This window comes from Gossypium hirsutum, chromosome A03, assembly GCF_007990345.1.
Source record: "Gossypium hirsutum isolate 1008001.06 chromosome A03, Gossypium_hirsutum_v2.1, whole genome shotgun sequence".
NCBI classification, from domain to species: domain Eukaryota; kingdom Viridiplantae; phylum Streptophyta; class Magnoliopsida; order Malvales; family Malvaceae; genus Gossypium; species Gossypium hirsutum.
The window spans coordinates 9,749,583-9,821,671 of NC_053426.1; the positions used below are offsets into that span (position 1 = coordinate 9,749,583).

The 72,089-nt window shown below is 32.6% G+C and overlaps 7 protein-coding genes, 1 non-coding gene and 1 pseudogene across 9 annotated transcripts; 5 read left to right on the forward strand and 4 right to left on the reverse strand.

Moving 5' to 3' along the window:
* The first annotated feature begins 2,214 nt into the window (after nt 1-2,214).
* LOC107886021 (elongin-C) lies at nt 2,215-4,606 on the forward strand. Of its 2 annotated transcripts, none has more exons than XM_016809807.2 (3): nt 2,215-2,641; nt 2,738-2,843; nt 3,431-4,606. In XM_016809807.2, the coding sequence occupies exons 1-3, from the start codon at nt 2,530-2,532 to the stop codon at nt 3,507-3,509; spliced, it is 297 nt and encodes a 98-aa protein (XP_016665296.1). In that variant the 5' UTR covers nt 2,215-2,529; the 3' UTR covers nt 3,510-4,606. The 2 variants fall into 2 exon arrangements, with proteins under 2 accessions (XP_016665296.1, XP_016665297.1); XM_016809808.2 differs by having other exon boundaries at nt 2,215-2,620.
* Nucleotides 4,607-6,275: 1,669 nt separating this feature from the next.
* TRNAS-AGA (transfer RNA serine (anticodon AGA)) lies at nt 6,276-6,357 on the forward strand. Its single transcript has one exon. It is a non-coding gene; the product is annotated as a tRNA-Ser (tRNA).
* A 681-nt stretch (nt 6,358-7,038) lies between these two features.
* LOC107887559 (D-inositol 3-phosphate glycosyltransferase 1) lies at nt 7,039-8,998 on the reverse strand. The gene has a single exon (XM_016811813.2). It carries the CDS (start codon nt 8,925-8,927, stop codon nt 7,479-7,481), a length of 1,449 nt encoding a protein of 482 aa, XP_016667302.2. The 5' UTR covers nt 8,928-8,998; the 3' UTR covers nt 7,039-7,478.
* A 699-nt stretch (nt 8,999-9,697) lies between these two features.
* Nucleotides 9,698-11,179, reverse strand: LOC107887560 (uncharacterized; annotated as a pseudogene).
* A 23,728-nt stretch (nt 11,180-34,907) lies between these two features.
* Nucleotides 34,908-36,177, forward strand: LOC107887561 (glutathione S-transferase U7). Its single transcript, XM_016811814.2, has 2 exons — nt 34,908-35,420; nt 35,710-36,177. The coding sequence occupies exons 1-2, from the start codon at nt 35,067-35,069 to the stop codon at nt 36,064-36,066; spliced, it is 711 nt and encodes a 236-aa protein (XP_016667303.2). The 5' UTR covers nt 34,908-35,066; the 3' UTR covers nt 36,067-36,177.
* A 503-nt stretch (nt 36,178-36,680) lies between these two features.
* Nucleotides 36,681-39,426, forward strand: LOC107887562 (glutathione S-transferase U7-like). Its single transcript, XM_016811815.1, has 2 exons — nt 36,681-36,710; nt 39,073-39,426. Exons 1-2 carry the CDS (start codon nt 36,681-36,683, stop codon nt 39,424-39,426), a joined length of 384 nt encoding a protein of 127 aa, XP_016667304.1.
* Nucleotides 39,427-40,486: 1,060 nt separating this feature from the next.
* On the reverse strand, nt 40,487-41,898 carry LOC107886022 (universal stress protein PHOS32). The gene is made up of 3 exons (XM_016809809.2): nt 41,474-41,898; nt 41,143-41,371; nt 40,487-40,809 (listed from the first exon to the last, which is right to left on the reverse strand). Exons 1-3 carry the CDS (start codon nt 41,646-41,648, stop codon nt 40,734-40,736), a joined length of 480 nt encoding a protein of 159 aa, XP_016665298.1. The 5' UTR covers nt 41,649-41,898; the 3' UTR covers nt 40,487-40,733.
* Nucleotides 41,899-44,096: 2,198 nt separating this feature from the next.
* On the reverse strand, nt 44,097-45,596 carry LOC107886024 (universal stress protein PHOS34). Its single transcript, XM_016809810.2, has 4 exons — nt 45,101-45,596; nt 44,899-45,008; nt 44,703-44,821; nt 44,097-44,405 (listed from the first exon to the last, which is right to left on the reverse strand). The coding sequence occupies exons 1-4, from the start codon at nt 45,273-45,275 to the stop codon at nt 44,315-44,317; spliced, it is 495 nt and encodes a 164-aa protein (XP_016665299.1). The 5' UTR covers nt 45,276-45,596; the 3' UTR covers nt 44,097-44,314.
* Nucleotides 45,597-61,281: 15,685 nt separating this feature from the next.
* Nucleotides 61,282-63,828, forward strand: LOC107886025 (uncharacterized). Its single transcript, XM_016809811.2, has 4 exons — nt 61,282-61,832; nt 61,928-62,050; nt 62,136-62,427; nt 63,278-63,828. Exons 1-4 carry the CDS (start codon nt 61,533-61,535, stop codon nt 63,496-63,498), a joined length of 936 nt encoding a protein of 311 aa, XP_016665300.1. The 5' UTR covers nt 61,282-61,532; the 3' UTR covers nt 63,499-63,828.
* The last annotated feature ends 8,261 nt before the right edge of the window (nt 63,829-72,089 follow it).

Below are 72,089 nucleotides of genomic sequence, written 5' to 3' on the forward strand. Positions count from 1 at the left end.
TTAATGTTTCCATCGTCATTCACGTATTCATCTTCAATATCATCGGAGACATCGTCCATATCGGGATCACTATCACTATCGACCTCTTGATCACAAGAATCACTAATATCGTATCCATCATCACCAACCACATCAATATCGGGTGTAACATTAAGATCGATATCGAGCTCACGTATAGTTGATTCACTATCAACGTACGATATTGGAGCCACCATGCACAGTTCTTAAGCTCCATGTTCTTTACTATATGCAGTGAGATCTTCATTTTGTTCCATACCGACTAACTCAGCAAATAAGTGAATCAGTGCATTTTTGTCACTCCTATTCCCACAGTAAAAAGTGATAATTGTCTCCACGTCTTCGTCGTCTACAAGTTCTATTTCCGTGAATTTGATGGGATCTGTCGAAATTGGAAACTTGTAGAAAGGTTTCAAGATCCTTCTCCCACAACATCTAACAATTTTTTCCTTAATCATTCCCTTTATATCATCCAACGAGACATTTCTATTAAATCTCATTGCTATTTGTTGCTGACATTCAAATATGCATTCAACGGTTGTTGTAAAGATGATTCCATCGAAATAAACACATACGAAAAACTGATTATCCATCTTCAATACTTATTCTGTTAAAAAATAAACAAAATTTCTCAAAACAATTTCGAACAGCAAATAAGTTGCTTAAATAAAAAATTAATTAATCAATATGCAATTTTTTTCATTCATAAGCTCAGACTTTTCAATTCCCATTTTGTACATGAACAACATTTATCTTTACATTTAACCAATTAAATTCAGTTCTACGTTTTCTTCCATCTCCGATCCTGTATCTTCATCTAGGAAATTCTCTACAATCCAATTTAGAAATTTTTGATTCTCTTCATATTCATCTTCTAGAATCCAATTTGGAAATTCCTCAGGATCTTCTGGCTCTTCAATCTTTATAACGGGTATTGAATATACAAGTTCTCTTGGTAATTTTCTAACAACTAATTTATCCATCCATGGTTTGTCAAACATATTTTGCTTCCCAGTCAACTTTCGTGAACCTATACTTTGTCTCACTATTTTCCTTACTCCATAAGAGATTATAAACTTCGTGAAGTTTATAACTAGATTCCAATAGGTTCGTGGTACCAATGCCTTCCAAAGTAAGTCTAAAATGATTTAATGGTCCCGTTCTATTAATGTCCCTCTAAGGGTTAAGTATTGCACTTTATTCTTTCTAATCATTTCATGACCCTTCCACAACACTTTTTACATCTTTCGATTTACGGTAATAAGGTGTTGAACAATGTCTTCTTTTGGTTTCATTTTGTAATCTTGCAGTTCTCTCATCATCTTATCAACTTTATCCCTTTGTGCTAAAGTTATTATCCCATCAGGCAATACCAAATATGTTATCATTTCTAACAATATGTATAACAGAAATATTTTCAATTGTTATCATTAATTAACAATTACTTTATAATAGTTTTACTAATATAAAAACTTTCAAATATATTAAAAAAAATTAAAACATAACATTCACAATAAACACATAATTAATCTAAATACAAAACTTAATAAAAAAATCACAATAAACAAAATAATTTTTAAAACAAAACATAAAAATAACACTAAACAAACTATATAATACTAACAAAATAATTTTTTCTTATCATAATCTATCCTATTTAAAAATAACAAAAAAGAAGATACATTTTCTTTCTTCTCTTCTCCCTCTCTTCTTCTGCATTTTTTTTTACTGGTGTGTGCCTTCGTTTAACACTAATGACTTAAATAGAGGGTTTAAGGGAGCGGGTGTCGCCTATGCCACGTCAGCAACTGGTGTCGCCTCTGGCACATTCTCCTCTCTTTTTTTAAACTAATAATTTTTTTAATAGGTGAAAAATAGGGTGGTCACGCCTCTGCCAAAGGCGGCACCACCCTACATTTACCATTTTGGTACATAATTTTATGTTAGTATTATTTTGGTATTTTTTTGTATTAAATTAGTAAAAAAACTCGATATTCTGCAATTTGAAGTTCCCTAAAACCCGATATTTTAGTAAAAAAGTTTACACAGGAATAAAAAAGGCTTAATTCATCATTTAATCCTTAAAGTATACTTATTTTTATACTTTGATATTTAAATTTTCTTTTTATCTATTTTGATACTTAAATTTTCTATTTTATATTCTGTAAAAAAAAACTATAATTTTGTCTTAGTTTACCCTAAAATGCTCAATGCCAATTAATCAAAACGTGATATATGGATAGTTTTTGAAGTAAACAAAAACAAAATGATAGGTAAACTATCAAGATGGATACCAAACTGAAAAAAATGATATAATTGAAGGGTTAGATTGTGAATAAACCAAGAAAAGAAACCCGGAAACGGAAGTTTGTTTCCCGAGCAAGTCATCATCGGCCCCAAAAAACAATAACCCAAAATCTGGAATAGCCGGAAATCTACCGACGATTAAAGAACCCTCTCCCGATCTAATTACACTGCATTTAAATCGGATAGAGAGAAAGAGAAAACAACATGAAGAGAAAAGATACAGTCAAACTCATCAGCGCTGAGGAGATGGAATTTATTATTGACAAGGACGCTGCCATGGTTTCTCAGACCATCGGTAACATGCTTACATCACCAGGTCCCATTGAAAATTGGGTTTTTCTGGGTTCTTTGTTGTTTTTCGGTTTGAAAGGTCTAATTTCTTTTTTTTTTTTTTTTGGTGGTGATGGTGAAGGAGGTTTTGCGGAGATGGAGCTTGGAGAAGTGACTTTTCCGGAGATAAGCGCTGTGATTCTTGAGAAGATCTGTCAGTATTTTTATTGGGCTCTTCAATATTCAAGGTTTGTGTTTTTGTATCAATGTTTGGTTTGTGTCAATGCTGTGGATATATTGAATGGCTAACTTAAATTATAAGCTTTGAATATGTTGATAAAACTTATATGGGAATGGATTTGGTTGTTTTTTTTTTTTTTTGCACTTGGGAGAGCTCTGCCATATGATCATGTTGAAGGTGGATTATCAAATTATACATGACGATGCCTTAATTGTACTAAGCTCGAAACAAATATAAGTGTTTTTCAATGATTTCTTTGACTAATGACTAATTTCATTTATTTCTCCTTCTGTAAACGAGCCACCTTGCATTTCTTATGAAATATTCTAGTGCTTCGGAAATTTGGATTTCGATTTCATTTGGTGCATGAACTGTGTGAATCGAATGCGTACGATTATGTATAAATTGGTTAAGATTGAAAATGATTATATATTTGGAAAGTATAAAAACATGAATTTCAAATTCGTTAATATCTATTGAAATTTCAATTTCATCACTAATAGGACATCTGACAAATCCACAATCTGAAAAAAAAAAAATCATGAATGTTTCATTTTCGTTTTTACATTGATAAAAGAGTTGGTATTTGATCAGGGGTAAAGAGACTGAGTTTCACATTGAACCCGAACTGACTCTGGAGCTGATGATGGCTCCTAATTATCTCCATACATAGCTGATTGCTTTTTCTTTGATTCTTAGTTAAGATGTTTTGTAGCAATGAACCAATAATGTTGTTATTTTTCTTACAAGTGTCATTGACAGGTAATTGTCTTTTCTCATTAATAACTATCTTGCATAATTACTCCGGGGATAGTATTCATGCGGAGAATCTGTGACGTGCATTTTAGGTCTCTGCTGCATTGCATAATGGGGTACTTACAGTTATCTTATGTGATTGTTTTGACTTAGAAAGCAGACTTATATAGGTAAATGAATGCAGTAACTACAATATGTATGATTGCTGCTATATAATAAAACAACAGCAGTACAATCGTGAAACTCGACAGTATATAGACTAATTGTAATGTATGCAAAATTGGATATCTTTCCTTAACACTATTATGACCTTGTATCTCTTCCATAAGATATCAAGACTTGTTACATTGGAGAGGTCCTTATTGTGGAGTAATGGACAATAATAAAAGGTTTTAAGGCACTCCTAGCTTAAAGAAGTTCTAGGAAGTACATGCCGCACAGATCACAAACTGTACTGTAGGGGTATGTTGCATTAGGCTCGTGACACTAGCCCTGGCCATAGCAAGGCTAGCAATGTGATTATGATATAATTAGCTTTGATTAATCGATTCAGAGAATTGTAGGTAGAACCACCTTCTCTGATATAGAGTTCAATCATCCCTAAAATTTTACCCTCCACCTTAGTTTATCCACATATCTCTTTGTATCTCTCCTCTTTCAAATATATTCTCCAATTGTAACCTGAGTTTCCATGCATGAATGACATACCTTGGATCATTGGATCCCCGTCTGATATGCTTTTCGTTGTTCCGTTCCAGCCTCAATGTGTCCAACTCCTCTCTGAACCCCATGTGATAATACCTCTTTTTGAGGTTCTCATTTTATAATTCTTGTACAGCTTTTATAAACCGCTCAGGCAATAACTTCTTCCATTTCCGATCATCAGCTGATCCAGGCCTAATAACCCACAAGAATGGCTCCTGGCCATTACACCTCGCTCATTCTTTTCTATAGATGCTAAACTGCTCAAACTTACATGAACCGGAATTCTGAATTTGCTTATCCAATTATGTAATGCAGTTATTAAAGCTGCATGGTGAGGCTGGAATGACTTTGCGTGAAGGACAAGTAGGGGCATATTCTTGTTTTTGAATCTTTTGCAGTGACTATTGTTCGAGGACATCAGCAGCATCCCGGATAACATCTGAAGATGTTATTTTCTTGTATTATTGGCTATGAACTGCAAGAAACGTTCTGGTGTTTGAAATTTAGAAACAGGCAGATACTTGAATTGAAAGGGCCGAAGCCAAGGGCACTAAGTCTTGCTGTAAGAAATATAATTTTCTTGTATCAATGATTCAAAGGCCATCACCAAATATGCTAATTGGCACAGTATCCCTATATGATTTATGAATCTATATGCTGCAAAGCCCCATCATCCTAGTGCCATATGAGCCTATTTAAAATGAAAACGGAAGGATCTGGCTTCATTAACAAAGATATATGCCCACATCAACTTGAAATAAATAACATCTTCCATGCATTAGTTCTATTTTCATTGTCAGTTAATGTTACACATGAAGTTCCCTAATTTCAAATGCTTTTATAACTTTGAATAAAAGGAGTGCTTTACAAATAGGAAGCAAGAATGAGTTATTCCAATGGAGAAGAACCCATGTTAATGTCTAGAACTTTTAAGTAATTTGTCGGTATTAGTACTGTGACTAACCATGTCTTGGAAAGGGTCCATTAGCCTTAAACTAGTTTATATTACCAGATTCTTGGAGCATGACCCAAGGTCCAAATTTGATTATATGATTTGTGGTTGTTTTGGGGGGGGGGGTGCACATGAATCCAAGGTAAGATATGTACATAAGATTGGTTTTTTATTCATTATTTGTTTGTATCAAAATACAGAGTACACTTGGAATTTAGTTTTTTATTAGCATTTCTATTTTTCAGATTTAAATATTCAAGCCCACTTATTACTACCGTTAAATTTTTGCATTAAATTCTCTAATGTGATATTTTGAAATTAAAAAAAAAAATACACATTCACATAGTATTCATGTAATAATAAAAATAATGTTAAATATATTGATTATAATTTTTTCGTAAAAATACTCATTTAAACTCGTCGTGATAAAATAATTCTTTTGTTGGAATAGTGTTCGTAAAAAAAATTTGACATGACCATTTTGATTTAAATAGTTAACAACATTAACTATCTAGACTAACTAATGACTATAAAAGTAGAGACAAAATAATGTCAAAAATTAAAGTATATAAATTAAATCTCAAGTTTTAGCATAATTTAGGACCAAAATTAAAATTTGATCACTATCTTATAATGTAAAAAATAAAAAAATAATACAAATCTAAAGGAACTAGAAGTCACGTCGTGTCAATCTCTAAAGGATTAGGGTATTGAAATTATATATAACAATGAAATATTTTAATTAATAGTATTTATTTAGACTAATTAATAATATTATAAAAATATAGAGACCAAATCTTATTAAAATTAAAATACAAAGTTTAAATCTTAATTTTAGGTATAATAGAGACATCAAACAAAAATTTAGCAATTTTTTTAATATACATAAAAAAAAAACGCTTGAATGCATACGTGTTAACGAAGGATGCATATACAGCCAATGAACACAAAAACTTAAAAATAAAAGTTTGAAAAGATTAGTTAAAACTAGTGTTAAAAACTATTTATTTAAACATGACAACAGAAGTGGGCGTGCCGGAGTGGTTATCGGGCATGACTAGAAATCATGTGGGCTCTGCCCGCGCAGGTTCGAATCCTGCCGCTCACGCTTTTTTAATTTTTGCCTTTACGAACGCTCACCTTCTTGCAGTCTGTCCACTACATTTACAGCTTCATTTATTTTTTCATTTTACATGGAATGGAAAGGGGTAAGAGTTGTTCAAGAAGTAATGTCGAAATTGATGTGAACTGAAAATTTAATATCGAATCAATACTAATATTATGGATTCCATGAAAAAGAAAATCAAATAATGTTTGATCAATCTTGTAGAAGTTGAGAATACATTTCATCTTGGTCATTATCTTACAAGTCATTTTACTTTGTTGAGGGTTGAGAATACATTCCAGCTGGGCTTTAATGTTTGACATTTTGCAGGGATTAACTCAATTGTCACAAAGTAGAGGGTTCCTTTTCAAAGGTTAATACCAATGCTTGAGATTCAAACTGCTACCTCTTTGATATGAATCAAAGTTGCCCAGCAAAAGTTTGAACAATACAGATAATATCCTTTTCCATTGTTCATATACAAGGATTCCCTTTACCAAGTAGAAATAAAAATATCAACAAAATATTTCCAATGGCAGTGACAGTGAGCAACAGTGCTAATTGTACTCCTATAATTTTTTTCATATCTTTAGAGAATCAAACCTCATATACATATTTAAATTTGTATCCATTGTGAAATTTCTTTTTTAAAAAAATGATAACTCCTGCAGCAAAACTCCATTTTTTTCTTGAAGATACATTTCCTGCCTAAAATTTATAGATACACAATCTATGTTCATACATGTCAGCTTCCATTATATGTCTGGCTGAAAAGAAGATATAGCCCCATAAGTTCAAAACACTAAAAGAAGTTTATCACAAAATTTTCAACAAAAATATTTAATATACATCCATGTCATGGACCTTCAGGAAACCAAGCAGTTTGGCTTTGTTGAAAATTTTCTTAATTCCCTCGATCTCCGAACGGTCAGGAATCCGGATCTATGTTCCCGGAACTTTTTATTCTCCTTAAAGTACAGTATCCAACATCCATCCTTATGCATGTTCAAATATGAGCACGGTATAGTCTGAACATCCCATGTTGAACACACATACTTATATTTAACAGTTACTCGAGTTTAAGTAATATAGTCAGATACCGCATGAATATGAGACCAACATTGCTACTTTTGGTATTTGCAATATTGTTCCCTTCCTATGCATAGAAACAGTCTTTCATATGCAGCTGCCATTTTGGTTGCTGTGAACAATTGCAGCCCTCTTTGCCTAGCAGCCTTGCCTTTATTCTCCAACACCACTCTGCCATCATTCCAAACTTTATACAGAGTCTTTTTCAAGGACTCCACACTAGGTGAGAAAGTATAACCAGATTCTGGTCCGACGATTACCGACCCCGTGATGCTGGCGACTCGTGTAGCCATTACCGGTTTCCCAGAGAGCATTGCTTCCAACAGAGTATGATCCAATCCTTGTGCTCGGAGAGTCGGATTCACGAAAATATCGATTGCATTATAGAACTTGGCTAGTTGAGCTTGTTCCAATGGACCCAAAACAAGTATATTGGCTCCTAGATCTTTGTATCTAGCACCCCATGGACCATCACCAGCAACAAGAACAGTAACACTTTGCTGGAACTTGTTTTTTTCCATGAAGATTTGCTTTAAAGCTTCATGTATCAAAGGGTGCCCTTTGTCTTTCACCAACCTCCCTGCAATTCCCAATACCAATGACCTACTTTTCGAGATGCCGAACTTCTGTTTAAAATCGATTCCAAGAGAGAGTTCGGGTCTGAAAATCTCCTCGTCGACCCCGTTGAGGATGATGTGGACTCGTTCTTCCGGGATCATGTATATCCTTTTTAGGACATCCCCAGCATGATCACTTGTAGCAACATGGTGAGAATATCTTTGAAAAAACCTCACCTCTTCCACGACTTTCATCGCTCTTTCTGTCATCATGGTAGCCTGTCGTTCTTCCGGACTACGGAGAAGCTCTTGGATGATATCCGAATGAATGGTTTCATAAGCAATTCCGTGCCAACTAACAGCTAGATTTGGCACATTCTTCGCTCGAGTATGCAACAGCCCGACGCTCTCGGTGTGGATGACATCAAACGGTCTCCCGGTCGAGTTTTGTGCTCGGAGTTGCTCCCATACAACAGCTTGGTCCAAATATCCACCCGATGTTGGCCTTGAAAGGTGAAAAACCAAGTTGGGAAATGGATATGTAGGAAAAGTGCAATTTGGTGAAGAAGTGGTGAAAATGTGCAATTCATGGCCTCTTTTGGCAAGAGCAAGGTGTAGGGTCAAAGCATGCCTTTCAAGCCCACCTGCATGAGATCTGTGAGGCCATTTCTTCACAAAAACACCAATTTTAAGGATCTGAGAGGGAGGATCAGCAGGAAAAGAAAGAAGATTCCAAGCATAAGGGAATGTAAGCAAATCAATGCTTTCCTTTGCCTTTTGCATCATTATAATGTTCATGGAATAACATTTGCTGGAAAACTGACACCAACAGATGATTGAAATGAAAGAAAATACAGAAAGGGTTGCAATTATGCAGTACAAAGTATGGAACCTGAACATGGTACTTACAATCTGATCCTTTGCCATGAATATGGAAAGCTTCAACAAAAATTTTAACTTTCCCTATCAAAACCTGTAAAGAGTTTAACAAGTTATTAGGCAAGGTTTCGGATTCAAGGAACTGGCACATGGGGTTTGAGCAGAAGCCATATAATCAGCCATTTTCTAAGGACTTTGCTTTTAAGCAGTAAATAAATAAATCAGGCTTACCAAAGTTATCATTGAAAATCCCATTGACTAAATGGATTAATTTAATCTATTCTTCTTGATTTCCAAGCTATACATTATTCTATAAGCAACAAAGGGAATCTCGAAATGTTGCAGGCCCAAATGCCAAGCACTGATTTTAATACAATAAGAAAATTAAGGGTAAAACAAGAGAACATAAGATTTAAATTACATTTTGCCTCCTCAATTCAAAAAATGAGTAAATGAAGAACAACCGAATTAACTAAATAGTTAACTTACTGAGGCCAATTTTTATAATTAATTTTTAACAAAAAGAATAAATTTACTTTTGATCTAAGTCGGATTAATTCTCAAATTTTTGAAGTAGAATAAGCAAAATGCAATCTGACCTTTAGTATAGGCCCTCCACGGTAGTTTTGCACCAAAAAACGCCGTTGCCGAGGATCGAACCCGGGTCACCGGCGTGACAGGCAAGAATACTCACCACTATACTACAACGACAACGCTGATTTAAGCTTTAAAGTTTATTAATTTATATGAATAAAATAGTTTGAATGTTATAAAGCTGGTTTCAGAAAAGAAAAGAAAAACTGGCTATATGAGTGGCATTATGCTTAACAAAAGAGATACCACATTATTGAAGAGAATCCAGTTGATTTTTGCATTGTCACAAAGTTTGAATATGGAAAAACCAACATTGATATCCCTATTTGTTTAATAAAATTGATTTGGGTATTTGCAATATGCTTCCTTTGACATGCACAGAAACAGTCTTTCATATGCAGCTGTCATTTTGGTGGCAGTGAACAATTTCAACCCTCTTTGCCTAGCAGCCTTGCCTTTCTTCTCCAACACCACTTTCCCATCGTTCCAAACTCTATACAGTGTCTTTTTCAAGGACTTCACTGTGGGTGAGAACGTATAACCCAGTTCTGGTCCCACAATCACTGACCCTGTGAGACTCGCAACTCGTGTAGCCATCACTGGTTTCCCACTGAGTATTGCTTCTAATGGAGTTTGATCCAGTCCTTGACCTCGGAACGTCGGGTGCACGAAAATATCGATGGCGTTATAAAACTTTGCTAAATCAGCTCGTCCCAATGGACCCAAAACAAGTATGTTGGCACCAAGGTCTTTGTATCTAGCACCCCATGGACCATCACCAGCTATCACAAGAACAACAGTTTGTTGGAATCTGTTGTTCTCCATGAATATTTCTTTCAATGCTTGGAATATCAACGGGTGCCCTTTGTCTTTCACCAACCTCCCTGACATTCCCAAAATCAATGACCCGTTTTGTGGAATGCCAAGTTCGTTTTTAAGCTCGTTTCCTAGGGACAACTCGGGCCTGAAAATCGCCTCATCGACTCCATTGAGAATGATGTGCACTGTTCTTCAGGGATCATGTAAATCCTTTTGAGTATATCCCCAGCATGATCACTTGTAGCAACATGGTGGGAATATCTCGGAAAGAACCGGACCTCTTCGACGACTCTCATAATCTTCTTGGTCACCATAGCAGCCTGTTGTTCTTAGGGTTCTCTTAAAAGCTCTTGGATTATATCGGAATGAATGGATTCATATGCAATTCCATGCCAGGTAACAGCTAGGTTGGTCACGTCCTTTGCTTGGGCATGCATCAGCCCGACGCTCTCGGTGTGAACAATGTCGAACGGTGTACCGGTCGAGTTTTGAGTTCGAAACTGGCTCCACACCACGGTCTGGTTCAAATATCCACCAACTGTTGGTTCTGAAAGGTGAAAAACTAGATTGGGAATGGATGTATTTGGAGAAGAGGTGGTGAAACTGTGCACTTGATGGCCTCTTTTGGCAAGTGCGAGGTGTAGGGTCAAGGCATGCCTTTCAAGCCCACCTGCATGAGACCTTTGAGGCCATTTCTTGACAAAAAGTGCAATTTTAAGGGTCAGCGGAGGAGGGTCTGAAGGGAAATAAAGAAGATTCCAAGAAGAAGGGAATGTGAGTAAATCAATCTCTGGCTTTTGAAATGAATAGCAATTGCTGGAAAGTTGACATTTATAAAGGATTGGGATGAAAGAAATGCTGCAAGGATTGCAATTATGAAGCAGAAGTTATGAAACTTTAACATAGTACTAATAATGCGATACTTTAAACCATGAAAATGATTGAACAAATGAAAAGTTTTTTAAAAAAAAAAAACACTGAATCAAGGCTTAGAAGTCAGAACCACAGTCTAAAATACATGGGGATAAGCTTATGATTGAAGTAACTATGCACATGGGTTTGAACTAGCATACGAGACCATGGATCGGTCCATGCATGATATCAGCCGTTCCCAAAGGATTGGTTTTCAACTGTGAAAAAACAAAAAATTCACATATCAAGTTATCATTGAAAATCACATTGACTAAACCCACTAATTTAATCCATTTCTAAGTAATATTATTTCCGTAAAACAAAAGCTAAGTTGATTGTCAAACCATATCGTAATTTGGATAAAAATATTAAATTCAAAAAATAGGTTTAAAGAATGGTATAATTATTACAATATGTAACTTATATTTATTGTTTGTTTATGATTTTAAATGCTTTTCATATCATGTAAGACGAAGTTTCTATAGTTGTTAAGTTTTTTATATTTAGAAATTTAATAATGAGAAAGTATAAAATGATAGTAATATATATAATTGTTAAATATTAAATAAAATTAATTATATATTTTTAAAATAGAAAATATGATATTTGAATTAATCATTTATAAATATGAAAAAGACTTGAGTAAAATTTTATATTTATATTTATATTTAAAGTCGGACAAGACTTGAATAATTATGTAGGGCTCAATTTTAGCCCGGGGCCTAAACCAACACCAAAAATAAAACAAAAACTGTAACATCCCTACCCGTATCCATTGCCGGAATAGGGTACGAGGCCTTACCGTAGTTTACTGAACATTTTCAGATAATTCTGAGTTATTTATTATTCATATTTTGAAAATAATCATAACGTCTCTCTATTGGGCCCTCGAAGCCCCAAACATACATTAGAAACCAACCGGAATTAAATCGGGATCATAGAAATTTTTTTTTTTTTTGCAAAATCTTAAATTATATTATCATCTAAGTACTTACCATTTCAATACTCCTTATAATTAAATGTGTTACCATTCAATCAATAGCTTGGCACTTGTCTAAGCATCAAACAACATCATTGTTAGTATTCTTGCACATATTTCATATAAATTCAACATTGATATACCTATTTTCTCGTCATATCACCCTTGAGTTTAATAATTGTCTTTACTTACATAATTTCCTCGTATCAACATATCAAAGATAATCATATATTACATGTCATGAAACATATCATTCTCTTACCGTTTCTTCATAAGTATATATCATTTATTTCATTATATCAATATTTCATGCTCCATCATTTTCATATATTTTATGTATATTTATTCTGGTAATAGCTTATATCAAACTTAACATAAATTATATTCCATGTACTTATACTTATTTCGTTTATCTATCTTCATAATTATTTCATACAACTATTTTGTACATATATTTCCATATGACCAGTTCTTGTAAATATTTCACACAACCATTTCATATAATCATTCGTCATCTGATACATATTACCTGAATATCAATTGTTCAACAGATGTCATAGCGTCTCCCATCCACGGTCTTATTTATCTTTGGCATGATGCCATAGTGTCTTTCAACTATGGTCTTACTCATTTTCTGTCATGTTGCCATGGTATCTTTCAACCATGGTCTTATTCTTTTCATGTCATGTTGCCATGGTATCTTTCAACCATGGTCTTACACATTTCATATCATGTTGCCATGGTATCTTTCAACCATGGTCTTACACATTTCATATCATGTTGCCATGGTATCTTTCAACCATGGTCTTACACATTTCATTTCAGAAAGCACACTCCCGCGAACCTCATCCTTACAGCGGGATTACCAGTCCAGGCTAAATCCCCTATAATATAAACTCATAGAGTATTGTTGGGATTACCAGTCCAGGCTAAATCCCCTACAACGACAATTACTTTAATGAGCTTGGATCTGAATTACCAGTCCAGGCTAAATTCAGACCCTAATTTGGATTACCCGTCCGGGCTAAATCCATTTTATATGTATTTTTCGGGAGGGCTATATCAGGATAGGATCACTCGTCAGGGCTAGATCCTTTTTACCGTCAATTCCTTTTTCAAATGATCCATCGAATTCCATTCCATTCAACCGGGATTTATTTTCAATTTATATCGAGTATTATCAATATTTCATCAATTATCATGAATTGAACATTCAAATCATATTTTCATCACATAACCACATATTTCAAGTATTTAAAAATATAATTCAAGTTACACAAACTTACCTCATTGCTTGTTTATGTTTATAATTTCATTAATCCGATATCTTTTCTTTTCCACGATCAAGTCTCGTATTTGATTCGTCCGGATCTTTATAAATAAATTTGATCATTATTTTCATTCATTTCATATTCTAACGCATTTAATTAATGCTCTAGGCAAAATTACCATTTTGCCTCTAAACTTTTAATTAATGACGATTCCATCCTTAGGGTCAGGAAAATAAAATTCTTACAATTTAATCCTTATTTCCAGCTATTATTCTCATACATATTGATAACAGTCCATAAATTCTATAAAATATCAGAATTTTCTATAATTTCAACATATTTCAATTTAATCCCTAAAACATGTTTTCCCCCGATCTTGAATTAAATTAATAATTTCATTCAATTTTTTTAATTTAAATAATAAAATAATTCATTTCATGCAATTTGATCTTTTCTGAATTTTTTACAAAATTTCCCATAAATTTTTACTTTTATTCAATTTAGTCCCTCAGCCTAAACTATGCAAATTAGCCATGCTAGATGAATATTCATACATATTTTTCCTCCTATTCCTCTCCACATCCTTAATTTATATAACATGCTACAGGTAACATTATCAATAATTTCACTATTTACTTATGTATATATTCAAAACTGTCCATTTGCATCATAGTCACTAAATTATTTATATCTTGAGCTACAGAACTTGAAATTAAGATTCTCTAATTTTCCATGAAACTAGACTCACATATATTCTTTCTATAAAATTTTCATAATTTTTTATTAAGCCAATAAGTACATTTTATTCTTTAAAGTCACCCCTGTTCTGCTGTCTAACAGTTTCGACCCTTCTTCACTAAAAATTTAGTTATCTCCTCGTACAAGATTCAAATGATGTTCCCATTTATTTCTATTTGAAATAGACTCATTCAGAATTCTAATCATATAAATTAAATTGTATAATTATTTTTATCCAATTTTTTATGATTTTCCAAAGTCAGAATAAGGGAACCCGAATTCACTCTAACCTTGTCTCACAAAATTTATTATTTCTCATAATTCAAAATTCCATTTCTTACATCGTTTCTTTTATAAGAAACTAGACTCAATAATATCTAATTCCATATTTTTTTAATCGCAAATTCGATTCCAAAAATTTATGGTGATTTTTCAAAGTTAGCCTACTGCTGCTGTCCAAAACTGTTTTAGTGCAAGATATTAATTACCATGTTTATAACACCCTTATTTTCTTTCTCTACACTATTTTTCATCACTTTCTCTTATTATCTCTTCACTAACATATCAAGAACATAGGATCATATGTAAGGAAACTCTACATTAACATCAATCCCATGCTTTTTCAATAATATCAAACTTAAAAATATATTGAAATCATGATGTTCTTACGTTGTTCTATTGATTTCAATCTTCATCTTGATTTTCTCTCTCCTTCAGCTTCCATTTCTTGAATCCAACTTGATATTTTAACTTCCCATAGCCTCCTTAACATTTTTCTCTCTTGGTAGCTATGGAAATTCTTTTTATTTTTGGGTGAAAATGGTGAATTTTTGGTAAAAGGACCAAATTATAAAGAAAAGAAAGTTTCTTTCTTCCTTCTCTCTTCATACTTTGGGTGCATGGGAAAAAGATGATGATTCTTCATCTTTCTTTCCTTATATATACTAAATAAAATAATAATAAAATAATAATATATCATTTAAAAATTAAATTAAAATATTAATAAACTAATATTTATTTATTTATTTAATCTAAAATATCTCCAACATCATCATTGCTTTCTAGATTTCTCTCTTCCAATTTACCATTTTACCCTTTATTATCTTTTAAAATTCCATCATTGAGTCATTATTTAATTTGGTAAAATAGCAATTTAGTCCATCATAGTTCTTCACCTATTCAATTTGGTCCTAATTCATCCATTTCCTTAGTTTCTAGATCATTCCACTCTTAAAATATTTACACTATTGGTCCTTCAACTTTTTCATATTTACACTTTAACCCCTCAAATTTTGAGTATTTACTCTTGTGCAACAAAACTTTTCTCACTTTTACAATTTAGTCCTTTCTTGAATTAATATATCATAATATACTTCTCAATTTTGACATAACTCAAAATTTCCCTTTTTGTCACTTTATTTCCTTATTTTACTATATCAAGGATAATATCTTACTATAAAAAATTTTCGGGATATTATAAAAACAGATTAAGTGAAGCTTAAACAGTCCAAATACAGCAGTCCAATTACAATAGGCCCAACATTGAAGCCCAAACCAAACACCTAAACCCTAGCCCAAATTTTCAGCCCAAAACCTAAAGCAATTTCGGCAAACCTAGCCCCAACTCCCTTGCGTCGCAACTTCCAACTGCCCCGGCCTCACGTGGCCTCCACCTCCACGCTCACACTACTCGCGCCTCCACGTCAACACGCCTGCACTACCGTCATACTTGGCGAGAAAATAGCAGCAATAGGATATTTTATTTTTATTATTTTCGGCTATAAAAAGCCCGAACAATGTTTATTTTTGGGGGATTTTACAAAGGGAAGACAGATCTAAAAAGCAACAGTTGTACAAAAATCAATAGAGAGCACATCATGAAATACGAACAGATCGAAGGGATTATTCTAAGGTTTTTGCTTTCTTTTATTTGCTCTATTTATTTTTCTTTTGAATCTTATATATGTATATATATATCTACATATATTTCAGAAAATATATAAAACGAGGGAGGTTCCTTTCTTCGCCTGGAGAAAGGAGCTCCGACTGCCATGCATGTCGGTCACTGATGACGAAGCCTGCGGTGGCTATCTGCTGGAGTTTGGGTGTAAATTGCAGAATGAGAGGGGCGGTTGAGAGCCTTCTCTCTCTATATTTTTTTTAAATGAAGAGAATGATGTTTTAAAAAAAAATTGGTTTTCTAAAAGGTTTTTTTTAATGTTTTAAAAAAGGGAAACAAAATAAAGGTTTCAATTAATTTTAAAGCAAAACCATTTTGGAGGGAGGTAGCCCGCGCGTTGACCCAGTCCAAGGCTAGATCCGTGCATTTTTCCCTTAAATGGGAAATTTTCGCGTCTAGTCCTTCTGCTTTGCACCAGCTTTCAATTAGCTCATATTGCATTTTACTTGTCTTTTTTAAAATTTTCCTTAAATCTTGCGCGCAATTTCAATTTAGCCCGCGCCTGGGCATAGCGTTTTGGGATTTGGACCATTTGCGCTTTTGGTTCCGCGCATTTGCGCGCATTGCGCTTTAGCCCTTATCTCACTTTCCTTTTTTTTTATTTATTAATTATCTCTTTAGGTTTGCTTTTATTTCAATTAAGTCTTAGTTCATATTTTATTTTTTTATTTTAATATATATTATCTTGAATTATTTTATGGATTTTGCACTATTCGAGTTTGTCATTTTATACTTTTTATTTTTGTTTTTCTCTCCAAATTGTTTTATTTCACAATTTATTTATTTTAAAGTCTTCTTTTATATTTCTCTGTGTTCTAAAGATATTTTAATGCTATTGTACATACATTTACATTTTTTTTAAATTCTAAATTTATATCATTAATTTCATATTATTTTATGTAAATATTTTTTTAAATGTATTTATATGTATATATATGTATATATATGTCTTCTTTCAAATTTATTTATGTATATATTATTGACGTTAAGTTATTTTATATGCGTATTCTCTATGAAAATCTATTTTTATAGTTCATTTCCTATAAAACCCTATTTTATTGTTTTTTATTATTTCAAATACTTTTATTATTTATATTTATATATATATTATTTATATTAAGTTTTTTTCATTTCATGTGTATTATTTATTTAGATCGACATATATTATTTTAATATCTTTTTTTTTTACAAAAATATGAATAGAAGGAAAACAGAATACAAACAAACAACAACCAAAGATCAGATTCGAGGTTTTAAAAGCTTCGGGACTTAAATTCCAACGTTTTAATTGGTATTGGTCGGCTCATTCCTATTCTTAACCATTTGGAGCCGGTTTTAAAATTGATTATTTGAAAGTTTTTCAAAATAAGGCAATATTTCATGTTTGGAACTTCGAGAAATCGTGCCTTACCGTACTGGGTTTCGATTTTCCGTTCGAATATCCTTTTGAAATTTCATCCATGTTTTCTTAAAATAAGGCAATATTTCGTGTTTGTAAATTTGAGAAATCGTGCCCAATCGTGCTGGGTTTCGATTTACCGTTTAACCAAATAGCCAAATATCCTTTTGAAATTTCAAATGCATGAGTTTTGGAAAACATGAGATGATCTTGTATCGAAGGTTCAAAATGTTGTATCCTACCATGCTGGATGTGATATTTTATTCTTTCTGAGCGAGAGAATCTCAATATCCGATTCAAAATATCTAAACGTTTTTAAAAGAATTGTATTTCAAAATCTTTTTCAAATTTTCAACATTAGGACGATAATTGATCGATACGGTACCAATTTTGGGCATTGCGAGGGTGCTAACCCTTCCTCGCGCGTAACCGACTCCCGAATCCATCTTCTAGTTTTTTGTAGACCAAAAACATTGTTTTAATAAACCAAAATGCTTTATTAAAATGATCGATCACAAGGTGACTCGATCACACCTAAACAAAAAAGGATTGGTGGCGACTCCAATTTCGTTTTAAAGTCGACCTCCGTTTTGCAAAATAAAAATGGTTTCGGCAACTTGGCGACTCCACTGAGGAACATAAGATAGTTAGGCCGTAATCTGTCCTTTTGTCGAAAAATTAAAAATTTGATTTGAAAATCATACTTCTTTTGTCACATTTGTTGATGTCGTGTCATTTGTTTATTGTGATTTAAGGATGTTCCTGCATCATCTTGCATGATCGTTGTGGTCACACCTTTTAAGTGGGAGTGAGAAACTATGCCTTCGTGAGGTTTTCACCTCCGCATGGGCTACTAGGCTGCTTCCGGGATACATCTGTACCTATGTCTTCGTGAGGTTTTCACCTCCGCATGGCCATAGGGAAATGTATTCCCCTGAACTGAACTCTATCCGCATGAGCCTATAATGGGTGAGGGTTGAGGAATTTACTGGTTTAGGTACCCTTTCTCTAGAACTGAGTCACATATTGTGAACCTTGAGGGTCCACTTTAGGTAAAACCGTGCCCAAATTTAGTGGTCACCCGAATATGTACTTTATTTGTTATTTATTTCTTCTGTACTAACGAGTTTTGTTTTTGTTTTGTTTATAACTGCATTGCATTACATCATCATAGAAATGAGGAATTTATTCATATTCGATTGCTAAACAGAACAGTTTGTCATAGAAAACGAATTTCTTGATAAAGTGGATTATAATACGGTTGTCTGAATATGGTCCAAGTAAATACAACGAAAGAAGGCTGATAGTTTGCAGAGGAAAACAAGACCTTGTTTTATTGCCCGAGGATTCAAGTCGATTGTTTGAGAGCCGTCACGTCTCGACTTTCTTAAAGGATCTAACGAACATTTCGAGGATAAGTGAGTATTAAGTTGCGGTTCGAATCAAACAAAAAAGAGCTAGTGGGGCATCTATTGGAAGCTTGCAATATTTGACTTTTACAAAAGAAATTGGTGTCTTCGCCTGGAACATAAGGGTAAGGCCGCATATAAAATCCGTTTTATGTAAAGGATTTTATTTTTTAGAAAAGTTGTTCCAATAGAATTGAATTCAGAATCAACGCATTTCTTTCTTTTACATTCATTCCATGTATTTGCATTACATTGCATCATTGCATCATTTGCATTAGATTTTCATAAAAGAACCCTAATTGATTGAAATCATTTCAGTTAATCTGGAAACCGATAAAAACTTACCAACCAAATATCGTTACGGTACCCGTGCTAAGACAAAAAATATGGACCAAAGATTGGAAAGACTTCAACAACTTCAAAGAGAGATGTAAGACCAGTTACAAATGCAAATGCAAAAGTAACTGGCGAGGGTACAGCAAGATATAAAAGACCAAGTGCTAGAGTCTCAAAGGAATATGATGAATTAGTTGTCCCAACTGCTGACTAAGGGGCTAGAAAAAAGGAAAAGCTCCTTGATCAATGCCGGAGACGACAATGAGGAGCCTCTCTACCCCGCGAGTTTTACCCCGACAAATGTTCAGACACAACCCGAGGTGTATACACGAAGGCCATCTGTTACAATCAGGCTCTAACAGTTTCAGGCCGGTGATTCAATGCCTATGAATTACCAAGACGGCTCAGGCTCTAATCCGAGGAATAATTCAATTAATCCCATTGTCTCCCATCTCGATGAAGAAATAGAAAAGACAAGGGTAGAGCTCTCGAAACAATTAGAATATTGATGTAAGTGGTTATATGAAAAGTTCAAAGCGATCGAAAGTGTTGACTATTACTGTGGAATTGATGCTAAGGATTTGAGTTTAGTACCAGACTTAGTGTTTCCCCCCAAATTCAAAACTCCAGAGTTTGAGAAGTACAACGAGACTAGCTGTCTCGAAGCTCACATCACCATGTTTTGCAGACGAATGGCAGGCTATGCCAATAATGACTAATTATTGATTCACTATTTCTAAGAAAGTCTGGTCGGGCCAGCATCCAAATGGTACAACCAATTGAGTCGTTCCCAGATCAATTCATAGAAAGATCTAGCACAAGCTTTCATGAAACAGTATAGTCATGTGACGAATATGACTCCTGATTGTATCACTTTACAGAATATGAAAAAGAAGCAAAATGAGAGCTTCAGGCAATATGCCCAAAGATAGAGAGGGGTAGCAACACAAGTCCAGCCGCCTCTTCTGGAAAAAGAGACCATGATGCTTTTCATTAATACTCTGAGCTTTTCAGATATAGTAATGTCTGGTGAGATGATTAAAAATGCGGTAAAAAGTGGAAAGATAGATACAGAATAAAACACCAAAAGGTCAACCCCGAGAAACAAGGAAAATGAAGTAAATACCGTGAGCAGGCCTTCCAAATTGGTTAAGCCAGCCAAGGGCTGTAACTATTAGTTATAAAGGCTCTTCAAGGCAGGAATTCAATTTGAGGCCAAAGTTTACGCCTATCCCGATGTCATATAAGGAATTGTATCAAAATCTTTTTTATATACATGTGGTGTCTCCACTCTACTAGGAACCAGTCCAGCCTTCGTTCCCAAAATAGTATAATGAGAATGCTCAATGCGAATACCACGTGGGAATAACAGGGCACTCAATTGAAAATTGCACTACCTTTAAAAGGTTGGTCGAAAGGTTCATTGAAATGGGAGTTGTGAAGTTCGATGAACCTAGTCATGCTGATAATGAAGTAAATGCGATATTTGAAAGTGGGTACAAAAGAGTTGCGATGCCTTGAACAAGTCAAAAGCCTAGCAGGAATATTAGGAAATCTGAATGACATATCCAAAGAGAGAATTGAGGAATAAAAGTTTCCAAACCCTTATGTACTTAGGGGTGTTTTGAATAATGGGATTGCGGAAGAGATCCCTGTATTTTTAGAGCTGATCCAGAGTAATGTCCAAAATGCGCTCGTTGCTTTAAGCCGAGGGGCAATAAGAATCTTTTTGTGAAGTAGGCTTGTGTTTAAGATCTTTATTTCAATCAAAATGTATCTTTTTGAGTAAATGTTTTTTAATTCTTGATATATTCTTTTGACTGTCTTTTAAATATGCTTCATTCATGACTATATCATACAAATAACCATCCTTAAAACCATTTATTCTGTGGAAGTATGCCTTTGTACCTACAATAGGTCCCTAGATATCAACAATAGGAGCAACGCTATAACTGACTCTCTTTTGGGGTGAGATATGTGTTTAAGCGGATCTCAGGATTTTGAAGATGACAGATATTGTAGCTTATTTCCTGATTTGTTAAGGATGATAGAACAAGATGAAAAATGGATCCTACTTCATAAAGGGTCAATGGACATTATAAGCAAGAGGTAAAGACCGGTACTTGCATTACCATGAAGACAAAGTGAATCGTCATTGAGTATATTCCATGAACTTAAAGATGTTTTGGCATAATCATGTTAAGATATACCTGGGATACAAAGACCTGTGGATGGAAAAATGTCTATACAGGTGTCAGTAGGACATATGTTAATGGTTTCACGGTAGTCAGACTAATCATGAGGTTTGGGCACTATTGACCCACCATGGAAGGGGATTGTATCAATTAGGCTATATTTAGGAAGACAAAATTTATGTGCCTCATTCATTTCTTCACAGACTTTTTCTATGTGGGGTATGGATGTTATCAGGCCATTTTTGACTTATATACATCGATTCAACTTGGCAGTCGTCGATTACTTCATGAAAAGGCTGAAGGTTACTTCATATACCAATGTTACAAAGTTATGAAGCCCCCCCCAAAAAACAAAGGTCATAGTGAAAGGTGACCGAGACTTATAAAGATTGGCATAAAAAAGATACAATTTACCCTTTTATGATTATCGAACGTCGACCAGGACTCGTTGGGGCAACACATTGCTCATTGGTTTATGGGATAAAAACGGTATTGAAATCGAGATTCCTTCTATCCAAGCTTCGATTGAGTCAAGAATTGGATAAAGCAGAAGGATTCAATGAACTTAATTGAAGAAAAGAGGTTGAAAGTTACCCATCACGGTCAAAACGTACCAAAAACAAATGATGTAAGCTTACGACAGAAAGGTTCGTTCTAGAGAATTCCACGAGGGGGACCTGGCATTGAAGATTTCTATACAAAAGGGCTTTAGAGGAAAGTGGACCCCAAATTGTGAATGACCTTATGTAGTAAAGAAAGCCTTTCCTAGAGGAGCATTGATATTGACCGGGACGGATGGCAAGAACCTGCCCAATTCGGTGAATTCAGATTTAGTCACAGTTATTAGTTTCAAAAAAAGAAAATAAAAAGAAAAGAAAAAGAAACAGGAGAGGCTAAGGCGAAAACTCGCAAAGGGCGCCTTGAGACCAAAGGAGATTTGAGTTGAAAACCCAACAAATGAGCGTCTCAAATTTGGATCAAAGTGGAGCATACAGTAATATTGCTATATCTGAATTAACAATGAGGGGGTATGCTACATATTGGGGTATCGACAAAGTACTCCGGATCCCCTAAACACAAATTGAGCTTAAAGTGGTCCTAAAGAAGTTAATGCAGAGAAGCTCAAGCTGCGATATCTGGGGCACCTAGTGTTTCATTTTACCCATTTTGGATTTGATATCTTTGATTATCTTATTCTTTTTTAAGATATATCCCAATAAATTTCCTTTTTAATTGCATTTGCTATCCTTGGTTAACTTACTTGCTTCGAGCTATGTTTCTGGTCCATTGTTATTATCTTTTTCAAGCATTTTGCATTGAAATAATGATTAGTGGACTAATAATACTTTCATAAAAGGATTTCCGCATATTACTCTGAGAGCTTCTAAATAATACAAGAACCTGAAACGGAGCTATTGTTTAAAACTCATCAAGCTTAAGGGTTGGGAATATTTAAGCCTAAATTGAAATTATCTCATTGAGTTTTCTGTCAAAGATATTGGTTCAACAAAAAGATAATTACATTGATGTTATAATCCCGGTAAAGAACGAGCAATGGGATTATTCTCGAGAAAAGAAAAATGGTATTCTGTATTCATACAGATATCAGGCATATACATCTGTTCATTACACTCAGGGAATGATGAAACAGATCAAATTGATTGAAGATGATGCAAATCCTATACCTTTGAGTTGCAGTAGGCTGGATAAAAAAATCAAATGATTATTCCTCTGAAGTTGCAGTGGGAAGTACAAACTTTATGTCCCAGAAAGTACAGTGGAAGAGACTTTGAAACTACAGTGGGGTAAGCCAGTTGAGCAAACTGGGTTGTTTCTGTGGGTTTTCTCTGGAAATGCTAGTCGAGTAGGAAGGCAGCATAATACGACAGTGATAAAACTCTGATGAATAACGAGTAATGACACTTTAAGATTTTAAAAAGGAATTATTCTCATGACATTTCTGCATTCATATAATAACACATCTAGTTAGGAGCATTTGATTCATTTCGGTCATAGCATTCTAATTATTAGGTATAAGTGTAGGCCCATGAAATCAATTCTACAGGTATTCTTTCCAAGAGGATGATATATCAAAATGGATCGAAGCCACCAATTTCGACTAGCCTTATTCCCCTAAGCAGTAGGGTAACAGGCTGAAAATTACAGATCTTATCTCTATGTATCGGCTATGGAGTAGATCGAAAATGGTGAGTCTTATCTCCATGTATCGGCTATGGAGCAGATTTTAGCCACTGGTCTTATCTCTCTAAAGTAGCAAGAGAGCAGGTTGAAAATACAAGTCTTATCTTCTTGAGGTAGCAAAGAAGCAGACTGAAAATTACAAATCTTATCTTCATGTATCGGCTATGGAGCAGATCAAAAATGGCGAGTCTTATCTCTATGTATCAGCTATGGAGCAGATTTTAGCCATCAGTCTTATCTCTCTAAGGTAGCAAGAGAGTAGGTTGAAGATACAAGTCTTATCTTCCTGAGGTATCAAGGAAGCAGACTGAAAATTACAGATCTTATCTCCATGTATCGGCTATGAAGCAGATCAGAAATGGTGAGTCTTATCTCTATGTATCGGCTATGGAGCAGATTTTAGCAACCAGCCTTATCTCTCTGAGGTAGCAAGAGAGCAGGTTGAAGATACAAGTCTTATCTTCCTGAGGTAGCAAGGAAGCAAACTGAAAATTACAGATCTTATCTACATGTATCGGCTATAGAGCAGATCAGAAATGGCGAGTCTTATCTCCATGTATCGGCTATGGAGCAGATTTTAGCCACCAGTCTTATCTCTCTGAGGTAGCAAGAGAGCAGGTTGAAGATACAAGTATTATCTTCCTGAGGTAGCAAGGAAGCAAACTGGAAATTACAGATCTTATCTCCATGTATCGGCTATGGAACAGATCAAAAATGGTGAGTCTTATCTCCATGTATCGGCTATGGAGCAGATTTTAGCCACCAGCCTTATCTCTCTGAGGTGGCAAGAGAGCAGGTTGAAGATACAAGTCTTATCTTCCTGAGGTAGCAAGGAAGCAGACTGAAAATTACAGATCTTATCTCCATGTATCAGCTATGGAGTAGATAAAAAATGGCGAGTTTTATCTCCATGTATCGGCTATGGAGCAGATTTTAGCCACCAGCCTTATCTCTCTGAGGTAGCAAGAGAGTAGGTTGAAGATACAAGTCTTATCTTCCTGAGGTAGCAAGGAAGCAGACTGAAAATTACAGATCTTATCTCCATGTATCAGTTATGGAGCAGATCAGAAATAGTGAGTCTTATCTCCATGTATCGGCTATGGAGCAGATTTTAGCCACCAGCCTTATCTCTCTGAGGTAGCAAGAGAGCAGGTTAAAGATACAAGTTTTATCTTCCTGAGGTAGCAAGGAAGCAGACTGAAAATTACAGATCTTATCTCCATGTATCGGCTATGGAACAGATCGAAAATGGCGAGTCTTATCTCCATGTATCGGCTATGGAGCAGATTTTAGCCACCAGCCTTATCTCTCTGAGGTAGCAAGAGAGCAGGTTGAAGATACAAGTCTTATCTTCCTGAGGTAGCAAGAGAGCAGGTTGAAGATACAAGTCTTATCTTCCTGAGGTAGCAATGAAACAGACTGAAAATTACAGATCTTATCTCTATGTATCAGACATAGAGCAGATCAAAAATGGCGAGTCTTATCTCCATGTATCGGCTATGGAGCAGATTTTAGCCACCAGCCTTATCTCTCTGAGGTGGCAAGAGAGCAGGTTGAAGATACAAGTCTTATCTTCCTGAGGTAGCAATGAAACAGACTGAAAATTATAGATCATATCTCCATGTATCGTCTATGGAGCAGATCAGAAATGGCGAGCCTTATCTCCATGTATCGGCTATGGAGAAAATTTTAGCCACCAGCCTTATCTCTCTAAGGTAGCAAGAGAGCATATTGAAGATACAAGTCTTATCTTCCTGAGGTAGCAAGGAAGCAGACTAAAGATTACAGATCATATCTCCATGTATCGGCTATGAAGCAGATCGAAAATAGCGAGTCTTATCTCCATGTATCGGCTATGGAGCAGATTTTAGCCATCAGCCTTATCTCTCTGAGGTAGCAAGAGAGCAGGTTGAAGATACAAGTCTTATCTTCCTAAGGTAGCAAGGAAGCAGACTAAATATTAAAGATCTTATCTCCATGTATCCACTATGGAGCAGATCGAAGACGGCGAACCTTATCTCCCTAAGCAGTAATGGAACAGATCGAAGACGGCGAGCCTTAACCCCCTAGATAGGAGGGTAACAGGCGGGAAATTACAAATCTTATCTCTCTAAGCAGTAGTGGGGCAGATTGAAGACGGTGAGCCTTAACCCCCTAAGCAGTAGGGAAACAGGCTAAAAATTGCAGATCTTATCTCTTAAACAGTAGTGGAGCAGATTGAAACGAGTTCCTATACCCCTGGAGATGCAGTGGGTTAAAGTGAAGGGAGCATCATGAAGTCAAACCTTGGCAAGACCGGGCAAAATTGACCTATTTGAAATCTTTGCTCTATTCTCGTTACACGACAATAAGCAAAGAGGGGCAGCTGTAGAGTCCAATTTTAGCCCGGGGCCTAAACCAACACCAAAAATAAAACAAAAATAGATTAAGTGAAGCTTAAACAGTCCAAATACAGCAGCCCATTTACAATAGGCCCAAAATTGAAGCCCAAACCAAACACCTAAACCCTAGCCCAAATTTTCAGCCCAAAACCTAAAGCATTTTCGGCAAACCCTAGCCCCCAACTCCCTTGTGCCACAACTTCCAACTGCCCTCGCTTCAAGCGGCCTCCACCTCCACGCCCGCACTACTCGCGCCTCCACGTCAACACGCTTGTACTACCGTGATACCTGATGAGAAAATAGCAGCAAGAGGATATTTTATTTTTATTATTTTCGGCTATAAAAAGCCCGAACAATGTTTATTTTAGGGTTTTTTTACAAAGGGAAGATAGATCTAAAAAGCAACAGTTGTACAAAAATCAATAAAGAGCATATCACGAAATACGAATAGATTGAAGGGATTATTATAAGGTTTTTTCTTTCTTTTATTTGCTTTATTTATTTTTCTTTTGAATCTTATCTATTTACATATATATATTGACATATATTTTGAAAAATATATAAAACGAGGGAGGTACCTTTCTTCGCCTGGAGAAAGGAGCTTCGGCTGCCATGCATGTCGATCACTGATGACGAAGCCTGCGGTGGCTATCTGCTGGAGTTTGGGTGAAAATCGCAGGATAAGAAGGGAGGTTGAGAGCCTTCTCTCTGTTTTTTTTTTTAAAATGAGGAGAATGATATTTTAAAAAAAATTTGGGTTTTCTAAAAAGTTTTTTTTAATGTTTTAAAAAAGGGAAACAAAATAAAGGTTTCAATTAATTTTAAAGCAGAACCATTTTGGAGGGAGGTAGCCCGCGCGTTGACCCAATCTAAGGCTAGATCCGCGCATTTTTCCTTTAAATGGGAAATTTCCGCGTTTAGTCCTTCCCCTTTGTGCCAACTTTCAATTAGCCCCTATTGCATTTTACTTGTCTTTTTTAAAATTTTCCTTGGATCTTACGCGCCATTTCAATTTAGCCCGCGCCTGGGCACGACGTTGTGGGATTTGGACCATTTGCGCTTTTGGTCCCCGCGCATTTGCGCGCATTGCGCTTAGGCCCTTATCTCACTTTCCATGTTTTTTTTATTTATTAATTGTCTCTTTAGGTTTGCTTTTATTTCAATTAAGTCTTAGTTCATATTTTATTTTTTTATTTTAATATATATTATCTTGAATTATTTTATGGATTTTGCACTGTTCCAGTTTGCCATTTTATACTTTTTGTCTTTGTTTTTCTCTCCAAATTGTTTTATTTCACAATTTATTTATTTTAAAGTCTTCTTTTATATTTCTCTGTGTTCTAAAGATATTTTAATGCTATTGTACATACATTCACATTTTTTTTAAATTCTAAATTTATATCATTGATTTCATATTATTTTATGTAAATATTTTTTTTAAATGTATTTATATGTATATATATGTATATATATGTCTTCTTTCAAATTTATTTAGGTATATATTATTGACGTTAAGTTATTTTATATGCGTATTCTCTATGAAAATCTATTTATATAGTTCATTTCCTATAAAACCCTATTTTATTGTTTTTTATTATTTCAAATACTTTTATTATTTATATTTTTATATATATTATTTATATTAAGTTTTTTTCATTTCATGTGTATTATCTATTTATATCGACATATATTATTTTGTATGTCTTTTTTTTACAAAAATACGAATAGAACGAAAACAGAATACAAACAAACAACAACCAAAGATCAGATTCGAGGTTTTAAAAGCTTCGGGACTCAAATTCCAACGTTTTAATTGGTATTGGTCGGCTCACTCCTATTCTTCACCATTTGGAGCCGGTTTTAAAATTGATTATTTGAAAGTTTTTCAAAATAAGGCAATATTTCGTGTTTGGAAGTTCGAGAAATCGTGCCTTACCATGCTGGGTTTCGATTTTCTGTTCAACTGAATAACTGAATATCCTTTTGAAATTCCATCCATGTTTTCTTAAAATGAGGCAATATTTCATGTTTGTAAATTTGAGAAATCGTGCCCAATCGTGCTGGGTTTCAATTTACCGTTTAACCAAATATTCAAATATCCTTTTAAAATTTCAAATGCATGAGTTTTGGAAATCATAAGATGATCTTGTATCGAAGGTTCGAAGTGTTGTATCATACCGTGCTGGATGTGATATGTGATAGCCCGAAATAGGGCCTAATCGGAATAGTGATTTCGTAACCACAAATCCGAAGTGAAATAGTTTAATTTTATAAATTTTTATTAGTTACTGATTGATTGAAATATTGTGTGAAAATATGGATAGGAAATTTTAATGCTTTAGTGCTTAATTGAATTTTTAGGACTAAATTGAGAAAAATGCAAAGTGTGTCTAATTAGTGATTAAATGACTTAATTGAATTATTGCATGAAATTGGAAGTGTTTATGTGGCAATTAGACCATAAATTAGTGTTATGGACACAAAAGGGTATTTCTAGAAAAATATCTAAGTAATGGGTCAAGGGCATTTTTGTCCAAATTGGGTAAAAGACAAAATAAAGAGAAAATAAGTGTCCATCTTCTTCAAAAAAATCAGAAGCTTGCTGCCGAAAGTTTCAGGTTACCATAGTTAAGGGTTTTGATTTTCCTAAGCTCAATTGTAAGTGATTTCTTGCCCCGTTTTTAATTATTTTCATATTTTTATGCTTATTGAAGCTTGAATTTCATGTTTCTACCATTTAATTTAAATGAAATTAAAGTTTAAAAATTGACCCATTCATGATATAATTGTAAATTGATTAGTGATGTTAGATAATGAATGTTTGAAGTGTTAATTACAAGTTTTACTAGATGAATTTCAATGAAAAATGTTGAAAAAGGGCTAAATTGTGAAAGATGGTAAAGTGTGCATAAAGTTGTGATTTTGTGAAATTGAGGCCCGTTATGAGCATGAAATATGATTTAGCGAAGTTTGAAATTTAAGAATTTAGAGAATTTTATTTTTACGAGCTTAGGGACAAAAGTGGAATTTTTGAAAAGTTATGGGGAAAAATGTAAATGTGTCAAAATGTTGTGTATGAATTGTATTTGAATGGAATATTGATAAAATGTATTAAATTGTGTTAATATAGATCAAGAAAGAAGAAATAGTGCAAGTGATCGGGGAAAAGAGAGTTATCGACTAAATTACAAAAATAGTCGTTTTGCATCCGAGGTAAGTTATATGTAAATAATAGTTATATTTGTATAAATTGTGAATTATATTTGATATGTGAATTAATAATGAATGTGGAAGGAAAGTTGTTCATGAATTATTCAAGTGATAAAGTGTTGAAAATAAAGTGTTAAGTGTAAATTCCCGGTTGAACTTAGGAATAGAATTGGATACAAGTGACATGTCACTAGAGACCAGTGTTACAGTGTTACAGTGAGTCCCGGGTGCTGGATGATCTAGCATGTGTTGCAGACACCTGACAGCTTGTGTGAGCAGACCCGTGGACATTTCCAGTGTTATTGATCAGTGGTAGCTTCGGCTACATTTCAGTGGTAGCTTTGGCTACATCCAGTGGTAGCTTTGGCTACATCCAGTGGTAGCTTCGGCTACATATCAGTGGTAGCTTCGGCTACATATCAGTGTGGCACTTATGTGCTAAATCTCTACGTATCCGTGTATATTCCAAGTGTTCAACGGGATTAATAATGAATTAAAGTGAATATGAAATGTTAAGTGTGAAAATGTATATGCAAGTGAATTGGTAAGATTGTGTATGTGTAAGTGATTGAAATTGCTAAGAAATGTTTTGATTAGTTATATGTTAAAAGTGTTAATTATTAATTGAGTAATTATTGTTTACATGTAACTTACTAAGCTATTTATAGCTTACACATCTCTTTCTTTCCTTTGTTTTATAGTGATTTGAACTTGATCGAATAGTGGACCGTCGGAGCTCGTATCACACTATCATAACCATCTCGGTATTATGTGCTTTTCAAAATGTTTAAACTATGGCATGTATAGAGTCTTAATCATTTTGAGCATGTCCAAATGATATGGCTAATGTTAGCTATTGAAGTAGTTATTAATGAATATGTTTTGGAGTTATGTATGTTTAAATGGTAACTAATTCAAAGAAGCAGTTTCTTTGACAGCAGCAGTGACGTGAATGTGAAAAATCACCATAAATAGTAGAAATGGAATTAGAGGGTGAATGATATATAGAATTATAGAATTAAAGCTTATCAAGTCTATTTTTACATGAAAGAAACGGTGTAGGCAAAGGAATTTTATATTTTGAGATATTTAAATTTTAGTGAGACAGGGTCAGAATGGTTTTTGAAGTCCCCTGTTCTAACTTTAGAAAATCATTATAAATTGTACAGAAATAATTATAGGTCATAATTTATATGTTTAGATTCCTTAGTGAGTCTATTTTCAAAATAAATTAATGGTAACCTTATATGAATTCTGTACAATTAGATATTTGATTTTTAGCGCCAAGAGGTCAGATCTGTCGAGCTGTGAAACAGGGGATACTTTAATGAATAAACTGTACTAATGTGCTAAGTCAAAAATTATGAAAATTTTATGGTAAAAAGGAATATGAGTCTAGTTTCACGGAAAATTTACGGATTTAAATTTTGAGTTTCGTAACTCAAGTTATAATTAAATTAGTGACAGTTGCGCAGGTGGACAGTGTTGTTATGAACAGTGAATTTAATTTTAAAAGTAAATTTTTATGCTCCGAATCGGTAAGTTAAATTGGATGACATCTCGTACTCGATTCCGGAGACGGTCTCGGGTAAGGGGTGTTACATGATATTTTATTCCTTCTGAGCGAGAGAATCTCAATATCCGATTCAAGATATCTAAATGTTTTTAAAGGAATTGTATTTCAAAATCTTTTTCAAATTTTCAACATTAGGACGATAATTGATCAATACGGTACCAATTTTGGGCGTTGCGAGGGTGCTAAACTTCCTCGCGCATAACCGACTCCCGAATCCGTCTTCTAGATTCTCGTAGACCAAAAACGTTGTTTTAATAAACCAAAATGCTTTATTAAAATTATCGATCACAAGGTGACCCGATCAGGTGACGACTCCATTTTTATTTTAAAGTTGATCCCCGTTTTTCAAAATAAAAATAGTTTCGACAATTATATATGATATTCATAAAATGTAACAACTTAATTTAATCCAACCTGATCCATAAATATTACAAGAATACTTAATGTTATATTGTCATGATACTATTGAAATGAGAAATTTTTATAATTAACTTATTTTTATAAGCAAAGCACTTCAAATTGATTCTTAATGTCAACTAGGTTTTACCTTTGGTTGAGGTTTTTATTTTGATTATAATTAATTAATTAATTTTTACTCATTTAATTAATAAGTAATTATTGACTTTACTTTTTATAATAATTTATTTTAATTATTTAATAGGTGGAAATTAAAAAGAAATTATTAGTTTAAATGAAGCAATTTTTTAAATACAAAATACTTAGAATTATTTATAGTCCCTCTCTAATCTTTCAATAAGAGGATAAATGCGTTTTAACCTGCTCAAACCTACATCCTCCTACATAAACAATAATATCAATACCAACCGAATTAAATGAAAGATTTAAGCATCTATGAGCAAAAATTATAAAATATTGCACTAGGTAAATAGGTTTAGGTCAAGATTTGTGCTATTGGGATAAGAGGAGTGGATTGTAGTACAACCTAAGTTAAGTATAAAAAGATTAAGAATACAATTAGGAGACAGTTTTACCTCAATAATATAAAAAAAATTCAAACTAATACATTTTTCTAATAATAACAATCAATCTAATACAAGTTTTTTAAAGTGGAGAGAGAAATCCCATTTCCCCATGTATCACTCAATTAAACCAAATTCTATTTAGAACCAGAAAGTGTTGAAATTAAAATCGGCTCAAATAGATCAATATTTAGGCTATGATAATTAGTATTGTTTTAGTACTGTTTATATTTAGTAGATTTTATATTTCATTTCAATGCAAATTTCGGTTAGTATCGATTATACTAATACAAGCCAATTGATTTAAATATAGTGTTCTGAGTAAATAATAATAATAATAATAATAATAATATTTTAAATATATTTTTTTTATCAATACATAATATTCCGATATAATTGATATCAAAATAAAATCTAAATTTTATTATTACAACAGAATGTTCCAAGCAATATAAACGATATGGGAACCGGCATTCTGTCAACAAAATGATTATAAATCAATTTTGGTTTAAATCATAATTTCTTTTATTTCTTTCACAGCTTCCATTGAACCCATTTCTCTCTAACACTTTAAAATTTTTTTGTACAAAATTGGTTTTTATTAAAAGAATATATTAATTTTGAATTTTAAAAAAAAAAATTTGGGGTAAAAACGCCTAATTAGGAAGATAAAAAAAAGCCTAGTCAACACTTTAAACCATATTATAATAAGTTGAAACTCAAGAGTACAATATTATTTATTTAAAAATGATCTAGAAAGTAGAGGTTTCACATGTCAGCTCGTACATTGATAATTGAGTTTATATGTTGTGAATATCCTATTCAATTATCAAAAAAATAATATTTTAAGTACAAAAAAAATAAAAAAGTTTTGTAATTTAAATACTTACATTATATAGTTTTATTATTTTAATTAATTTTGTTAAAATTATGAACTGCGTAGATAAAAAATTAATATAATAATAAATTTTGTATTTAATTTTTATATATTATAATAATTCAATCATAATTTTAAAAAATTAACTCTTAAAATTTATAAAAAAAACTCAATTTGTTCTTAATTTTTAAAAATATAAAAATACACAAATATTTCCAAAGAAATATAATAATAAATTTATATATATAAATTAAAAATATTGATAACGAGAAATAACAATATATAAAATTTAAAAATATAAAAGATAAATATTTTTAAAAAATATAAAAAATGGAATTTATCTTTTATATTAATATAATATAAAAAAATCCCCCACCCATCATCGTCCCCCTTCCTCTCCCTCTCTGCTGCTGCTGCTGCATTTTTGTTATACCTCAATTTGCAGATAATGATATCCGTATCACAGCACAAGGTGTTTGCAGTGCTAAGAAGGTAAAAAAGCAGGGCACAGTACTGAACACTATCAACTCCATATCACTGCAATTCTCTGAAGATTTTGTTTCTTGTATGACTACAGATTTCTAATTTTTTCAAAGTGGGTTGTCTTTACATCTATCAAAGCCCCCATTAAACAAAGAGAACAGATACAAAGCACAGCACTTTCATTGAAAATCTTAATATTTTCTTACTTTTTTTAGAAACCCTTCAAACCATTTAAGTTTGTTATCTTCATTTTTCATGTCAGGAACTATCTTGGTTTCTGCTACTCTCAAAACCATTTATTCAAAGAAGATTCATCTCCACCCCCATCTTTATCTCTCGAAATAGCCTCCAACTTGCTCTCAAGGTCCTTGCCGAAAGAGGAAACTATCTAGACGAACCAGTTAAGGGGGTCTGTGCTGGGGGAATGGGAGATTTTTATTTTATTTAATATTAATATTAATATAAAATTCAAATTTATTATTATATTTTTTTTGAAAATATTTATGTATTTTTGTATATCTTTTAAAATTTTAGAATTAGGATCAATTTGAAATTATTTGTACATTTTGAGGATTAAATTTTTAAAATTATGATTAAATTGGTTTAATATGTAATAGTTGAGGACAAAACTTATTATTATACTGATTTTTTTAACAACCACGTCAACTTACTGTTTGTAAGATTAACATGAGTGACAAAAATAATCAAACTATTACACGTGTAATTTTTGAGTTGAATAGTACTAAAGCTATCCAATTGATTCAAGAAAATATAGTTGATCAGCATTACTCAATTATGGCACGTGCCATTAAGAAGCTATTATAACTTTCCTAGATGGCTAAAGTTACTCGTACTTTCAAAGAGGGCAATAAAGTAGTTGATAGGTTAGCTTTAATGGCGTTTTCAAGACCGCTGGCTAGGTATGTCTTTAATATCTTGGCACCGTATAGTTTAGTTATGGTTTAATCTTTCTTCTTGTAAAAAAAAAACCGAACTACATAAGGTATATATTTACCCTAGTTTTAATAAATCTCTCAATCTATATTTAATAGATTATTATTTTCATATGTTTTAATCATAAGTTAATTATAAACTAATTACAATTGATAATTTTTAATCATTCACATAATTTATTTATAGCAAAAAGAATGAAACTTTTTTGTTGAAGAGATGTTATCGTTTTAAAAAAAATTATTCATCTTTTTAATTTCAAGTTTAAATTTATAGTAATTATTTTTATTTTATATGTAATTTTTTTTAATGAGATACGTATTAAATAAGCTTTTTCATACTTTATCGGCAACAATCACATAATTTCTGATTTGATGTTAGTCCATTTATTAGTGTATTATGGTGATGGATTGAGCTCAAGGATGATTTTTTAAGAAGGTGAGACATCTTCGAATATTCTTGCACTCTTGCAAGACTAAAACAAACGTGACTTAAAGAGTATTTGAATTTGCATTTTGAAATTCTCAGTATATTTACCTCATTAACAGCTAAAATAGTTGATATTTTGGCATAATCATATAACATAATTAATATTTAAAATCAAGAAGAAAAAAAAAAGGAAGTGGTCAGCCTTGGGTCGTCAGCCAATCAATCCAACCCAATGAGCCAGCGCCACCATCGTTATCTTTGTGCCACCAATCATGGGAACGTAGACTTAAGCATATATATATAGACTTAAGCTAATCCAAAACAAACAAAGTGAATGATTTTGATTCTCAATGTCATCCACTTAGACTGCATTGTGCAATTCAAGGGGCTGAGATTGTAGTGCCTTTTTTTGACGGCCGAGATTCATGCAATGATCTCTTCACGTTGGAACTTCATCAGCTATAAGAGGGATAGGCATAAGAAGCAATGAAGTGGCGAACCATTTTCAGTTCAAAAACCATGGGGGGTGATGAAGAAGTGAAGGTATTTGGGATGTGGGCAAGCCCTTACAGTCGCAGGGTTGAACTGGCCTTGAAACTAAAGGGAATACCATATGAATACATTGAAGAAGATTTATCCAACAAGAGCGCTTTGCTTATCAAACATAATCCAGTTCATCAAAAAATCCCAGTCCTTGTTCATAATGGGAAATCAATACCAGAATCACTTGTAATCTTAGAGTACATCGATGAAACCTGGAGGAACAATCCTATTCTTTTGTCTCAAGATCCTTATGATAGAGCCATGGCTCGGTTCTGGGCTAAGTTCATTGACGAAAAGGTATAATCAACCTGTGTTAGACGTTTTTTTTTCTTTTACACCTCTCAATCCCACTCCTTGGGTTGTAGAATTTGGGTAAGTTGAATTTGAATTTTAAAATTTACAGATTATTTTTATCATTTCTAAGGATGAATCATTTTGGGTTTTAGTCTTTTCTATTATAAGTTATTTTTAAATTAGACAAATTTAAGTCGTTAATTTTTTATTATCAAATCGAGTTGAGTTTAGGATTTAATGGGTCTAAACTAATGATGGGATATAATAAGTTTAAGAATTCCATTATTTGCAGATACTGAGCACAACAAGGAAGGTTAGTTTTACCACAGGAAAGGAACAAGAGCATGCAATTGAAGAAGTAACTGAGCAGCTAAAACTGCTGGAGAATGAAGTGAAAGGGAAAGCCTATTTTGGAGGTGAGGGTATTGGATATGTTGATATCGTTGCCAATTTCTTGGTATTCTGGTTTGGAAACCTGCAAGAGGCTTTGGGAATCAATATCTTCTCGCAACACAAATTTCCATTCATATTTGAATGGATCCAAAAGCAGCTCAAGATCGATATGGTGGACGAAAGCCGGATTCCCAAGGACAAACATCTCACTTACATCCGAACTCGACTCGCAGCCTTCAAGTCTGCCTCCAAGTAAAAGCCTTTAGAATAAAAGAAATGCTAACATAGTAAATAAGCAAATAAAAAGTTATATATGAAGTTGTAAGGTTTTCGATTATATATATATAATGTGTGTGATTATATTTAATGCACAATCTGCCACCTCAATGCTAAAGGACCTATAAATAAATATCCCTTGATGTATTAAATATAATTAGAACTATTATTATTTTGAAATAAAATATAATTAAAATTATAAATCTTCAAAAGATTAACTTCTCTCTGATCAAGTACAGTGAAATAAAGCTTTACAGTGGCTTTTGGCTAATTCCTTGAGTTTACAATGTTGACAACATTGATTTGTCCAAAGTTTGTGATGACGCCAATCTTAACATTCTCTTGTTACAAAGCATGACGAATCTGTGATTGTCATCGAGGATCTTGATAGGCATTTGTCGGAAAAATCAATGAGCATGAGTGGGTGGGATTTTAACCTCTAGTTGCAGCGAAGAAATAGTGATGATGGCCTCCACAATGAACATTGAGCGAGAATGGGTGGTGGAAATCATTAGATGAAATTTGTGAAGCGGATGGGGGGCTTTGGTAAATAAGGAACAAATGCGATTAAAATAAATATCCATAAATTAAGAAATGGTGATGTTTGCTCAAGGAGTTGTTCCAGTTCTTGGAGAACGGCGGTGCCATGGTGGATGACGGCGGTCCCTCGTCAAGCATACATTTCGGGTTTGCTCTAAGAGAGAGGCAATGTTTTGAAGATTTATAATTTTAATTAAGTTAAATATATTTCAGGATATTTACTTATAACTACTTATGTTTTCCTCATTACAGCGGTGACAAATTAGCATTATATAATTACTATATATAAATTTATAATATTTTTCTGATTTTTCTAGAGTGAAAATTTATATATTTTTTTATTTGACTTCGCGATTTTAAATTTGTCACTTAAATATAAAAATTATTTGACTTCGCGATTTTAAATTTGTCACTTAAATATATTTTTATATTTTAGAAATGTCTTATCATCAAGGGCGTAATTAAGAGTTGGCGGCGGCCTTAGTTCTTATTAAAATGAAATTCTTTTCATTTAGATCTTTTAAAATTTTTAATTAATAAAAATAAAATTACACTTTAACTCTTTAAAAGTAATAAAAATTTAATTTAATATTTTAAAAATTATAAAAATACAGACTATTAAAATGATAAAATTAAAGTTTTACTATCGTAAAAATTACAATTTAATTTTAATCCTTAAAATAATTTCTTAATTTCGCTCCTGTTAATAATCTAGTTTAAGAAAAAAATTGACGATTTTATAAATTAGACTTAAAAAAATTAAATATTAAAATATTTTGTAAAAGAAAAGATTAAAATATTTCAGAACTTTCAAAAAAAAAAATCCCTTTGATAATTAATATGGTAATAGTCTTCTAGAGAACAAGGCAAGTTACACATGCATAAATTAAATGCATCCACTTGTCGGATTAACATTCCGAGTTCATGGTCGTGTAGATAAGTATGAACATGCATGCAAGTGATGTTGCTTACAAAATATCTTAATTATTTAACGAAATAATGACTTAATTGGACTACCTTATAGAAAAAATTATTTTAATTTTCTATTTAATTTTTTTTTATCTTTTTTAACCTTTAGGCGAATTTAGGGGAGCTCGCAGGGGCCTCGGCCCCGGCCCCCCTAAAATATGAAATTATTATTTATGCTCTTGAGATTTTCTAAAATTTTAAATTAGTAAAGGTAAAATTATACTTTTGCTCCCTAAAATTATAAAAATTCAATTTAACCCTTTAAAAATTATAAAGATATAGACTATAAAAAATTAAAATTCCATCCAGCCCCTTACAAAATTGTTCTGGCTTCGTCCTTGCTTTAAATTTGTGCTGTTTGTCAAATCACCTTAAAATAGATTGAAAAGTTCATGCTTGTTAACTTTGCTAACATGGCATACATATGGATTACCACATGAATACCGTATCAACAATTAAATGATCTTTTAAAATTTAAAATATTTAAAAAATTAAAAATTTATTTTTAAAATTTTAAAATTATTGAAAAAGTTTAAAATTATAAAAAAATATTTGTTTAATATTTAAAAATTAATTGATTACTAATGTGGCATACATTTGGATTGTCACGTCAGCAACATTAACAAACGTTAACTTTTTTGCAAAGTTAGAGTGCCAAATAAGTCAATATTCCTTAATTAATTTGAATCGGTCCAATTTTTTTTGAATTGTATAAATTTTGAGAAACCTAAAATTTTTTTTGGGTGATTTTAGTTTGAGTTGGTTTGATTTTAAGTTTGGATCTTTTTGTGTTTGAGTTATTTAGATTTGAAGGTTATGTATTTTGAGTTCATGTCCTTTTGGATTCGGATTGAATTTGAATTTTTTCAAGTTTGGATCAATTTGAGTTTAGATTGATCTAGTTTAAATTGTTAACTTTTTAGGTTAAATTCTATTATTAGTCCTTTTACTTTGTGAAAATCGCGGATTTAGTCTCAGTACTTTAATTTGGTCAATTTTAGTCCCTATACTTATTGAATCGGTTAATTTTAGTCATTGTACTTTTCAAAATTTGAAATTTTAGTCCTAACACAAACATAAACAATTAAATCCGTTTAGTCCTAAAAATATTAATATTATGATTGAAAATACACATTTTGAAAAATAAAATACTATAAATGACCAAATTATAGTATAGGGGCCAAATCTACTAAAAACATATAGTAAAAGGACTTTATATAGAATTTGACCTTTCATCTTTCTTTAAATTGGAAAAATATTTATCCAGTTGTACAAAAATGCCATTTAATCATATATTTTTTAAAAAAAACTATATTAAATTGTTTGATGGAGTTAATGAACAAAAATTGACTTCAAGACTAAAATATAAAAAAAGAAGGATATTTTGAAAAATAAAGAGAATATAGATAATGGAAAAAGAGTGCAAAACCTTGTATATCATTTGAGCTAAAGATGCAAAGTGATTTACATTTTGCAGCTTTTGCCAACACTGGCGAAGTTGGGTCAAACTGCAGGGAAGGAAAAAGAAGAGACCATTGAAGAAATTCATGAGCAGCTGAAAATACTTGAAGATGAGCTGAAAGGGAAGCAATTTTTTGGAGGGCAGAGAATTGGATACCTTGATATTGTTGCAATGATTTTAGTGTGGCTTCATCTTGCAGGATCGATTACTGGACAAAAAATATTAAGCACTGAGAATTTTCCACTGATTTATGAATGGATAGAAAGGGTGATGAAAATGGAGGTGGTGAATGAATGCTTGATCCCAGAAGAGAAACGTCAAGATTGGATTCAACTCGCCCAAAGAGCCCCCAAATCTGCTTCCAACTGATTTAAATAATAATAATAATAATAATAACTCTCACCACCATGGTAATCATAATTGTGAGTTTTCTACTTTTGTTTGTGGTTGCTTCCTTCAATTTGTTTGAGATTATCAAGCAATAAAAGATTTTATTTACCGTATTATAAAAATTTTAAAAATAATAGCACAAGGATTAAATTGATCCATTAAATTGTAGAGAAACTAATTTGATCAAGTCCCAATAATAGAGATACCTCTAAATTACATTCACCCTTAAAAAAAAAGCTAAGAAAATATCATATGGATCAAAGAAATAAATTCGATAAGTACAATTTCTAAATGAAAAAAGAAAAAATTAAGCCTAGAAAGAGGTTCAACAAAATTTAGGAGGTTTTTTAGGGATAGCATTGCTGGATTTCCTTTCTGTCAGATTCCACAAAATTACAAAAAGAGAGATGGGGAATGAGAAAAACAAGGCAGAAACCTGACAATTCAATAATCTGCAATAGCAATCCCAACCCTTTTGCCCTTTCTCCAACCAACATACAATATCTAATCTATGTTATTCGGATTTAAAGAAGTTATACAAAGATATATTTAATTAAGCAAAAAAAAAAAACTCTAAAACATAATCATACAAACAAAAGTTTAATAGCTTCAAAGGGAAATGATTTTATGAAATAGAGATGTCACATTATTTTTTACTAATTATTTAATGCTATTTCTGCATCTTTTTTCATGTTATTGACACATCATTTTAAAAAAAATTTTTAACTTGAACTCTTAACCTTGAACCCTGAACCCTAAACATTGAAACCTGAAACCTTCCGAGATCCATTGTTTAAGGTCTAGGGTCCAGGAAAGATTCAAGGTTCAAGGTTCAAGAGCCAAAGAGCAGGATCTAGGATTCATGGTCCAAGATCTAGGATTTTAGGGTATAGGGTCCAAAATTTAAAAAAAAAAGAAATACTAAAATGATGTATTAATGACATGAAAAAAAAAATGCTAAAATACAGGACAATGTAACAACTCTGTTTCATACCATTCTTTACCTAGCCTCAAGAGTCAAATAAATAACAATAAAAGATAGTGAAACATTGTTACTTAAATGCGAACCATGAACAATGTCCATGTCCATACAAAGTTTGTTTATTTATGGAAACAGCACTGGAACTGATCCTAACTAAGCACCCTCAGGATCTGAGTACAACCCCAGAACCAAGATGTCCATACATACATACATAAATCACCCACATAGAAATAGAAACAAGGAACATCGATTATTTTCAAAGAACATTACTTTTGCAGAATACTGAGATCAAAATCCATGAGCACTAGGATCCTTTAACAATTGTTACTGGACAAGTTGCATTTACCATCACATGGTTGCTCACACTTCCAATCAGTACCCTAATTTCAATCAAAATCACAACCTCAGAAGCAAAAAAGGAAAATGATGACAAGAGCAAGAAACAGTTGATAAATTTACGTTACAATCCAACCCGTCGGACCATGGACGGAAATTGGAATTGTTTTCTTTAGATGTTCGTTAATTTTTCAAGGTTTTGTCATTGGCAAGAGTGTATAAGTAAATTCCAACTCAGAACTTTACGTATAAAAGAGTGCACTCTGCAATAAGTAAATCAAAGACTATATCTATCTAAATGAAGGACTAGACCCAAAGTAGTTTCACCCTTGAAAACATATTTCAATTTCCCAGGAAGAAGATAAAGATTGAATTACCTTTGAATGGTGCCAAGGCCTCTGCTGCCCATTACCAAACAATCAAGCTTCAAATCTGCAACAGATTCACATATTTTATCCCTGGCATCACCCCAGTAAATCTTTGTGACAATATTCACCTCTTTCTGCCTTGAAGCCGTATCAACCAAGTCTAAAACCTCAGGATCAGGTTCCACCTCATAATGTTTCATCACTTCCTTCTCTCTGAACTCCGATAATGGAATCAAAGCTACAAATAAAAGATCACCCAAGTCAAATATCGTCAAAATACCAATGACCCATAGTTTTAAAACTTGATCAAAAACGGAAGTGGAGTATGGCAGTGACTTACGTGAGCCACTGGTGGACCAAAGAAGGTTACGAGACTCGTCGCTCTGATTGGGTTTGACGTGGATGAGGTAAAGGGTATCCCCTTTGTCTACCAGATTGTCGATTGTCCATTTAAGAGCTGCTTTGCTTCCCTTGGAGAAATCCATTGCTACACCGATTTGCCTATCTTTTGTCATCTTCTTTTTCTTGAGAAATTAAACCCAGAAATGAACAACAAGATTTGTTCACAGGGACTAGGTCTTCAAATCTAAGCACACAGTTTGGAGGAACAAAGAGAAAGCTACCAGATGCTCAGCCTCTTATTCTTCTTTTTTGTGAAGACCAAGGCATTTATTGGATATGTATATAGTTGGATTGGCTTGCCAGGTTGTTATTGGAATACAAATTAAAACGATTAAGAATGATATGAAACTCTGATTCCATCTTATCTCTATCGCTATTTAATAGAAAAATCATAAATAGTTTTTTTACATAAATTTATTTATTTATTTATATAAATATTATTATTCTAGCAGTATTTTTATATTATCTTTAAATAAAAAAGTTACGAGATCAAATATGTGTTGAATAGTAAAATGCATGTTTGTTAGCATTCTATTTATATTCATTATTTCAAAAATTTTAAAAGAAAATACTTTTAATATAAAATATTTTATTTTTACCCTATAGTAAGTGTGATAAGATCTAGTTTAAACAATGAGAATAATTTATATTATAATAATCATAAATATCTTAATTTTTGGGCATAAATGAAATAAAACCATGTGACCAATTTTTATTATATATTATTTAACTGACTTTAATTTTAATTAAATTATTTTGTAAAATAAATAATCAAATTTTGAAAGAAAGAAAGAAACACAAATGTTATTGTATATGGATGTGTATAATAAATATTTTATGTGTTTTAAAATTAATGACATCATTTTTTTTCATGATTTTCATTGATATATAAAAGTAAAGGTTTTTAAGATCATTTTAAATAAATTTTTTAACAAAAGTAAAAAATAAATTAGTAATGTGATTTAAATCAATGTGGTAAGGATAAGAGGTTGAATTAATCTGAAATAGATAAGTCCCGAATATATTATTTTTTTTATATTTCAAATGATAAAAATTTTGATATCTCTTTATGATAATTAATTTATTATTTGTTAATTTGAATTGATTGTCTTTAACGAAACAAATCAAAGCTCAATTTTTTTAAATTTTTTTTAAGTTGCTAGACTTACAATTGGATTAAATTAACGAAACAAATATTTTTTTTATTAAGCAATTGAATTAGCTATTTTTCAAAATTCGGGTTATTTTGTTTTTGGTTGTTGTTCATTTTTTTTCATTGAACCAAACATAGAGACAATGTTGTAAAGGGTCACAAAAAAAATTGCAAAAGAAACAAATTACACAATATGTAAATTTGAGAGTACAATTTTTTAGATTTAAGACTAAATTGATACAATATATAAATGGTGAGGGTTAAAGTTGTTATTATGCCATTTTTAAAAGCTACTGTGTCAACTTTTCGTTAGTCATTTGATGGTCGGTAACAAAAAGAAAAAATCGAATAGTTGAATGACTATTTTGTAACTTTCAATAGTTAGGTGACTAAGAAAGAGGCTTACTTATAGTTGGGTTATTACCAATGTAGTTTACCCAAAATTTTATGTAAAAAATTTATAAAAATAGATATAAAAATTGGGAAAATTATCGCATACATAGGTTGTGGAGTTTTATTAAAACTTCACAAGCGCGTTGAGAGTGTGATAGGTATATTATGAGTGAATATTTAGTACATTGACAATGCATTTATTTTATTCTACAAGCAACTTTAAAAAATTGACTATACCCCTATAAGACACTTGTTACCCTCTTGGCTTAGCTAGCGTAGTCTAAAAACTCGAGGCAATATATCAAATAAACTCCCGTGTATTATAGAGTTAGTAAAAAAAAAATTATATATATTATCAAATCATCTTAGGTAAAAGTACCCTGGAGACCATTGTACTAGAAGTTGGATTGTATTTTGTCCCATTTACTAAAAAAATGAGCAAATTAGTCTATACACGTTAAATAAAAAAGTAGATCAGTCCTTTCTATTTTAAGCTTTATCCATTTGTACTGTTAAAAATTTACGTATCTAACAAAATAACCAAGCAATGACACGTGGTGTGCCACGTGTACCTCATTATGATATGTAGAGACCAAGTTCTAATTGTAAAAGTTGTTGAATTTTTAATAGAAGGACTAGTTTATTCTTTAATTTAATGTACAATAACTAACTTGCCTATTTTTTAAGTAGAGGGGGCAAATTGCAATTCGATTCCTAGTACAAAAACCAATATTTTTACCAATCATCTTATTGTATGTATGTATATATGTATTTTTTAAAGTTTATATAATAATAATAATAAAAAAGATGAAGATAAAAATACATTCAAAATAATATTGGATGAGGACACCTATAGTTATACAATTTTATTTATTTTTTTGATAATTTAACAAATTAAAAAAATAAATTTTTGATAATTTAACAAATTAAAACTCCGTTAATGGATAACATTGAAATCAAATGCTTAAATATATGAGTAAATAGTTTCTAAAGTAAAATAAATAACAATAAAAGATTGTAGAACATTGTTACTTTAATCCAAACCGTGGACAATGTCACAACATGTGGAACCAATCTTAATTAAGCAGTCTCTCAGGATCCGAGTACAATCTGAGAATCAAGATGTCCACACATACATAAATACATCACTCACATAGAAACAGAAACAAGGCACATCAATTATTTCCAAAGATGCATATACTATTGCAGAAAACTAATTGCAGACTTTTGTGATCAAAATCCATGAGCACTAGGATCCTTCACAATTGTTACAGGACAAGTTGCATTTACCATCACATAATTGCTCACACTTCCGATCAGTACCCTAATTTCAATCAAAATCACCATATCAGAACTAAAAAAGAATGATGACAAGAAGAGGAAGGAACAATATGTTACAATTCGACCTGAAATTGTTCTTTGTAGATGTTTCAAGGTTTTGTTATTGACAAGAGTATTTTAATAAATTCGAATTATAGTAACAAAGAGTCCATTTCTGAAATCTGTATCAAAGACAGGGCTCATAACAATTTAATCAATATATGTACCTCAATGAATGATTGGTTTCACCCTTGAAAACATATTTTTCAGTTTCCCAGGAAGATGGTAAAGATTGAATTACCTTTGAATGGTGCCAAGGCCTCTGCTGCCCATTACCAAACAGTCAAGCTTCAAGTCTTCAACGGATTCACATATCTTATCCCTGGCATCACCCCAGTAAATCTTAGCCACAAGAGTCCCCTGTAATCAAATTTTGTGAGCAAACTCAGATTATAAAAAAAAGAAGAAGGTAGAAATACAAAACAGCCTGGGAAAACCTGTTTCTGCCTGGAAGCAATATCAACCAAATCCAAAATCACAGGATCAGGTTCCACCTCATAATGTTTCATCACTTCCTTCTCTCTGAACTCCGATAATGGAATCAAAGCTACAAATAAAAGATCACCCAAGTCAAATGTCGTCAAACTACAAATGACCCATAGCATAAAAAAGGAAAAGTGGAGTATAGGAGTGAGATACGTGAGCCGGTGGTAGACCAAAGAAGGTTGCGAGACTCGTCGCTTTGATGGGGTTTGACATGGATGAGGTAAAGAGTATCCCCTTGGTTTAACAAATTGTCGATGGACCATTTCAGAGCTGCTTTGCTTCCCTTGGAGTAATCCACTGCTACACCGATTTTCTTATCTTTTGTCATCTTTATGAAAATCAAACCCAGAAAAGAAGAGCAAGATTTGATGGCAGGGAGTAGGTGTTGAAATCTAAGCACACGGTTTTGAGGATCAAAGGAGAAGCTATGATGAAATGCTGAAGTGTTTATTGTTTTCAAGGCCAAGGTAGAAAATAGTCAATATCTCGTTGTTAACAATCCAACTCGTATTAAGAAGTGGTTCCCACACCCACCAGTCATAGGCTCATCCCTAATGCCAGCACAGTCTCGAGTTGAGGCTGACTCCACAATTAGATAAACCAGCTGCAGCCCCACCTACCGCTCCTCTCTTTTGAGATGAAAAGAGTGTAGATAATAAAATTAGTTAAACTTATGGAATTAAAAAAAAAAGAGTGTTATTTTTTCAAATTTATTTTTTAAAATAATATTTAAGTACACTTTTAAAATTCTTACTCCCAATTATAAACTTCTTCTTTTTTTTAAATTCCAATGAGTACATAATAATTATCCTTTTTATAAGCAACTCCAGAACATGAGGCTCACATGGATTTTTTCTCTTGGTCTTTTTGGTTTGATTGAGCTCTACATTGTCATAGAACTTTTCTGGTCATTTACGAAACAAAAAGTTGTGTATTAAGAAATTTGAGATTGGAGTTTTTTAGTTTGAATTTTGGAGAAAATAAATAAATAAGTTTTTCTTGGAGAAAACAATAGAGGCAGTTCAATTATTTTTTTTATGTTTTGTGGTTTAGGGTTGTATTTAGAGTTTGTATATATTCAAGGTTTCTATTGTGTTTGAGGTTTGATTGAAAAGTTTAAGAGTCGAAAAACAATATAAAAATTTTAAGTTTGAGACTAGGTGTTGAGTAGGAACTTAAGGCTGCTAATCTTTCCTTCATCGTTCTATAAGGTCCTCAGTTCAGTAATGTTACATTATCGGCAAATCCAGACATGGTGATCGTATAGTAGGACAGGTGGTAAGATCATTGTACGTGGGTTGTCGTCAAGTGTGGTACTACTCTAACATTCTCCTTACTGAGGTAGTACGAAATTATTAAGCTTTAGTGGTTCCTTTGTGGTTCTCTCTTGAAGGTGAGAGCATTATTGCTAAGAGTGGTGGCTTGGAAGCCAAGACATTTGAGTGACTAGTCATAGACTGACCAACAGGGTGATCTACAATGGAGACCGTCTTGGATGATCTTCAAATGAGGGTCATTTGCAGACATCTCATAGTGCCACATGTCTACACCAAGTAGTAGGGATGGATCCAGTGAGCGCGGGATGGCAGTTGCCCCCTTGGAATTTTTAGATTTTTGAATTTTCTATATAAATTATCATGTATTTTAGATTTGGTGTCCATATTGTATAACATTCTCACCGCCATTGGCCAAATTGTATTTCATATAATTCGTCCCCTTAAGCTATAAGGTTATACTATATATTAACAAAGTATTTTTCAATTTTTAATTATATAACTTCAATAATAATCAAATATTAATGTATGATGGGCTTTGAAAGACTAAATTTAGGGGCTCAATATGGACTTTAAAGCCAAATTGATTTAGCCCATACCCATACAAATTAGGTTAGTGATTTTCTTGGTGTCTTGCTAAGAAATTATCTTCCTCTAGTAAGGTACCGACACTGCCGAGAGAAAAAAAAGATTTTGATGTAGAGACTAAAAGCACCAAGTAAAAAAATACAAATTATCTTCCTCTCGGCTCTTTACGTAAAAGACCTCTCAGTAAATATTTTTGCATAAATTATGTTCTTTATTTATTTGACTTATTTTTTTCTTTTTCCTAATATTTTGTTTAATACATTATTACAGTCTTCGAGTTTTTTGATTAAATTATGGTCAACAAAAAGATTGAATCTTTTTTCCAAGAAAAGGGTGTCAGAAAACAATAATGATTAATTAATTCCTCAACCTTCTATTATTTTAGAGAAAAATCAAATATCGAATCTTCCTAAGCTCTTGAACGAGATATTAGGTATACGCAATATTAAGTCTTCCCAAGCTTTTGAACGAGATACTAGGTCTTCTCTATCCCAAGATCCTAAACGAATTATCGAGTCTTCCCAAGCTCATAAATGAGATATCAGGTTTTCTCAAGTTCTTGAACATCCTCGTAAGGTGTTGAGGGTCAAAATAAAGGAATTTGATGCTTCTTCTTTAGAGCGTGATCTGAGACTTCGAATAATTATTTGGGATTACTCTCCAAATCAACAGGACAAAGTCCATCGAGCTTACATTAAGTTTGGGCCATATCAACCGATTCCTCCAAGTGAGGCTCCTGATACGATCTCGTCTCGTGAGTTGATTTTGAGTTGTAGTGTTGCCCGATCGTAAAATAGAGAAGTGTTGCTCAATTTGGAGTTAAGTGAATTCGGCTAAGTGGCTCGAGCTCGAGTTATCAGTCCTAAAGGCCGCTCCAAAGGTTCTTTGTTAGCCATTGGTGAGTCTCGGGGCTTGGCCATATCAGCTCCAACATCTTCTCTGTGTATTAACAAGAATGGATGCCAATTTCTCCCATCTTGGTACAAGTTATTCCCGGATTGGCTTGAGTTTTCACCAAGTAAGAATAACTCATATTCCTTCATTATTTTCTCTTCAACAAGCCATTTGGGTATAATAGAAATATTTTTACAAATCGAGGATTTCGATAAGGTTAATGAAGGATCTAAATGTCCTTTTGTTAATCATGTCACAGTAGTTTTTTTTTTGCATATTGAAAAAAAATATTTAATTTTATATAGTGTGATTTTTTTTACAGTTAAATCATTCATGCTTTTAAAAAAATTAAATTGATATGTTTGATAAGAAAAAAAAGTATCCGAGAAGAATTGATACTTTTTTATGTTAAAAAAAAGGTCGCTCAAATTTAAAAATTTTGCAACGGAAGAAATTGATTGTATTTATAACAGAAGGACTAATTTGCCCTTTTTTAAGTAGAGGGAATAATATGCAATCCAACTCCTAATATAAGGACCTTTATAGTACTTTTACTATTACAGTAAAGTTTTAGTCTAATGATAAAACAAGAAACTAAAATATCAAATCATATATAATTGGTTGTTCAACATTTTTTCTAATTACAATAACAGGACAAACCCAAACAATAAACGCAATTAGCGCAACTCAAACCAAGGCCACACCTAAAGCGATGAACATCCTTAATCAGCAGGCCATCACATGAGGTTCATTGTTCAACATTTTTCATTTCACATTTATTAATATTTAGTAGTCCCATTAAATCTCGATTAAAACTAAGAATTGTATTCCCTAAATTGTTTTTTTTATCAATAACACTCAAATTCTAAACTTTATTAAAAAAATATCAAAATACTTATGACTTGATCCAACGATTAAATCGAGATCTCTTGTGCTAGTCCACCTCTTTGCAAACAAGAGGGGGTGCGGGAGAATGATGGCACCGACACCATGGGTTTGCGTTAGAACTTTTGGGCTTGGACCTTTTGTTTTGGCCCATTAAATAAACTTCAAGACTTATGGTAATGGTCTTTTGAAAAACTGAAGGAAAGAACTATACCAGGGCCCATTAATAGAAAAAGGATTAACAAATATTGAGAAGGTCAAATTTTGATTATACTCTCTTTACTGTTATCATGTTTGTAACTTAATCCTTATACTTTGATTAGACTATTTTGACCCTTCTAGAGCGTGAGGAATTAGGCCAAATAATAATGTTAAAAAACCCTTTAACTATGATATTGTTTTGTGAATTAAGTCTTTATTTGGTTGATATTGATATTGTTGCTAATTTAGGAGGATGTAAATTCAAACACGTTAAAGTGCGTTTATCTTCCTATTTAAGAGTTCGGAGGGGTTATGGGTAGTTCAAGTCATTGACAATATTTTATTCAAATGATATATTTAATCCTTATACTATCACCAAGTTGGGGGTTTAATCCCTTTGCCTTTATTTGTTAAAAACAAATTCAACCCTAGCCCAATTCTCCTCTAATTATGGTGATAGTCTTTTGGGGTTTGTAAATTTCATATTCTTCTATTGGTTTCTAAACCCTAAATCCAGACTAAAATTCTAAATAGTTAAAAATCTTTAAAATTTTCTAACTCAATTACACGACTTTTTTTATCTTAATAATACACCAAAAAAAAAAAAGAAAGCTTTAAATGGTATGCCCATGAGATTATTTATCAAAATGATACATTTGCTATAGTGTTCTGCTAGTGCCACTTGACAAATTGGCGATATTGAACTAAAATGTGATGACTTGAAATATTTAGTGACTTAATATGTAATTTTTTTGTTTTAATTTATTGTTGAAAAAAAAGCTTTTAGGTGCTGCTTAATCACGGCACCAAACTTCAAAAAGGTTATGAAGGAATTTAACCTTTTTAAATTTTGTCGTCACATTGCGGTACCCTAAAAGCTATTCTCCAGCAATCAATTAAAATGGAAAATTTCATATTAGGATCCTAAATGTCTTAGGTCATCACATTTCAATTCAGTATAGCCAATTTGTTAGGCCGCTCCAACAAAATACTGTAGCAAACATATCATTTTGATAAATAATCTCATGGGCATACTATTTAAGTTATTAATTTTTTTTTGTATTATTGAGACAAAAAGGCCCAATTACATTGATTCTACCCAAAATACATCACTATATGACAAAAATCCATAAATTGTTCCAATCCAAAAAGATAAGGTAAGATTTGAATTTCCTAAATTATAATTTCTTAAATTCATGAATTTATTAAGTACTTATTTAATAATGAATTTAAAATTCTTAAAATATTTTTAAATTTGATAAATCCATATTTTTTTAATACACATTATATTGAATCTCAACTAATTTATACATAACATATGCATTCCATTCTTACAATTTATACAACAAATAAAAATCTAACTTCTCAAATCCATATTCCTAAGCGGAGCGTAAACGAAATCCTTCAATCCTTTTAGTCGAAACCTTAATTTTGTTTAAAATATTTAAAAATTTCAAAATCCCTAAACCTAAACAATTGAAACACCTAAAATTTTCTAACCAAATAACTAATTTGGTTCGATTCAATTCAACGATTTCTTTTTAACAAACATATGGATCAAACTCTAAACAACATATACCAACTACAAACATCCAAAATACTCAAAACCCAAGCCCATGGAATTTCCACTATTCAAAACCCAAACCCATGGAATTTTCCCAAAACATATGTATATTTTTACATTTTTTTGAATTCAAATTGAAAACCTCAATCCTCTATCTTTTAATCAACCCATTTACCGAAAAAGGCCCATTTTCAAATAAAATTACGGAAATGGTCCAATTAAAGAATTATTTACGGAAAAATGGCCAGTTTTGGTAAAACGAGCCTACGTGGCCGCATTTTAGGGGGAAAAATCTAGCAAAGTGCGCCCTTGAGGGAGCGCTTTGCTGGCAGAGCGACTATTTTTTTTTGAATTTTTTGAACGTTGGGGGGTCCAACGGTTAAAATATATATATAAAACCCCCCATTTCTTATATTTCACAATTAATTTCTTCAAAATTTAGTCAAAATTCTCTAAAAATTCTCCCTAAAGCTCTCAAATTTCCCATTAAATTTCTCAAAACTCTTTATAATTAGTTATTTACTTTATTTTTTTAAGTTAATATTTTTTTTATAATTTCAAAAATATTTGATCATGTTAGCAATGGCCGGGGAATTAATTCGTCTCGATCATAAATATATCTTCGTCAAACAAATGAAAATGTTAACGGTTTATTTTAAACGTTGAAGATTGTTTAATATTTTTTCATTTATGTAATTTTAATTAATTTTAATTTTTGAATATTATTTAATATTTTTTTCATTTATGCAATTTTAATTAATTTGTATTTTATAATTTTTTATAATAGTCTGTATATAACGACCCAAATTTTATAAATTTGTTTCTGTAATTATTTGTCAAAAATCTATATTTGCTTCAGTGGTTATGTGTTCTGGGAGTGTCTGGGAAGTCCTGAGTTCAAGCCTTAACTTGGGAAAAATTTTGGTTTTATTTGAATAAAGCCTTACATTTGGTTAGTAGACTTATAAGTATTGTTTTCTAAAAATATGCAAGAATGGGCATGCTAGTCTAGTGGGTAAGTGGAGTGTTAAATGCTTGAAGGTTTGAAGTTTGAATCCCTGCGCGAGTAAGGGATTTATTTTGCTACTGTGCCGTGTGAGAGTTTGAAATGGACTAAAATTCTGATAGTGAAGAGGTTGAGGAAGAAAATTAAGGAGGCTGGGATAGGGAAGTTATCAGATTTTCAGTTCTCTTTCTTGTTCCCAAATTTTTGACTTTCGGCTGAATTTTCTTCCTCCCTTCCCTTCTCGCTGTCGTTTTTTCTTTTTTGTTTTTACCTTTTTACAAATTCAGCTACTCCTCTTTTTCAGTTTCTTTGTCTTTGCTTTGTGGAGTCGCACTCGCCTCTGTTGCTTTGGTAAGTGTGTTAAGCATGATTGAAGTTCTGGTCCTTAATTATTGATCGGAGGTTCTTTATGTTGTTGACAGTAAATGATCGATTGGGGTAGGCTTTCCCTTCGGTGAAATTTCAGTTTAGTGCATTGAGGTTTCAAGGTAAGTATGGTTTGCATGAAATTGAGGTGTTGACGGTTTTAAGGTTTCACGTGAATCAGGGATTAAGGCTAATATTGAGGTTTGATTGTTCAATCTTTAAGTTCTGATCGTCTCAGGGGTGGTTAAGGCATTAAACGGACCAAGTGTGCACTTCGATTGCACAGAAAATGAGATTCAACGAAAGCCAAAAAGTAAACTATCAACGTCATACAGGCATGTGGATTGCCTGTGTGGAGGTCGTGTGGCGATACACGGCCGTGTGATTAACGAACCAGGCCGTGCACACGTGACATGGGCGCGATGAACACGATCATGTGATGGCTGGAGAGGCCGTGTGCGAGACACGGGCTCAGCCAATTAGGCTGTGTGGGCTACACGGGTAAACTACATGGGCATGTGGAATATTGGGCCAGGCCGTGTGATCCACACGAGCATGTGGGCCTACACGGGCAGGCCACATGGGCGTGTAAGCCCATTTTTCTGAAATGTACTGTAAAGTTGTACAAGTCGCCCAAGTCGACTGTGACCTGTCATAAGGTCGGTAAGGATATCTTAGACCCCTATTATTATGATTTGATTATGTGATGTATGCACTAGTATATTATACTTAGCATGTTTATCTGTTCTGTTCTGAATATAAATGTATGACTGTTAACCTGCATTATAGCATGCCATATTGTATGATGCATTTCATTGGGGTGGGTTTGATGAAGTGAAGGAAGTATCTAAGAGGTTGCTTAAGCCTGTTATCTGGCAGCTAAGTTGCATATTTATGACATGTGCCGCATATGGTACTTTATGGTGTGTAGGGTTAAATGGATCGATTTTATCCCTATATTTGGTGTGTAGGGATGTGGGGTCGATTTTATCCCTACATGGTGTGTTGGGTTAAACAGAGTTGGTGTGTAGGGTTGGTGAGCGTGTTCTGTTATTCTGATCTGTATGCATGAGATATCTGATTTTGTTCTGAGCGAGCCAAAGCCCATACCGCATCTATTAAGGGTTCAGGCTCGAATTCTGACTGTATTCTGTGATCTGTCTGTATGCATGCTAAACTGTGGGGATGTACATACTGAGTTTGTGAAAACTCACCCTTTCTGTTTTATTTGTTTAGGTAATCCCCAACAGTAGGCAGATCGGTGTAGCGAAGGACTCGACGGTGACCACGACCACATACATTTTAGTTTATGAATTTAATGCTTTTGTTTTACTCATTATTTTTTAGAGTTTTGATGTAATTAAGGACTTGGACTCTTAGTTTTAACTTGGGTTTTTGAACTGTGATTTGGAATATAAACTGCAACATTAAAATGTGGCTTTTCTAAAATAAACTAAGAGGTTTAGTATATAAAAACAGATTTTAAAAATATATTGGTTTCGAAAGCTTTCGCGATAAAGACATGTTTTCAAACAGTTCGATTATTTCACGTTTTCTCGACCCAAGTAACAGATAATAATTTAACAGATTTTTATGTTTCAAAACGGTTTTCCAAAAACACTCTTATGTAACATTGCCAGATTCGACTATAACGTCTGGGTTGGGTTTAGTGTTACACTGAAGATCGGGTGTTACAATGTTATATTCGTAATATGTCTGGTCCGCTATCACCGTTGATAGAAAATTACTTGAGGGAAGCGGGTTTTTAGCACACGACCACTATAGGCCGGGGGTGCAAGTTAGACCCGAAACTCATCAGCATGTTAATAGAGAGATGGAGACTCGAGACGCACACATTTCATCTTCCATTCGAAGAGTGTACTATTATTTTGGAGGATATCCAGTTACAATTAGGATTGCTGGTGGATAGGTCCGTAGTTACCGTGTCCATTCAATCTGCTAATTGGGGAGCTATATGTTACGATCTTTTGGGTGCGATTCCAGATAATATTTATAGAGGTCAGATTGAGATGGGCTGGTTAAGAGACACAATTCCAGAACTGGGGAATGATTCGACTGAAGTTGAAAGAATACGATATGTTCAGGCATACATCCTTGAGATGATTGGAGGTTATCTGATACCGGACTTGTCACAAAACCTCGTACATTTGAGGTGGCTGCTGAAACTCGTTGATTTTAGAGTAGCTGGCGAACTTAGTTGGGGGTCTACCGTGTCGGTAACATTATACCGGGAGATGTGTGGGGCGACGTGACAAAATAAAGCCAAAATCGAAGGTTGTCTATCACTACTATAATCATGGGCTCGGTTTTGCTTTCTATTTTTATGTCCTCGAGTGAACCATCCATAAACATTTTCACTCATATCGAGGTAAAATTTTTATTTGATTTTATAATTATTCCATAGATTTAAAATAAAATTGTATACTGAAAATTTATTTAATTAGGTGGAACTATCCGACGAGTTATATTGGAATACCTACTGCTCTTGAAGATATACAGCTTCTATTAGACCAACGGTTGGAAATGCAAGTAAGTATTAAATAAAATATATATACATAAAATAGTCGTTTCATATTTAGTACTTAGTATTTAGTATAATGTATATAACTAATATTTTTATCCCGTTCATATAGTTTCAACGGACACCATACGAGGATCCGACAATACGGGCAGTAATTCTGGAAGAATTGTTTCAAAATCCGAACATTTGACATGTTAAGGTCCTATTGGTAAACTATTCTATTGTTGAGATGCACTAGACGGATAGAGTGTTGCGACAACTTGAATTTCGACAATCGATTCTTGAGGAATCTGAGGTACTCGATGAGTAGCACAAAATTGACTTACGGCTAACAAATACGAATTGACCGTTATTCTGGTCGGAATATATCAAAATTTGAAAAACCGATACGATTATATACCTGATCATGAACCGATCATCGTCCTAGAGTTAGCGTGCACCTCGGATTACATGCTATGGTTTAGGATCCATGGTAAGCAATATTTGTTGTTGGAAGAGCAAATACGTCGGCAAATTCGTGTAGAAAAAGAATAATGGCCCTTTAAATCCAAGGAAAAGAGATGATGAGACGGGCCCATCAACAACGCCCACACAATTACCGGGCCTATTAACAATACCCACACAATCACCGGGCCCAATGCCTCAATCGATGACACCCACATCACAGCCCTTTCAGATTATGCCAAATGCTTATCCTAGCCCTTATATGTATCCTAACCCTTATATGTTTTCTTTTCCCAGCCCTATGACAGGTTGAAATGCATGGCCCAGTACATCTCATTTCCCGATGACTCTGACAACTCAACCGATAATATATAGGCCATCGTCGCCGGAGGGGTCGCACGAAGCACCGTCGGTAAGCTCATCTCATTACCATTCCCCATCACCTTATAAGATTCAAACACTTCCGCCGTGGGTGATACAAACATCTCTACATTCTTTATTCTACTAAGGTGGGTCATTCTCTCAACATCCACAACCAGAGCAACCAAAAACCCCGCCAGAGCAACCAATGAGGAATCCAGCACGTAATCGTTGTCCATCCCCATGTGGCACTGATTCCGACCGGCATATACATTGATTTTTTTTAACATATTTGTAGACACTTTTTCTATATTGTTTCATTTAATAAAAAAAGTTATTTTTAATATTTTAATTGTAAATTAATTTTATATTTTTAATAAAATATAAGTTCTTTTGAATAAGGTGGAATAGAAATAATGCAACACTGTTTTATTACTGCAATTATTAACTATTTTGGTTTGGACATAATCGAATTGTATGACCTGGGTTCCTACACCATCCAGACAAATTTTGTTGGTTCGTTCTTTCTTAAATATCCATATTATTATGTATTCTACTTGGGTAAGGTCGACCTTTCGGTTTGCGACGCAATTCTCTATCCGGTAACAACATAAACGGAGTAAGCGATCCAGACGACAACTTACGTTCATTTGGGACCAATGGGAATACGTGTCTCCACACATTGTACATGTTTTCTATTTTGTACAATTCGTTGACATATCTCATGGGATCCAAACAGAGATTCTGACAAGCTGCAATTACATGAGTGCATGGATAACGAAGTGCGTCAAACGTCCCACAGTCGCAAGTCCTATTTATCAGATGTACATGATATTGCTCGCTGGTAATACATTGACTCAGTCTGTCAAACTCCGTCACATGAAACCATAGGTTATTGTGATTGTGACATACTGTGTGCATGGTGTTGGCCCACGCCTTCGCCTTGTTAATTTCTTGCAATACCTTCTAGGACCATACATGGCCTTCTTGCATTTGGCCTTTATAACTCGCTGTTCACGTTGGAAATAGTTCCGCCAAATGAAAATATGTCTCTCGTGCAATCGAGGTTGACGTATTCTTTTTAGAACAGAATTTATGCATTTAGCCAGGTTTGTGGTCATATGACCATATCGTAGGCCGCCGTCGTATGCCTTTGTCTACTGTTCGAAAGGTATATTATAGAGGTAGTCTGCGCTTTGATCATTAACTGAACGTAAATTGCCCAACATCTCATGAAAATGGTCCTTATTGACCTTGTACCCTGCCAATATAAGTTGATAGCGAAAATTATATACCAATATTCCATTCAGAATAAATTGAATATTACAACCAAAAGTATATTAAAAGAGATTAAATACCCATGTTGGTCACTTGTAGTGATATTGTACTGTCAACATAGGTATGTAACCTTTGTATTTTTTTAGACTTTTGTATTTTTTTATCTCCCACAAGCCTGTCTTTTTCCTAAGAGAAGCCATGATTTTCCATGAATATGTACCGTCTTGCACTGCACACTTGGCCTCGAACTTATTACATTTGGATTTAACCACGTTGTAGTTAACTCCGTGATTGATGCTATATTGCTTCAAAGTACTAAGAAAATTATCCTTACTGGAAAAATCCTTACCAACTTCCAAATCACCTGAATCGAATGACGAACTTGTACGGTCACGGGTTCTGTGTGGTAGCTTTGGAAACTCCAACGCATCATCTTTCGATATGTCGACATTATGCATGTAGGCTGGAGGCGAGTACGCCCTGAATTGTGGATCTTCTTCTTTTTCATCTGAACCCCCTTCAACATCTTTAGGTTCGGATGAAGCAGGCTCTGGCTCAGAAAATAAAACAACTTCTGCATAATCAGGGCTGGGCTCTCGAGGTGGATCCACTTCAGACTCATAATCCAACCCACCATGATCTGCAACGTACGAGGTCCCCTCGCCAGCGGACGTCGTAAGGAGTACATCATCTATTCTTGTAAACATTTTGTAACGTCCCCAATTAGATGTGGATTGCCAACCACTAGATGATGATGTCATTCCCCAATACGTATTTCCAGCATCGAACATCGACCCATCGATGTGCATGTCCTATCCACCAACCAAGTGTCGTGCAAGAGTTGTGTTTTCATACTACCACCAAACACGGGTGCTTCTGTGTTCTACCTCCCACTAACGGAGTGTCGACTAGGGGTCGTGTATTCCTCTTGAACAGCAGTTGATGTTGAAGTCGGAAATATTTCATTTGGCGATGAAAATTGAACATATATCTCAAGATAGGGTGATCCACTAGCAAGATGAGTCTGCACCATCACCTCAAAGCTACGAACACCCTTAATATCAAATACATCATATGTCACGGGATCAATCAAAGCACAAAATCGATACTTAATAAAAGAAACCCTACTTGGCGTCATTCTGAAGATTTTGTGCTTGATTCTTTTACGAAATTCTGTAAAATCTATACTCTGGTTAAAAACCATTCGCGCTATGTTCTCGGATAAAAAACCAATACCATTCTCGGTGTCACGGACTTTACCATCATAGTAAATAACAACACTAATACGTTCACTCATATTCAATTTCTATTATGCTTGGCCTCTCTAATTTTTCTTGCTGTATCTTATGCAACTTGATAATGATATTTGCCTCATGTATAGCCTAAGGCCAAGCATGAACTATTGTAGAAAAAGAGAGTACACGTGGGAGTTTTTTTCAGAAATTTTGCTGACAGTGCATCCTTCTTAAAGCGTTTTTGACACTATTTGTTCAGAAACATCTTCTCAAAATTATTTTTCAAGAACTACTGTAGAAAAAAAGCGTCCACGTAAGAGCTTTTTCTATAATTTTATTGACAGTGCATCCTTCTTGAAGCGTTTTTGACACTATTTATTCAGAAACATCTTCTCAAAATTATTTTTTTAGGGTCAAAATAGTCAATTTTGTTTAAAAAATAAACACAATGTTATTTTTTTAAAAAACTAAACCCTAATTTAATTAATTTTAACCCTAAACCCTAAACCCTAATTTAATTTATTTAGAACCCTAGAATCCTAATTTAATTAATCTAAAATCCTAAAACCTTAATTTGAATAGTTTTTGTAAAATAACACTAAATCCTTATTTATTTTGAAAATCTACTAAAACTTTAAGCCCTAACTTGTTTTTAAAATAATAACCACTAAACCCTAACTTATTTTAGCAAAACCCTAACCGTAAAAAAACCTAGGGACTAAACATGCAAATATTCCTAAATATAAAAACACAAAGCCAAAACTGGCCCTTTTCCGTAAATAATTCTTTAATTGGCCCATTTCTGTAATTTTGTTTTCAAATGAGCCTTTTTAGGTAAATGAGTCCTTTTAATCCCTTAATTACAAATTACAAATTTTTTTTAAGAGTGAATGGCTTCAAAACTCTCATACTAATTCAGAAAAACAGTCAAATAAAAAATACGAAAAAAAAAGTCGATTGAGTCTTAACTTGATTGGTATAAGTATTGTTATCAATACAGAAATATGTGAGTTAAGAAGGGGTTATGGGTAATTCTAGGCATTGTGTCAAAAAAAGCAGATATAATAAGAATGTTAAAAGAAAACACAAAGAAAAATAATCCTTGTCAACATCATGTTTTGGACTGGTTTTAGAAAAAATCTATTAGAAGGTTAACAAATCTTTTGACTTAAAATATCCATGGAAAATGATTAACGATATTGTTAACGCAATTAACAAATTGGGTTATTTCCTCGCACCAATAATGGTAGAAGCTTGATAAAGGATTGAAAACAATAAAATAAAAGTGAAATGCCCTTTTAACAATTTCGACTAGTTTCTCGCACCAAAAATAACTAGAAGAGACAAAGATCAAATCTCAAATTTAGTAACCATAATTTGACCTATTAAATGAAGGGTAAGAGTTATATAATGATGGCTTCACCGGCGATTCAATTGTCTTATAAATTCATATAGTTAAAAAGAGAAAGTGAAGTTGAGATGGCTTAGGTGAGGGGGTAAAGATTGAAGTTTTACTAAGATAAGCAGAAACTTAAGAAGTGATAAATAATGTGAAATTGGAGATGTAAGAAGAAGGGAATGTATTGATGGGATATCAAAATCATGATTTTCCAAAACCAACTAAAGGTTCCAATCATAGTGCAATGAAACCCATTTCATCTAACTCTTTTTTATACATTACCAAACCTATCCAACCAAACCATTCATTCTCACCTAATCCATTCATCAGTTGACTAACTGCCCAACCTTAAATTTATATATATATATTTTTTAATTAAATTAATCAAAATGAAAAGCAAAGCAAAGCACTCAAAAAGTAAACAATCTTATATATATATATATATATATATATGAAAAAAGTCCACTTATTATTACAAATTGATCTACTCTCTTCTTTCTTAATGGCTAAATGTAAAAATAAAAAATTCTTTTATTTTAGATGTCAAAAGAAATGCTTTTGCTTTGTTTATGGTTGAGAAAACTGAATTGGACAGTTCTGTTCAAAAATTTAAAATTTATAAAGAATTAAGTTAACAATTATATTTACAAAAAAATAAAAATAATGAAAAAGCCTATTTTTCGTTAAAAAAATAAAAAACAATAAAACAAACAAAAATTCAAAAACCGGGGTTTACCTGTTTTTAATTTAAGTTCTATTTATTTCACTGAAAATGTCTTTTGAAAAATATTTTCTGTATTTTTTATGTTTGTTTCATGAAAAACAGTTTAGTTAATCCAAAATAAGTTTTTTTTTTCCTATAAAATAACTTACTATTTTGAGAAGCGTAAGTCATTTTCCAAAAAAAAAAAAAACTTTTATGGGTAATTTTATTTTCATATAAAAATTAACTTAAGTGAACTTAAGATTCCATAAAATATTTTCTAAAAACCATTTTCAGTTAAATAAACGGAACTTTATTGTTAGTTTCTCAATTTTCTATTTTATCAATTTTGACATGTGAACGTATAAGAATTCTTGGAACAACGAGTTTTCATTTCATTCAAGAAAAAATATAAAAAAAATAAAAATATATATTTAAAAAAACAAAAGATAAAAACGAATCAAAATATAATGAAAAAGTATAATTAAAAGAATTGGATTGGAGTGATTTATGATTTTGCATAATGATTTTTTAGACTTTCAACTTTTACAAAAAAAAAAAAATTATTATTCTATTTAAATTTTTGCCTCTTTCAGCTTTTAAACTCGCTCCGTTTGTTAAATTATTCTAGAATAGATGATAAAATTAAAGTTTGTTTACTTTGATAACGTGACATATATATGAATGCCACATCAACAATTAAATAATTTTTTAAAATCTAAAAAATCATAAAATTTTTTTTTAAAATAATTAATTGGTGATGTGATATATAAGTGGGAACCAGGTCAACAAAATTAAAAAACATTAATTTTTTTTTATCTATTTTAAGGTAAATTGACAAATAATAAAAGTTCAAGGACTAAAACAATAAAAAAAATTAAATAAAAGGGGAAGAGGGCCAAATTTAGACTTGTTCTCTAACTATTTTTATAATTGGATTTATATAATTAAAAAATTGAGATGGGTTTAATGGTCTCAAATGTCAAAACATAAGAAAAGTGCATTAACACCAAATTTGTAACTTATTCAACAACTCAATTTAATTTTGGATCTCCTTTTTTGGAAGAATCTACCCATCCTCACATTTAATAATTTAACCAAAAGAATACAACTCCCTAACAAATGGCAGGTGTGTTTACCATATAACGTAGTTGGACCAAAGTCTACTCTCCCAACCTACTAGAGTTCTTATGTCACCATTTTCAATACATATTTATACTTTGAATTTTAATCCCTCTTCTTTTAATTCTTCAAATTTAATCCTTTTCGCTTTACTTGGTTTTAATTTTCAATTTAAACAAGTAAAGAGAAACCTTAAAGTGTAATGTGATAATAGCTTATCTTATTCTTTAATTATGTGATTTGGGTTTCGATCCTTACTCATGAGAATAGAATATACTTTGTGGTAAGTTTTTTTTATCTTTTCGAAGAACTCTCACAGGAAACATGTACAGAAAAGTAGATAGATTAAATTCATGCAACAAAATTTGAAAAGTGAAAAGAATATAGTGATTGAAAGCATAATTAGACAAAAAAAGAAGACTATGCAAACTCATCCTTATTCTTTACTCAACTTGTCCTTGTTTTTTTATTAGAGAAAACCCTGTTTGGCCGATTCTATAATATGATTCCTTATAACATCAGTTAAGAAGTCCCATAGGAATCTCTTTCTTTGTCTATTTATTTAATGTTCTTTTTTTGTGTCTGTGTTTCAGGCAATAATTGTATCTTGTCCACCCAGCAACTCCAATAGCAACCTCATCAAACCCCTTCAACAGAATTTTTTTTTATATTTAAAATTTTGGGTTCCATTTTTCAAAGCCCAGAGCTCTGTAAATTTTCATTTATGATGGCTGTTGACCTGCACAACTGTGAGTTATTGATTCCTTCTGATAACTTTCATGGTCTTTCAATGGAAAACAACAATACCAACAACAACAAAGGCAGGGCTTACTTATTTGGCTCATCCGAGTTTGGCTCCGAGTTGAGTTCACCAATTGGGTCGGATCAGTTGAGTTCAAGCTCGACGGAGAGCAGTAATAGTGAAGAAGAAGAAGAAGAAGAAGAAGAAGAAGACTGTTTTATCGGTGAGTTCACTCGCCAGATGGCTCAGTACATGCTTCAAGATGAAGATAAACATGAAAAGGTATTTAACGAAGATTCGATTATTTCTTCTGGGTATTCTTTATAAAATTTTTTAAAAAAACCTTATCTTTTTATTTTTAATTTTTCTCATTTCAGTCCTCTGGTTCAACTATGGTTGGGAAATTTGAAAATATGAAAATACATGAAGAGACAGCAAGATATTGCCATGGATTTCAATCAAAACAAGCCCTTATTGATGATCAAATAAGAGCTATCCAAGTAAGAATGAATGATTTCTCTTTTCTTTCTTCTTTTTGGACTTAAAAGAAAATTGAAGTGATTTTACTTGTAATGAATATTACAGTTTTACAAGCTGAAACAAGAGCAAGCAATGAAGCAAAGGGAACAAAAGCCAAAAACTAAGCATTGTCAAAGCAAAGGAATAGCTATTGGAGGGTTCAACAATGGCCAAAAACTTGCCCCCACCTCTAATAATCCCTGTTACTTTCTGAACCAACAACAACAAAGCAACCAACAAATCGGTTCTGATATGAGGGCCGTTTTCCTTAATGGATCCGGTTCCAAAACTGGTTCTTCTGGAACCGGTGTCTTCTTGCCTCGTGGAACAACTACTGGCAATTCAAGCAAGAAACAAGGTAAAAAAAATAAGTTACCTTCTTTGTTCTTAGTTTGGGTTGGAATTTACGTTGAGGTACTGGATATCGAAAAAATATAGGGTTTAGGATTTAGACAAAATAGTTTGGTTGGATTAGTTGGGGGTGGTTAAAGTGTTCAGTGGACTATCAGTTATCCCTTAGGATTTGCATTTTTTCTCACATATTGTGTTTCCAAAGTCTCCATGGTCACCTACTTTTTGGAGGAGATTAATTCGGTTAAAAAAAATCTAATAATTTCTGAGTTTGATTCTCAATCTTGAGTATGGAATAGTTTTAAAATTTATGGCCTGTATTTATCTCTTAATAAGCTTACATAATGCAAAGAATTAGTTATTAGGTTCACTTTAATAAATATCTTAAAAAATTTTAAAAAAAAAATTGATGTCTATCTCTTACTTAGGTCTTAGTCGATTTAATCAAATCTTCCATCACTTAAATTGATTTTTTTCTTTTGTTCCTTTCCAAACATAGAAGTAGGTTTGAGGTTTAAGATTTAGTTAAATTTTTTTTATCTTATATATTACACATATTAATAATATATATTAAGAGTGAATCAAGTGGTTTGATTCGGTTAATGAGATTTAACTTATATAATTGAATTAACCACATAATTAACTTCTTATTAGGGAAGTCAATTCGAACCGACTTTGCTCAACTTACTAGTTTCAATCCTATCTTTTTTTTTTTTTTTAATATATGCTGAATACTATGTTAAACAAGTAAGAAAAGTTTGAATATTTTGATAGTAGCTAAACTGTTAAATTTTGGATTTGTCAGTCCCTACATTAGATATCCCATTCTCATGTACCTTGGATTTTGTTTTGATTAGGATGCCCCACAGTTCTAATTCCTGCAAGAGTAGTTCAGGCCTTGAAGCTCCATTTTGAGAAAACAGGGGTTCCGTCAAGGTTCAATACCAATGCTTTTTATCCACTTAATGCAGCGGCTTCTTCTATGACTAGGCCACAAAAAGGTCGGTCGGAGGCGGCAGTGCCGGCTACAAACCACCACCATCAAGAAATGAATCTACCTCAAGAATGGACTTATTAACAACCCTCAGTGGATTGTTTTGGTTTCTATTTCTTCAATGTAAGATAAAGGAAAGGAGCAAAAATAAGTTGCCAAGCAGAATAAAAAGGAAGGAAATGTAGGGAATCTAAAAAAGAAAAGAATAGGACCAATTAATAGTGCTATTTAGGTTAGGAATGTGTATTTTCCCTTTTTTTTGTATAATCAAGTTAGATGGGAAAAATAAAAATGTGTTATGAAAAAAATTGGTACAGTCTTTTTTGTACCTTCCTCTGGCTGGCTGGCTGGCTGGCTTGGCTTTTTGTAATAAAAATCAGCTATTTTAGCTAATATTAAATTTGCTTTACATGATATCTCTATCTCTAAATCTTTTTCATAGGCAAAAGTCATTGATTTTACACGTGATGGAAACTAAACAAAATTAATAGTGGAAATCATCACGACATGTTTTTAAGGTTATCAACAAAGGCTGAACGTGTGGGTTACTAATAACTTATACAGATCCCAATATCAGTAAAACTCTTCATGTGTAAGGTGATAGGGGGAGACATTATGTGATGTTGGGTTACCTGTTCTTATGGTTACTGTTATTATGCAGTTCATGCAAATTGTTTGGAATGGCTCGGTTATGGAATGTGGTGTATGACAAGGTGATCAGATTTCTTCATATGGATGGAGAAATTAGGGCAGGCTATCCATTTAGTTGTTATTTCAGGTCAGTGACAACCAACTTATCCCATATCCCATCTTTTCATTGTCGACAACTTGTTTCTTTTCTGTAATGCAGATACTGGCCTTATTTGGAGCACTCTTTATCTGCTTGGTTATTTTTTCGGGTTATCCAATTAATGTCTAAATGACTCAAATTTTCTTCTCTTCAAACACACATAACTTTCAGTATTCAAGTGATACTGCCAACTCTCAATTAATAACCAAGTGATATAATTTTTGAATCACTTGTGATTATTTAATTATAACTTTTGGATTTTTATCAAATGGTTGGATGGTGATAAGGATTTTTTGCTTGTGAAGAATATATATATGCACTTTGCACTAGGGTCGGATCCAATATTTTACTCTAAGAGGGCGAAACTTTTAGACTCAAACGATTTTTTTTAATGTAAAAAAATGTCAATTCTTCTTGAATCTATTTTTTTCCTTATCAAATAAATCAATTTAATGTTTTTTAAAAAAGTATGAACTATTTAACTGTAAAAAGATTAAAAGAAAAAAAAATCCACTAAATAAAATTAAATATTTCTTTCCAATATGCAAAAAAAAATTACTATACTAAAAATTTCATAAATATCATTATAATTCCAAAAATTAAATTAAAAAACTTGACCTTAGTTAGTGGCGTATTTAGGGGGCTAGCAGGGGCTCCGATCCCCCTAAAATGAAAAATTTTCCATTTAGCCCTTTAAAAATTAAAAAATTTAAAAAATTTAAATTAGTAAAAGTAAAACTGCACTTTGCCCTCCAAAAATGATAAAATTTTGATTTAATCTTTTACAAATTATAAAGATATAGACTATTAAAAATTAAAATTTAATTTCACCCGCTAAAAAATTTTTCTAGCTTCGCCCCTAGCCTTAGTCCTATTTCTCAATACTAGACATCCTAAATTGCACCCTCCTCTTTTTCATAAGATCAAACTCATCAATGATAGAATCTGTTAAAAATTCTTGAGCTATCTCTTTTTTGATCTATGCCACCAAGTAAGCTGAAAGAAAATCATCCTACATTCTGTTGCCAAGCCTTGTCTTCACAACTTTCATGGCTGAAAATGCTTGTTCGATTGTTGCAATAGACACGAGAAGAGTTAGCACAAGACAAATAATTCTATCAAGAAGAGGATAAATACTTGACTTATTGGTCTTAACTAGCACTTAACACAACTCGATAACTATAGAAGCTTTTTGCAACTTCGTTCTTTGATGAGTATTAAGTTGAAAATGCTCCAATTGAATCTTCATGTGTAGCTTTTCTTACTCCGTAAAATCGTCCGGATAAATATTACTCATAAGCATCATTCTTAAATTTGGTTTTAAAGTCCATATTGGGACTCTAAGTTTAGTCTTTCAAAGCCTATCATACATTAATATTTGATTATTATTATTAAATTTATATAATTAAAAATTTAAAAAATACTTTGTTAATATAAAGTATAACCTTATGATTTAATGGGCGAATTATATGAAATACAATTTGGCCAAGGGGGCGAATGTTATACAGTGTGGACACCAAATCTATAATACATGATAATTTATATATAAAATTTAAAAATCTGAAAATTTCAAGGGGGCGACGCCCCCCCCCCCCCAGCCCCCTGGATCCATCCCTACTTTGCACAAAGAATTAGCTAGCTGAAAGGCAAACTTTGTTGCAGACTTCATGGCCAACTTGCAAGCGATCACAAGATGTGGACTAATGTGATGTAAGTAGCCAGCAAGGGTCTTCAAGATGTATTAGCGAAGGACTGCATGTAGATTGTATATGTTGCCTGTTTGGAGTATGAACTTTAGATATTCTTAAGGTTTTGCCCTCTGTGTTCAGAAAAACAATATTGCTTAAAAATTATTTATTAGTAAATTTAATTACTTTTGAAAATTTTCTTTAAAATTTTTAACAGTTTTTATTGAGGTGTTGGTGTGTATTTGTTAGTGTATAGATTTATATTTCAAGAGCAAATTAAATATAAGTTCTTTTCGTTGAATTGAGCTTTAACTTAATTGACTCCATTGTAATTGTAACAAACAAAATGACGTGGATTTGAGTGTATTTAAACATATTTTTTCCTCCGATTACAATATTTAAAATGATTATAAGTAGAAATCATATATATAAAAAAAGTACGAGTATATATATAGAAAGTCTGAGTTTTGTTTCAATTTTTTAAAATTATATTTAAAGTAGATCTTTTTTAGGTCAAAATTTAAATATGATTTTATTCTCAATAATAATAACAATCATATTAAACCATCAAATTTAATGCATATTTCAAATTAAAATCATCAAGTCAAAATCAATATTCATAATAAATATATTTGGAAACCAATTTTGAGGTATACCACCGATTTTCTATTTAAATAAATTTAATATTAATTACTCCCTTAAATAAATATTAAACTTGAAAATATTTTCTCATGTAATATTTAACTGGTCAATATTTTATTAAATTTTAAATATGAAATAAGATATTTTCAACACTTTCATTTTAATTTGTAAATCTTTGGCATATATTTTAATAAAATTGATTTGTACTAATACCCAATTAAATTTCACTAAATCAAATATTTTGAAATAATAAAACTTCTGTACCATTTTGAAAGAGTTAAATACAAATAATCGAGATTTATTTTATAAATATTATTTTCAAAATAGAAAGTACAAAGATTAAATTATTTTATAATTGAATATTCTTTTATTTGATACACATAATTAAACCCGTGTATGGGACGAGTATACAAATTAGTACGTATATATATAAAAAAAGGTTTTTTACCTAAATAATATAAAAATAATAATTAATTACGAAAAATGTATGAAAGACAGATTAATTACAAAAATAGGCATTTGTTATTGCCGCCTGACATATCGGCGACATCAAACTGAAATGTAATGACCTAAAATATTTAGGGACCTAATATGTAAATATTCTATTTTGATTGACAACTGAAAAAAGGCTTGACAGCATGACGGCACTAACCTTTCGAATAGGGTAAATTTTCTTATAAACCCCTCTTATTTATTATTATTTTTTATTCCCCTTTAATACCAAAATATAAACTGATCCGATGCCGAAAAGCAAGCCATGTAATCTCCTTGCTCCATCGCCCTAAATACAAACTGCCCTTTCTCTAGTTTCTTTGCCCCACTAAAAAATGGGATAAGTTTTGTAGACAAGGAAATCACAGTGAAGTCGAGCTACTTGCTCCTCACCTCAAAATTCTCTCAACTCAATAACTAGTTTGAAGATGAGGATATCTTTTGTGATTAAGTTAATTATGCAAATTGAGGTAGTCAGAGATAAAAAAAAATTGACAAGACAATAACTATTAGAAATGTTTTGTTTGACAGCGTAGTTTTTGCAAGCATTTGTTAGAAATGTTCGGACAAAGTAGAGAAAGGGCAGTTTGTATTGTCTTTTATCCAGGGCATTTTTGTTTATTATTTACTTCATAACCTTATTTAGGTAATAAGCAAATAATAAACATCGGAGCAGTTTGTATTTTAATGTTAAACGAGAATAAAAAAATTAATATATAAGAGGAGTTTATGAAGCGATTTACCTATTTAAAATTTGGTGCAGCTATACTATCACGCGGCACCTTAAAGTCTTTTTTTTAGCTGCTAATCAAAACGAAATATTTACTATCAAGTCTGCTGTTGCCAATATATCAAGTAGCACCATTAAAACACTGTAACAAATGCCTATTTTTAATTAATCTATTTTTCATATTTTTTGTAATTAATTATTTTTATACTATTTGGATAAAAAAATAAAACTCTATTTGAGCTTTTATTTGATATTGTGACAATATATAATTTTAATGTGATGAGATTTAATTAACAATTAAATAGTTGTATTATTTATATTTATTTTTAATTTTTTTAAAGAAATGTTCGTGTATATATAAATTTATACACTAATAAAATATATATAAAGTAGATTAAATCGTGGACGTGACATGAATGTTGCAAGTGCATGAACTTGGAATCATCAAAATAGTGATGGATAGTAAGATTCCCTGTTTCAAAAGCCTATGCCTATCGACAACCAAATCTATTAGTTGGGCATGAGAAGGTACAAGGATTGGTAAATAACATTAGGATCAATGAAATCATTATAACTATCTGTAGCCTACCTTCAGACGTGTCTAGGCATTATAATTACAGGAAAATGGTCAAATATCACTTTCATCCTTCTACTATGCCTAAAAATTAAGATTTAATCTTTATAAAAGAAGATCATTTACCTTGACACGTGTTTAAGACTTTCTTTTTTTTTCTTTTTTCTTTCATAGGAAAATGGTCAAATAGCACTTTTGTATCCCTCTACCATGCTTAAAACTAAGATTTAATCTTTACACTTATATTCTACCATAATTTTGTCCCTTTTTTTTATAATATTTAGTCCAAATCATATATATAAATGTAACGACCCAAAAGCTAATGGTGTCAAAAATTGCAATTACGGGACCTCGATGTCGTAAATCAAATCCATAAATATTAAATAAGGATATTTACAGAGTTAATATTTAGATGAATTGAAATTGGAATAGTTAATTTATCCGCAATTGTGTTAATTAAGGCCCAAAGATTAAATTATAAAGTCTAATCGTTATACATTTTTAATTAGAAAATGACTTGGGGACTTAAATTACAATTATCCAAAAGGCCAAAATGCCAATTATCTTAAATAATTTAAGACTTATTTAGTTAAAATTTAGTTAATTAAGTTTAATCAATAAGTTAATCATGTATAGATAGTAAATTTAATGGAAGGAAAGAGAAGATACTATCATATTCTTCTTCAAAACTGTGAAAACCAAAGAGTAAAAGAAAGAAGAAACCATTCGACCATTAAATTGGTATATGCAATTAAGTCATTTTCTTGTAATTTTTATAGATTTGAGGTCATGGGAGCTTAATTTAGCTAGACCATGTACCAATTTGTAAAATTATTAAAGTTTTATAAAGTTGTCATTGTTGATTTCTTGAATAATTTGGTGTTAAATTGATAGAAATTAATCTTAGTTTAAGAAAAAAGACTAAATTGTAAAGCTTAATTGTTAGTTTTGTACATTAGGGACCAAATTGAATAAAATATAAAATTGATATCAAATTTCAGTAGGAATAAGAACTAGGAGGTCCCTAATGAGTAATTCTGAAATCAAATTTTAATCCAAAGCTTTAAATTGGAAGTTATGTTTGTCTTTGATTTAGTGACTAAATTAAATAAATTTTGAAATAAACTTGATTTTGTGATTGATTCTGATTTGAATGAAATTTGATAATATTTTTTTATGATTTTATTTAGCTAAATTTGACACAAAATCCTCAAGAGGGAAAGGAAAATCGAAAGTCGACAACGAATAGCTTGGAGTTTAAGTTTTTATCTGTATTACCCGAGATCGATCTAATTATTGCTTATTCATGACATTCTGCATTATGTAATGTTGATGTGAGTTGTTAATGGTTATTGAGTTGAAATGAACATCGAGATAGGGACTAAATTGAATAGAATAGAAATTTGTGTGACATAACTAATATAAGGAACTGGTATGAAATTGAGTTGAATTATGTTATACTATATGATGAAATGATGAATTGGTGTAGAATTGAGAATGATGGGATATGAATTGAACAGTGTGATGAAATTGGAAATTGGTTACTCTATTAACTGTACAGGTTTGTACTTCAGTATATCTGATGATGCACTTACATGCCAATATATTTACTTTGGTATATCTGATGGTTCACTTACGTGTTAGTATATTTGCTTGAGTTATCCGACGATGCACTACATGTGCCAGTATAATTGCTTCGATTCATCTGATGATGCACCTCATTTGTCAGTATAATTGCTCGAGCTTGCTTGATGATCCACTATGTAACACCCCTTACCCGTATTCAACGCTGGAACAGGGTACGAGGCATTACTGGACTTGCATCGAAAGTGATCATACAATTCGAGTCATAAACTTTCATCCAAATTAAAATAATTTGTATTTAATCATAAAGTCTCTAATATGAGCCTACGAGGCCTAAAACATGTATTAAAAATGGTTTGGAACTAAATCGAGAACCTAAGAAATTTTTACGAAACCTAGAAACTTTTTTTGTCATGTATAGGGATCACACGCCCGTGTGGTTCTGGACACGCCCATGTGGTCAGGCCGTGTGGTCACACAAGCCCATGTCCTTAACCCGTGTAACTCTCTGACTTGCAAGCCATGAACAAATTGAAGTCACACGGCCGAGTCACACACCCATGTGCTAGGCCATGTGGTTAATTAATTTTCATAAAATAGTTGCAGACTTTACACAGTCAGGACACACGCCCGTGCTTGAGGCCGTGTCCCTCACACGGTTGAGACACACGCCCATGTGCTCAATTCTGAGCATTCTGTTTCTCAAAATTAAGGTGCAAGGGACACACGGTTAAAACACATGCCTATGGGACAGGCCGTGTCACACACGACCTAGACACACGCCTGTGTGGACAAAATAAAGGCTATTTACCAAGCCATTTGCCACCCTCATTAACCCATACACATACAAAAATTCAAAGGTATAAATCATGGTATACTTAAGCAAGCAAAACATCCACAATCATGGTCAACACATGTCAATGCAATACCATCATCTATCATGCTCATGACATCTCATTATGCCAAATCAAACATACCAATTTCACATTCAATAACACCACTAAGTCTATTTTCAATTTGCATTAACTTATCAAAATACTCTAGCATACTAATGAACCAAACTCATCCATTTCACAACAAGTCATTAAGCCACAACCAACATAAACCACATCACCAAGGGGCATTGGCACATACATGCACATATATATGTATATATATAAGCTTACAATCAATTTAACCAAAATGAGCCAAATTACATGGCCAAATACCAAATCAAGCCTTTGACTATTACAAGCCAATATATTTGGCCAAAATCATGATGACACATATAACAAAATGACCAAGTCCCTATACATGCCATACGCTCAAAATGTTTAAGATCATCGATACCCAAAATGACAGTTTGATAGTGTGATGCGATCTCTGACAATCTCCAATCCAAGCTAGCTTGCTAACACTATAAAACATGGAACGTACAACGGAGTAAGCTATATAGCTTAGTAAGCTTGTATGAAAGAAACAAGCAAATCTTACCATACATTTAACATTCAAGTAATATAATATAAGACGATGTAATTTACCATAATCTCATAACCATATTTCATTCGATCACAAACTTACCTTGAATTCATCATTTCGCAAATTTGATAATAATAAGCTTTATGCACATACCTGTACCATCTCGTAATGGTTTCATACCTATTCTCATCTTTGACCTACCTAATGAACCACTCGGAATAATAATATCGGACACTCGGGAAACCTTGAACACATAGTGTCACATATGTAGCCATTGCTACCTCTATCTCATAACACATATATGCTCGCTCTCGAGCCATCAACGGGCCTGCTCACACAAGCTGTCAGTCAAGACGTAGCTACACGGTGTTGCTTACACAAGCTGTCAAATAATTGCAACATATGCCGGTATACTCAGCCACCGATAGGACATTCAGGACCAGCACCCGGATCACATAACATAATACCCTAGTGATATGTCACTTGTATCCTAATCTATTCTTAAGGTTCAATTGGGATTTCTCGCTTGCCAAAACATTATCAAACGTATCCGTAGAGCTGTTCATACAATTTATGCAATATTAAAGCATTCAAAATACAATTATAATAAAGCTTATTAACATACGAGCTTACCTTGATTACAAAAACGATGAAAAGGATCTATTCGTCAATTATTTTATTTTTCCCCCGATCTACACCCGAACTTCATTTTTCTTG

Coding starts and splice junctions, on each gene's coding strand:
- LOC107887561 (XM_016811814.2), top strand. CDS start 35,067: ATGAAGTGGCGAACCATTTTCAGTTCAAAAACCATGGGGGGTGATGAA. Junction 35,421..35,709: donor CTAAGTTCATTGACGAAAAG/GTATAATCAACC, acceptor CATTATTTGCAG/ATACTGAGCACAACAAGGAA.
- LOC107886025 (XM_016809811.2), top strand. CDS start 61,533: ATGATGGCTGTTGACCTGCACAACTGTGAGTTATTGATTCCTTCTGAT. Junction 61,833..61,927: donor ATGAAGATAAACATGAAAAG/GTATTTAACGAA, acceptor TTCTCATTTCAG/TCCTCTGGTTCAACTATGGT. Junction 62,428..63,277: donor CAATTCAAGCAAGAAACAAG/GTAAAAAAAATA, acceptor TGTTTTGATTAG/GATGCCCCACAGTTCTAATT.
- LOC107886024 (XM_016809810.2), bottom strand. CDS start 45,275: ATGACAAAAGATAAGAAAATCGGTGTAGCAGTGGATTACTCCAAGGGA. Junction 45,009..45,100: donor TTGGTCTACCACCGGCTCAC/GTATCTCACTCC, acceptor TTTTATTTGTAG/CTTTGATTCCATTATCGGAG. Junction 44,406..44,702: donor GGCCTTGGCACCATTCAAAG/GTAATTCAATCT, acceptor GATTGAAATTAG/GGTACTGATCGGAAGTGTGA.
- LOC107887559 (XM_016811813.2), bottom strand. CDS start 8,927: ATGGCAAAGGATCAGATTGTAAGTACCATGTTCAGGTTCCATACTTTG.
- LOC107887562 (XM_016811815.1), top strand. CDS start 36,681: ATGGTGATGTTTGCTCAAGGAGTTGTTCCA. Junction 36,711..39,072: donor TTGCTCAAGGAGTTGTTCCA/GTTCTTGGAGAA, acceptor TACATTTTGCAG/CTTTTGCCAACACTGGCGAA.
- LOC107886022 (XM_016809809.2), bottom strand. CDS start 41,648: ATGACAAAAGATAGGCAAATCGGTGTAGCAATGGATTTCTCCAAGGGA. Junction 41,372..41,473: donor TTGGTCCACCAGTGGCTCAC/GTAAGTCACTGC, acceptor TTTTATTTGTAG/CTTTGATTCCATTATCGGAG. Junction 40,810..41,142: donor GGCCTTGGCACCATTCAAAG/GTAATTCAATCT, acceptor GATTGAAATTAG/GGTACTGATTGGAAGTGTGA.
- LOC107886021 (XM_016809807.2), top strand. CDS start 2,530: ATGAAGAGAAAAGATACAGTCAAACTCATCAGCGCTGAGGAGATGGAA. Junction 2,642..2,737: donor TAACATGCTTACATCACCAG/GTCCCATTGAAA, acceptor GTGATGGTGAAG/GAGGTTTTGCGGAGATGGAG. Junction 2,844..3,430: donor TGGGCTCTTCAATATTCAAG/GTTTGTGTTTTT, acceptor GTATTTGATCAG/GGGTAAAGAGACTGAGTTTC.